Source organism: Hypomesus nipponensis, chromosome 14, assembly GCF_054491055.1.
Source record: "Hypomesus nipponensis isolate SF chromosome 14, ASM5449105v1, whole genome shotgun sequence".
In the NCBI taxonomy this organism is placed as follows: domain Eukaryota; kingdom Metazoa; phylum Chordata; class Actinopteri; order Osmeriformes; family Osmeridae; genus Hypomesus; species Hypomesus nipponensis.
Genome location: NC_140374.1, coordinates 11,332,014 through 11,404,102, shown reverse-complemented (window position 1 = coordinate 11,404,102; position 72,089 = coordinate 11,332,014). Strand labels below are relative to the sequence as shown.

Below are 72,089 nucleotides of genomic sequence, written 5' to 3'. Positions count from 1 at the left end.
TCTCTCTCTCTCTCTTTTTTTCACTCTCTGTAGTCACTCTCTCATGCTCTCTCTCATGCTTTTACTCTCATGCCCTCTCTATCAATTGAGTAAAGTGTATTGTATTTGCATGAAAAAGACTATTGCAAAAGACTATTATTATGTATTACAGACAAACATTAATGATCTATATGTCTGTCTGTCTATCCATCTGTCTGTTTACGCCTTTAGGCAATGGCACAGTGTACTTTGCAAATGTATACATTAATTGGCACTCCTTTCCATTTATATTCTTATTCTACTTACCTGTTGATTACTTATTCATTTGATGAAAAAAAGATCTGTTAAGAAATGCATGCTCATTTTCCAGATGACCCAGTCAAATGATAAATGTCAATTAAGTAGCTTGCTTATTTTGCTTCAGTTCTTACAAGCTGGCCATACAGTAACCTCATATCACTGATCTACTCACATTATTGATTAACTCACTTCCTTAGCTGGTGAAAGGGATCAAACATGGCATGTGTGAAAGGCAATTATCAGTAGCCACTTCAGATAACCTGCCACAACCCGATACAGCCTTTTTCAAAGGTTGTCACCTCCATACCCTATCTGGTCGTCATTATTTTACTCTTTCTGTCCCGCCCCTTCCCCCCAAGCCCCGCCCGGTCTGTCTTTATTTATCTTTCTTTTACCTCTCTCTCTCGCTCTTCCTCCCTTTCAATCTGTCTCACTGTCCTCTCTCACTTTCCCTTGTTGTCTTTATTAAACCTGCTTGTGTGTCAGGTAATTCAATGTAAATAACACATATCAAGAAGTAACTGGTAGGGTTGTATCTTCATGAACAAGATCTTCATGAACTTCCCGCTCACCCTGGCACCTACAGCTCTTGGGTCTTCTCTTGGGTGCTATCTTCAATGGACAGATAGGTGTGTGAAGAGGCTCTTGCCGTTGTCTTGATGGAGTGTTGTTGGGCCTTTGGTTACCGGTAACCCCTCAACCTCAGCTGCTGGGAGGCACGTCCTCTGAACTGATGTAACAATGCCCTAGAGGAGACCAGAGACTGACCTGAAGGCTTACATGCCTGCATAGTGGGTCATTATCAGATTCTCTGTGACTTCATATCGGACTTTATGAGTATTCATAAGCTTCCTATTTCCCAGTTTCAAAGGCTAGTTTGTGCATGGCAAAAGAAGAAAAAATGTATAAATGTTGTGCTAATCTAGTTAAAACCATAGTAAACTGGTTGTAGAATTATCATGACTGTGATGTTGGGCCACCATAGTACAACATTCAATTTAAGAGATTTTTACACATCTTTTCAATATTTGTTCTATTGAAATGTGAAAAAAAGTGACAAGACAATGTTGCATCCTCTTAGAGAATATTACTGTCAAGGGAATGTCATAATAATTTGACCAGTTTACTGCAGTTTAATCATGCTCAATCTGTCTAACTAGTTGAATAAATTCCTTAGAAGTATATTTTGTGATAGTGAGCTCAATTATAACCATCATGTTTCCAGATGTCCTATGTTTAAAAACAGATGTAATGTTCATTTGTGTATACTAAGATTTACACTAAGACTTCTATATTTGCACTGTCCAATTCTGTCTATGTTATTATGTTTGGAATATTTCATTTAATCTGTATTTTTTTATTGTAAGGAAAAGCCTCATCATTGGAGTTTTTGGACGGAATTGGTGACTGGTCTTTTCTATTTCCCCACAAACAATTCTATGGAATGTTATTTGCATAATATGTAATGTCAAAGCCAAGCTCCTGATGGAACTTGTGCAGCATCCTTGTCTCTTAGCAACACTCTTGCTCTCTTGGTCTCTGTGTTAAATTGACTGCTCCTTAGAGTTCATCCTTTACCCATGAAACTTACAATAAAACCATCCCTCAAACCTGTGTCTTATCAGACATAGAAAGCCAAACCTCTCTTTTCTACATGCAAATATGTTTGTCTCATAATCCAATTATTGAATCTCTACACCCTTTAGGTCACGGTGAAGAAGTGTTCACCTCTAAAAAGTTCATTATTTAGTATTTTTTTGCCAATATGTCATTAAGTAATAGGCCTACAATTAAGAACATGCATTTTTTTATAAATCCTTGAATGATTGAATGCAAAAAAAAGTACCACTGGAGGCCTGTGGAAAAAAATAAAGAATTAGAAGGAGGTTCTGGCTTTGTGCCTCTGTCCATTTAGGTGATGATGGGGATGTTGTTTTCTTCAAGGGAGATTTGGTGTGTTCTGAAAATGACATGCGCTGTCTCCCTCCGTGTTGGGATCTGGAGACAGGATACAGATGCTGGAAAGCCGTGTTAATAGAGGGTCAAATTTTAGACAGTTGTATCACCCCGGCTTTCAGAACTCCTTCTGTCGTCCAAGCCATCTCTGACGATTCTCTCATAAGCAAAACAGGACATTTGGTTCAATTGCCATCTTTCTAAGACAGCCAAACCCTACAACCAAACCCTCTGCATGCTAGTGATGGGGACATTTTTATCACCTTGACCACCTTTGGTCTCAGATCAGATATCTAGCGTAGAAGAAATTGGCATTTAATATATATATATATATATATATATATATATATATATATATATATATATATATATATATATATACTAATATATATTACACCGAGATTAATTACAATTAGTAGGCCTAGCACTGTCTTAACGATCTAGTATATTGCCTACTTTACCGACAATTAAAATGTTGCCTAGACGTTGTAGTATTATTGACATCGTCAATGTTATTTCTAGCTCAGTAGTAAATCATTATTTTGCGCTAGGTGGTAATAATGTTGGATTATTACATTTGAGATCAATTATCTGATGCAATCATACATTTAAATCATGTTAAATAGCCTACATTCTAGCAGGCAATACTTGCCGTGAAAATTCAAAATAGCCTGGCACAAAAAAATAAAATAATAATAATTTCGAGGGGTTCTTACGGTTGTCGAAAACATTTTTTTAAATTATGTAACACAACAACTAGCTATCTATGTAGCCTGCCGTTTAAATAAATCCGTGTTGGTTTATAGTAAAAATGGTCTCAGAATTATCTGCATTTTTCTTTTTAAAAAAGCTTAAATTGAACATGAATGAACAATTATTCTAAAAGAAATAAGGAAGAATGTTTTTTTACTATTTGAATATATCAAGTTTGTACTCTGATTAAATTTGTCTGCAACGACTTTAAATCAACGTAGAAAAACATGATATTCATAAATAATATCCTAATTTGTATGTAGCCTAAGTTTGTTTACACATATGACTAATTTGAAATACATTATTGTACATTATGTGTTTGCTAGTGTTGTAAATATGGGGCATAAATGTCTGTGGGATGTTTGCAAGTGGGACAAGACTGAAGCTTTCTATGTCTTGTGCAAAACAAAAGTGCAAGAGGTTTCATGCCTTCACAAGAATCTGTTCACAGCAAGGATAATCGAATCAAATCGAAACAAATACCAAAATGATTAAAGTTGTCAATATGCATGTTACAGAGACACAGAGTAGGAAATCGCTTGTTCTTGGTGAACAAAAAACAAATGCTGTTCAACTGTTAAAGTGTCCCCGAACAGCTGCTGTAGACATCGTATTACACCTGTGAAGTTCGCCGGCGAGGAGGCTGCGGAAGAAAACGCACTCCTCATTCGCCTGCAAGCAGCCTGAGTCAGAACAGTGACCCTTCAAATTTTAATTAACTGCGAGCAGATGCAGTGGAGACAAAGGTTCAGTAAAGGACAAATTGGGAATCATGGAGTAAAAGGGAGAGGGAGGTAAAGAGGTGGGATAACATCGATGCTGTGATCAGTTTGCCCTTTAAACAACTAATGTCTTTGCATGGTGATGAACAGAACCAGACCTTCAGGATTTTTGTGTACTTTTTATTTGTGTTAGAAATATATAAATTGCAGGCTAATTGTGGCCTACATCGAAATTGCTAAAATATTTCTAATAACAGCGGACTGCATGTCTCAGCCTAGATCTAAACCAAAGCTACCACTGAAAGACAAATCAAATGCATTTCACAAAGATGGATTTATTCAGACTGCTGACAGTTTTTGACATGCTCCCCACGGACTCATCCTTTGTATGAATCGGCATGCCGCCCCATTTCGAAGGGGTTGTCAGGTGATATTCACCTGTCTAACGAGAAAGGCAGCAGATGACCTATCCTACTAATTGGCTGTTACATCGAAACAGACATGGTAACTGTACCAGGAGCTACTGGCTGGTCCCTGCGTAATGATTTCCCACATTTTCATAGACTCTCTGGCCCAGTAGTAGCCTATGGCTAACATTTACACTATGGTATCAATTCTGTAAATTATGGAGAGGAAAGTATCCTATTTTACTTGTCAAAATATTGAGGATGTAAAAGGTGCAGCAAGGCTACGTTCGTTTTCCCCCAGTGGATAAATTGTATTGTCTGCTGCTTGGTGCCACTTGAAACTAACACAATTCTAATAGGCCATAGATTAAATACCTTTTGTGTCCGGTCCTATCGATTTATAATCAGCTGTCGTGTGTGTACGTAGGCTATTTACTTGCGCCACAACGTGTAGCCTTGCCTATATAGGCCTACCTGCCTGAACTGTCATTCAAATAGCCTACACTCAAGAAGTAAGTATTCATTCTAACATTCAGGCGGGATATCTGGAATCGATATCTGGAGTTTAGATAGGGTGTTGGTAGGGACTGAGTTGCTCGCGGCAATTTTGTGGACTTTTATCCCAATCTACTACAGATTGTAATGGTATAAAGCCCTCTGTCCACGAGCGCTGATTACATCAGAGATTCTCCGCCTCTACCTATCATCTCAGGTAATCTCCACTCCTCGTGGCATGCTCCCTAAATATCTAGAGCATTTATATTCCACTTGTCATTTCCCATATATCCCATGTCTTCTCTCGTCAGCGTGTCATAACCTGTGATGAAATCGTAAAATTGCCTATTTTTTGGGGTGGGGAGAGAGTCCAAAGGGCATCCGATCCATGTCAAACTGACAGAGGAGGAGAACGCGGGACCACAGGGGTTTGGTACTCCTCCCCTTTAACACTTTCAGCTCCAGGCATCATATTCCCAAAATGTAAACTATTGCATCTTTTTTTGTTTCGTTTTTAAGGTTGATTACTTGAATTATTTAAACTATAGGAATAAAATAAGTTTAGCTTGGTTGCAAGCATCTTGTCTGTGTTCTGGTTATAGTGACTATCCTACTCTTGACACGATATGGCCTTGTCCCGCAGAGAGTTGGAGAGCAGGAGACACCCCCTGCAAATCCACGAATCCGGCATATTCAAACGGTCTTATGTTTTGATTCCTGATAATAATATTTTGTATTTTTATAGGAAGCTTCACAGTCCTCAAATGCCCTCTCTGTGGTTGGATTTTATAATGAAGTTCCCATGTAATTATCCGTGAATCCCAATCAATTAGGCTAAGACTATTCCACTTGATGTTTCCAACTATATTTTTACAGTTTCTATAAAAAAGCTCTATGTGATTTTTGAATTTATCTTTAATTTAGTCTGAGAATGTTTAAATATAAATGTGTCCTTAAACATTATACCCAACCCTACCCACCTTCCACTTAATGCCCTGTGTGTGTAACTGTGTATGTTTTCTCCCCAGCTAGCTGAGCCTACTGATGATTACATGATGTAGCACTCCCCTGATGTACTTGTTTCTCAAACCAGTCTATCCCCCTCAAAATTATGCTGTGATCATGCAATAGTAGGTTTACAAACAAGCTGTGTGTCTTCTGCTGGTTAAATTGGGGCATCATGTATTGTGTGTAGCAGCCTCCCACTGCCACACCTAACCGATCAAATGAAAATCATCATCACAGTGCTTGTGTTGACATGAATCCCAAATTGACTTTGACAAATGTTTACAGTATGGCCTTTCATCTGAACCTATTGCAATGTTAAACCTAAATATTGTCCATTGTTGGTAAAGGAGGTCAAGAAACTCATGAGACAAATAGTTAAGGTTATATTCCATAATGAAGTATTCATGAAGCGTCAGTAGGAGCAAGGTATCAGTTTGCATAACACTAGTATCTGCCTGCTTCAGCTCCTCTTGTGTGGTGCTCTCTTCCCCACAGGCAGACAGCCCATCATTCCTCGTGTGTACGTCCAGCAATGATATCAAACAAAACAAAAAAATTGGTCAAGCCAAAGAAAGGTCACTCTAATAATACGCAAGGTCAGTGGTGGGAGCCATAGAGTCTCCCAGTCATTTTTCATTTGTTCACAGAGTTAATGACAGTTGCAGGGAGACGAGATCTTGGAGCCAGCCGCCATGTGATGTCACTAACACATGCCAGGGGATTAGGAGGGCAGGCAGGGGACAAGGACTGTGGATTATGAAGAGAAAAAAATCTTTACCCCCTCGGACAAGTTTATTCTATTTGGTCCCATGCTGATTTTTAGTTGGCTCTAAATTGCTGAACATTGTATTGCTGAACATCATGTGATATACTGATATGAATTGTGAAGACATCAAAAGTAAGACTTTTAGCATAGGTAGTCTGAGTTGTATTATATGTACATAAACAAGTACTGCTGGTTGGCCGAAAGAACGTTCATCCAAACCCAAGGTACAAACCAGACGTCTTTCCACATCCAGTGATTGCAGCTTACTGAGTTTGGCTCGCCAAATTTGTTCTTGTCTATTCTGATGGTGCTGCATGTGTTGGTTAACATAACACTAGGTTAGATTGAATACTTGCCAAAAAGTGGAACATGTAACTAAAACGTCATTAGAATGTTGTCATTTAGAGTTGACCAGTGCCCCCCACCCTCCCATTTTTGCATGAATCTGTTGAACATACTGATGCATGAGTTGCCTCTGTCAAATTCCTTCAGATAAAGTATCATCTTGTCCAACATCTGCATTGGTAGCCTGAATGTGGATACAGTAGATCCACTGTTTGAGCACAAGGTCACAGGGTAAAAATATGAATTGCATCTGGCATTACTTCCAAATGAGTGAAGCTGTCAGAGCAATAATGCAAGCTTTCAGTCCTACATTATGCCACTTCTCCCCCATTTTTTGGCTACGGGTCATGTGCAAATCAAAAGTGACAGTCCAGCCAGCATGTCCAGCAGACTAAATTGTTAGTAGATATGGGGTGGCCTGTCATGGCACAGATCAGAGCTCTTTAACACCATGCATCTTCATGAGGTTCCAAAAGACTCTACCAGTAGGAAGAATAAACTACTAGGACCCAATGAGAATGTGACAAAAGAAACAAAAGTCAAAAAAAAAATCTATTTGTTGTCTTGCTTCACAAGCAGGTAGAGTGTCTTCTGAGTTCTTTTCATGAAAACTTTTTCTGTTGGAATGCCGTACACAGACTTAGCTTGGATTTTTTTACAAAGGTATCAGAAACTATTGGCAGGAACTTGCAAGATAACTACAGAATTGGATGATCCATACTCTTAAAACCTTTCCAACGTATTCTGCATTATGTCAACATCAAGGACTAGACAATTTAAAGTATTTTTTTCGTTGAAGGTCAATGAAACCAGTGTCACATTGTTAATTGGATTCATAAACTAGAATCTGATTATCTCCTCAAAGGTAATATGCGTCCAGTTTTAGACTAATGAAATCTCATGGTATAGCATGTGGTTATTGTTTTTATTTTATTTTTTTAAATCACCTAACACCTAATGTCCAAATTAATGAGTGCATGATGCTGTCACATCAAAGAACACATAAATATCATCCCTTGTGTTTTTTAATTCTATTTTTTGCTTCATAACAAACTGTCAAAATCATGCAGTCCTCCGTCATCCATTTGAATCATAATGAGTAATGCCATTACAACTACTTCGTCCAATCTTTAAAACAGAGGAAAAATAAAGTGTTTTTGTTAGGTTAAAAAATGAAAAAACGTATTATCCCCTGCTACCTTCCTGCTGAGAACCCTTGAAAATAATAATACACCCCAGAAACACATGAACATTGAAAGGTGGTTATAAATCTGATGGGATTTGCATTTTTTTTTACCTCCCCCACAAGGAAGCAAGGGAAAACACACTACAAAATGAAAAAATGATGCCAGACATTGATGTAATTGGAGATTTTATATTGAACAGATTTGTGCAAGGGGGATGGTAAATGAAACAAATAAATATTCTTGCAATTTATGTACAGTACAGTACATATTTTTGTTAAATGCCTTGCTCAAGGGCACAACTGCAGCAATTGAGCTATTCCATTTTGCTGCTCTCAATGTCAGATTTTACCTGTTTACTTGAACCAGCAACCTTCAGGTTTCTGCAAATGTTCTCTAACATTGAGAAACACAGGGTCATGGGTCAAGGTCTACATATGTAGATTTTCACATCAGTAGGAATTTTGGGATGAATGGGCCTCCAAGAAAGAAGTAATTCACTAATAGACCTGCTTTTAAGAAGATGAGGATGTTGATGACCGTAGAATGCCTATAATTGTTTTAAAATTGTTTTTGCATTGATACCAACAGTATATCCATACCAAGCACCTTAGATTTATTTAGTACAGAGTACTATAGTGTGGATTTCTCTCGTTATCAGGTACAACTAATTATGTAAGTATTGTGAGCATTTCTGCAATTTCACACATTCTAAACCTCTCAAACACCCACATGTACATAAAGAGAAATCTTTAGAGACATTGTTTCTTTAATCGTACGATACATGTTTAAAGAGCCACAGTTGTATTGTCTGTTTCACATCTTATGAAGGCTGAGGTAAAGGCTTGTATCGTGCCTTCCAAAATCACCCGTCCCATGGCCATCCAAACATCAGAATTCTCCAACCCCTGTTCCCTTTTTGTGATTCCACTGATCTGAGCTTGAAATGCGAAGACAGCAAAGCACTAAGCCTTCAAACGTGTGATTTTTTCAAAAGATCTCTGGAAGCAATCTCAGCCTGGATGACCCCTGACAGCTGCACATCTCTTTATTTCTCTCTCTGCCGGCACTTCATTTGGTAGAAAAGCTCTCAGATTCACACCTCTGTCAGACAGCACAAGTGTTTATTATGTGCATACACACAGAAAACCCATAGTGCACACACCCCAAAAACATGCAATCTTTGCTTTTCATGCTGCAAACACTGTGATACTGTACTCCCATAGTTTCTTTAGTGGCTCTGTGTTCTTTTTTTATTCTCCATTAACAATTAGTTTGCTATAAAGTATTTTCCTAATGAGTAAACAAAAATGTACAGGAAATATAGCCTCTTTTATTATGGTGAACAATGAATAAGATGGTTTCCTTTCAAATAGATGTGTTCTAGTTGGTTCATTCAGTGTCAAAGAAAAATGAATGTTAAAGGAAATAAATTGCAATCTGAGGGTCCAAATCACTCTTTTCCGGTAGAAAACATGTCTGATGGAAGTTTGGTGTCAACAACACACACTCCAATAATTTGAAATTAATTAGATCCACAACAGTTCAGACTTAAGAAATTGTAATTGGGGCATCATAAATTTACCACAAGAGACAAATATCCACACCAACACAAACTCCAGAACAATAAGATGCATGTTTATTTGGTGTTTGCCTTGGTTCATTTGAATGCCTCTTTCTCCTCCCTCTAGGAGTGTATGTACTATTGGTTCCCTCCCTCTCTTGAAATGAGACTGCAGGCTCTATCATTAGATCGGATGGCAAGTCTTTATACAAAGTGTTTTGCATAATTACATACCAAAGCCAGAATAGCCACCCTCAAATTTTATGGGTCACAAAGCATCAACAATTGCCGCATTATTGTCCACCAAAGTCCAGCCTCACCAATGACAAGGAATGAAAAAAAATGTCCTCTCCCTAATCTAAGCTTGGGAGATTGAATTTTCATTCTTATAAAAAGCAAAGAAGATTATTTCCAAACTGACAACTTGTTTACATATATTTGTTAAGTTCAGAGAACTGGCCAGGACTTCGGGATACGCGATTAAGACTGCACACTCAGTCCAGCACAATATGAAAGGACCATATAAAAAGAGTAGATTTAAGTCCTCTTTTTCAGACCATAGTACCCTCTCTACCTTTGTGTTGAGGTAATTAAGATATTCTAGGATAGACAGACAGCTTGTCTGGTAACTGAATCATAATATGTCACGGCTTGCTGTAACAATTCATTTTAGCAATCAGTTTGTGGAGAATGAAATAGGCTACTGTTAGTTTGTAACACACTGTAACACATTGTTTCATTATTATTAATAGTATTGCTATTATTAGTTATCATTACATTTAGCAATATACTGATATAGTTGTTTTAGAAGTTGTTTGTCTGTTTGTTTTGCTAATCATGTCTTACATTATTAATAATAATAATAACAATAGTCTAATAATAACAATCTTATCATCATCATTCATATTATCAATGTTGTTTCTTGTTGTTATTATTAGTTGTTATCATTGTCATTATTATAGATAACATACTTCAAATTATTCTTATTTGATAGGTTGATCCACCAAAATTATAAATATGGTAAGACATTTGAATGTACAGAGCAAAATATGTGTGTGTGCGTGTGTGTGCATATGAATATGTAGGCACCTATGCATGGGTAGGTCTTGTGTGGTGTGTGTTTGCTTGTGTGTTAGCTGAGTGTGTATTTGACCAATGTTATATATGGGTTGTAATTTCATCTGACATTTCATGCATCATATATGGACTCTTTAATTTGTGAATCATTAATAATGATAATAATAATAATTAATTCATTAAACAATAATATATTTTTGGATTTCCAGCATTGACTCAAATTGATTACAATATGTTGAGTCAAAAATACAACGGTGTTTAGTAAAATTAGAAGAACGGTTCGGTAGAATTTGGATTACAATCCATCCTTTCAAGCACTAAAATAATTGTAGGCCTACTAGTTTGTAGAGAATGAGAGGATTAATGTGGAAGTTCTAGTGTTTGACGTAGGTGTAGTAGGCTATTTATTCAACTGTAAAGAAAGCTTGAAAAATGTTCTCCTTCAGTTCGTAGAAACAAAATAGCCCTACAAACGAATGCGTGTAAGTAGATGGACAATATAGTAAAGCGTGGCTCTCGGGGCTATAAGAGATGTCCCCTATCCGTAGAATTATGTGTAATATATTCACCTGGTTGATTTATAACAGAAGATAGTACTTTTTATCGTTAGATTGGGCTGCTCATGATGCTGCATGTTATCATTTAATATGCAAGGCCGGATTGTTTTAAATAATAATAAATACTGGTAAAAGGGCTCTGGCTTTGGTTGTATGTTCGTAGCCTATTGTTGAGCCTCTCGCAGCAAAGAGTATTTGTCTAAACGTGTACATATTGTGAAATATATATGGAACAGATCGAATGGTTGTATAAAAACACAATATTTAATTGCTTTAATGTTTTAGCTGCCAATATTGTAAGTAAAGCTGAGCAGCTTTTTAGTTGTAAAGGCTAGTCAAAGCGAGTTTACTTGCAACTGCTGAAATTTAGAACATGATGAATTATGAACAGGAGTATAAATTAATTAAATATGAAACATAATTACAGTGGGCAGGCTATGGTGTCCCAATTTTATTTTCATGCAGTAAATTGTGATTCACAGACTTTCAAAATTGCACATTATTCTCATATGGCAAAACAGGCTTCTATAGACAACAACACTGAATGCACGTATTACGTTCATAATATTGTTTTGTGGATGCGCATTTTCACATCGTTTAGGAAGACTTCGAACACATCCTGAACACAAAAGAAATTGAACGAATGTAAAGTCCAAGCGCATGTTCATTTTAGTGGTTGGCATGCAAAATAGCGCCATCTCGCTTATAAAATTGGAAAATCCGGTTTGTCATGTTTCTGCCTTGTCTTTGTATTGGCTAACTCTTTTGGTGTGTTCGTCTGTCATGGAAAATCTATAATAAAATCTAAGTTTAAGAAAATCACTCGGGAGTGAGCAGTTCCTCAAATCGAAACACTGTTCCAAGATTTAGCCTATATCCCAGAGAAATAGCCTAATTTACAATAAGTAAGCCTATGATTGTGAAGCAAGGTTACCAAATGTTCTTTTTAACGTGTAGCATATAATCTGCATTGGATGAACCAAGGCTTACTTTGTTTTGAATGATTTATAGCTAGGTAATTATCTTTTTTTCTCTGTAATGATATCACATATATAGCCCATATCTTCGTCATACCCCATGTAATAATTTAGGAGAGTTGGAATAGTTTGTATGCCTACAGATTTAATATAATTAGCCTATATCTCATCCTAATAAGCACTCAGCAATTGGTTGACAAAATACGGTAAACAATTAATCTAACACATTGGTAAAGTGTTTTATTCTCTTTTCAAATTGTTTGTATGCATAAACATTTTGTTCGTGTGGCATTTCATGACTGATGGGACCCTACTGCCTGTCATTCTTATCATTAAAGTTAATTCATGGTTGCTTCAGTTTCTCAAATAAGGAATGAAGCTCAGATGTTCAGGTACGCTGAATATCAAGCATCGGTGCCGACAACGGACAGCCCCTTACAAAAAATAAATCACCAAAGTGGACAACCTCCTTAATAAATCTAAGGGTTAACGATATTTTGTCCATTGGGCAAGAATAATAATAAACATTCTACTTAACTACCAAATAACGTCTAGACCTACAACAAAGGCGATTATGACTTGGCAAAACTACTTCTATTAAGAAAGTTCTTAGAATTTAGAAGCTTATCTTGAAGTTCAACATACTTTTCCAAAAGCATTCCGTGCCAATCTCAGCAAATCCAAGCAAGCCACCTATCATGTGTATGGAAAATATATTTGCTCGTCATCAAAGAGTCATAAAGTAAGTGGATTTGTATAGTAAATTTCATCTGAAATAACAATAAACCTACCTATTCATTTTTGCGCTGTTGCAGTACACCTTAGACATGTAGCAGTTAGGCCTATGCCAAGCTAACTTAACCAATTTAAAGACCACGTTTGAAGTCTCATATCCGCGCAATGTGTTGCATGCCCTCCCCGGTTGTCTTAAGGAGGGGCCTAAAGCGGCTTTGAGAGAGAGAAGAAAAACAACAGCTCCATCACTTTAGGATAAAGCTGCCAGTAGGTTGATGACGCCTGAAAGAAATATTTTTTTGCCGTGGGCTATTTGAAATTGGGCATTGAATAGGACGGCTAACATTTTCCTTCATGTTTAGCCTACACTAAAACGTTCTCTTCGGCTCCCCTATGTGTAGGCCTTGAGTCTTCTGATAAATACAAGAAGACTGAGGCTTCAGTTCTCATGTCATCAGCATCAGCATTATCCAAAAAGGTGATCCGTCCGAGTTCATGTTTTTATTTTGTAACCTTCTGACTTGTTGCTGTTGGTGAGCAAATAGCTACGTCCCGTCCAACAACAATTCTGCAGCTCAAGGTCATTAGGAATTTCACACATCAACCATCTGAAAGCTTGCATAAGCCTTTTTTTTTTTTTTTTTACAGCCACAAAGCAAACCACCCTGTTAAGATTAGCTCAAAACTCCAGCTTGGTAATCATTGTGATGGTTAATAGGTAGGCTGTTATTATTTTATGATTAACTTGACACAATAAGTTTGCTTGAGGATGTCAACGTGAACGCAGACAAGGATAGGCCTATTCAATAGAATATTTTGAAACAAAAATTAGTAATTGGCTATGGTAATTACATTTGTCACATGACCTTTTCCATTGGCAACTGATACTTTTGCACTGACGATAGATTTACAAAAAGAAACATAACAAAATTGTTTGCAAGTAAAGCATTATGGCTAGCCTATTAACAGTAATTTGTATCACGCGCTGATGAACCGTTCATGTAATTAGTCAATCATGGTATAACCCATACAGGCCTTTATAGGCCGATACAGCATGTCACAGCTTCTTAGGGTCTATGGACTCAGTATAAATGAAAAGATTGTCCAAAACGTTATATTAAACAAAGTTGAATAAATGACAAGGGACAGTCTGCCGTGGGTGTATCCTTAATCAGAGTATTAAAGTCTCCTTCAAATGTTTACAAGATTCTCATCGCTGATCCATCCAGTTACTCCTCTTTGTAATAAGGCTTCACGGTCTTCTCATTCCTCATTGGATCATCTGTGATGTCACCTAATTCATGTGAAGTATAATAAAGTGTTGTTGTAATTACATTGTAAAGAAAAAATAATGTATAAAGACCTTACTTGTCCAGTCGAGTTGTTCCCGCGTCTTTGTCTCAGTCTGATCAGCCTCCAACTTCGGTGGGACCTGTCCTGCAGGCCAATTTGTGGAACTGCAAATGAGGTGGCCAACTTCTTCAGCTCCCACGACCATCCCGGAGCGCGCATTACTAGATCCGCGCAGCCAGGGGTGCCAATGTATTGAATTTAAAATAAATTATTATTTATACTAGAATCGCAAAGATGTCATGTTATTCCCTCCCATATGATACTTTCTTTCCATACTGCCATACTGGTGTCAACTGGCCCCTCTGCTTAGCATCCCTGAGGATTCTCATTTGGACCAGGGGGAAACTATTAATTGCAGAGGTGCTGATTTAAAACTCTGGGATCACGCAATTTTGTTGGACGTCATGATGACATACCGCTTCAACAGTGGTTCTATAACCTAATAATAATAACATACTATATTAGCGGATGGATAGATAGATACACACACACACACACACACACACACATACACACATACACACATACACACATACACACATACATACATACATACATACATACATACATACATACATACATACATACATACATACATACATACATACATACATACATACATAAATACATACATACATACATACATACATACATGCATAGACTACATAGATACAGAAGATGAAAGAACAAGTGCACAAGTTACTGAGCAGCAAGCGGATCGTCACATTTTCCGAGGACTCCGCAGGTCTTGGAAGTGACAGTTCTTTACATAGCGGGTAGATGGCACAATTTTCTAACATTTAGAGAGAACACATGACGCCGGGCACAGAGATCCGTCTAAAACACTGTAGCCTATTAAAACATGACAAAGTAGAATACTTACTGAAGTTGACAAGACTGGGACTGTCGACGTGTTCTTAAGGCCGACACACCTAAACAGGTATTGTTATAGAAGGCCAACAATTAAGGGTAGACCAAATGTCTTCAACACTAAATCGAACAAGATTGATTAACAATGTCTATACCGTCTTTCTGCAAAACATGACGTCCCTTTTTCTTTTACTGGGTATTGACAGGCAGTGTAGGGTTTTCTGGCGTCGGACCACATTGACCTGCCTCTCAAATTAGGATGTATTATTTGAGTAGGCCTATTCGAATTGAAAAGAAGTTCACTTTAAGAGTTTTTGGAGGGAAGATTATCAGTCAAAAGCGTGAAAAAATGTCATGACTTATAATTAGTTTTCTTGTCTATCTAGGACACGCGAACTGGAGCTCCCTCAAGACAGAGGATTGAGAGAGCTCCCAAGAGGTTTGTGTGTGTACGGTGGTGTTGCATGATCATTTATCCGTTATCAGAAAACTAATGCAAAAAATCAATTGATATGTTGAATGAACGTTGTAACATACAGTAGGCTATAGCATGTGGACACCCGGACATGGCTTTAGGGACCTAGTTTAGCAACAAAAATGCATGTCATAATTTATCGCGATAATTAATGGGTCCATATATTTTGAAAGATAAGATAGGCTACTAGTGCAACATACATAAGCAACAGTTCTGACAGTGTGTGTGTGTGTGTGTGTGTGTGTGTGTGTGTGTGTGTGTGTGTGTGTGTGTGTGTGTGTGTGTGTGTGTGTGTGTGTGTGTGTGTGAGAGAGAGAGAGACAGACCGACAGAGAAAGAGAAAAGGAGAAAGAGAGAACGAGAGAGAGAGAGAGAGAGAGAGAGAGAGAGAGAGAGAGAGAGAGAGAGAGAGAGAGAGAGAGAGAGAGAGAGAGAGAGAGAGGGGGAAATATTGGCGGGACTGCAGCATTCAAAAGCATAACCAGCATAACGCACAAGCATAACGCAAAAACCCAGATTTTGCTAAATCAGTTTAGTTAGGGCCCTACGATCTATGCAAAGTTAAATTGCAAATTGAAGTAGTACATTTTTCTCAATGATCTAATAATATGACATTGGATTGAGTGGTGACTGATTAGTTTGTTAATAAAGGAGAATACGTGCAAATTATAGAGTTCAGCTTCAACACGCTGTTAACTAAAATCCACACCAGTAAAGCAGTGTTGCAAAAGACTCCAAACTTATGGGCAATGGCATGAACCATTAAAGACGAGGGAAAGGGCATTCAATGTAGCGTTCTCCTTGACAATTGTAAGATATAGGCTACCTAAGCCGTCTAAAATAAACGTTTATCTAAAGTTATGTTAGCAGTATGCCTACGAAAACTGTATTCAGTGTTAGCCCTAGGCTATATTAATGGATTTTGCGTGGTAAGATAAAGCAGTTAAGCAGATGGGTTTGAGGTAGCTAACATTAGTGTTTTTGGAATCTAAGAAAAGTTCATAGCCTATTCCTTTTCACCCTTGCACCGGGAAGCCTAGATTCGTTTTGACAAGAACAACAAGGATAACAACAATCACTCTATAGGTTATGAAAATATTGGGGCGTTTCGACAGATATCGGCTTACAGCCTAACAGCTATTATCAATGACTCGGTCTTCTTTTGCAGTAGGCCCTATGGTTTCTCTTATGCATGAACCGTGGCCATATCATTCGTTGCAGTATTGACTACGGGGACACAGATTAAAGGATGGTTTTGAAGCCGGGACGCCACGCTTGATCTCCATTTATAGACATCGTCAAATTTCAAATAAAAGACTGCTAAAGTTGGGGTGGAGTCCGTCGTGTTAAATGGTTTGTCTTATGGATTGATGGTCTATCTTTTCAACTTTAAAGAAAGCAAACCATAGGCTATAACCTCTAAATACATTTTCCATAAACTGCAAGTGGCCTACATTTTATAGTCAACCAACAAGGCATTGCCTGGACAGTAAACGTTTGAATTTGAAATAAATGAGGCCTATGTAACATCACAATATCAGGTTAACCCACAATCTATCTCCGTTTTTGTAACAAATAACTTGTTGACTGAACTAACTAGCACACGCCATGTTAACAAGGCCAGCATATTTGAGACAACAGAAAATCGTCAACCAAAAGATGCCAGTCTCTCTCTCTCTCTCTCTCTCTCTCTCTCTCTCTCTCTCTCTCTCTCTCTCTCTCTCTCTCTCTACACACACACACACACACACACACACACCTACTTTGACCCAGACAGGACTATGTGCACGCGCACACATACAATAGTGTCAATGGTAATAAGCAAACATAGTAAACTTTTGTTTTCAAATTCATAAATTATAATTTAATACCAAGAACAAATTTACAGCAGAATGCTCGTTTACAATAAGCTAACACAAACAAACAAGAATTGTGTTTAACTATAAACTTTCACACACACTCACATGTATCACTTGCAATTAATAATCATAATAATAATAATAATCGTCATAAAAAAAGTATCTATACGTTATCAATACCCTGCAGTCATATATTTTTATATATTTATATAAAAACGTGGGTCAGTTTAAACTGTTCATAATTACAATCATGTATCATTCTCTGGTCCATATGTGGCATGGGAACAGCCAAAGATCAGTATTCAATCAACTACACAATATGATCCCTTTTTATCCGACCACAACATGGTGTCTTGTGTGTTGAAGAAAAGCCTCAAAACAAGGACAAAATTGCTAGCTTTCACACACATGTACGCACGCATGTGCACATGCATGCACAAACACACGCGCACTCACGCTCACACGCACACAGACACACACACACACACACACACAAGGCATCTGTCGTAGACCAAAGGAGCAGAACACTAAGTCAAAATAGTACTCCTTTCCAAACCAGCTCACCCTGTTTAGTCTAATTCTAATATTGAACGTTTTGTTTCTTTTTTAAATACAAGGGCTAGTGTACTGAATGCACAGATTATATCTATACAGTCAAAAAACATTTACATTTATATATATCAAAGGTAAAATAGGTTAGCGACCTGTGGCCATGCATTCACAGTCTAAATACATGAAAAGAAAACATTTGTCGTAATATGTATATACATTACAAACATAACTTTCAGTGCTACTAGCTAAGTCTGCCACTTAATTTGAAGACGTTGTATTACCGAAAAAATGGCAACCACAGATTTCTTAATCACATATACTTTGTATAAAGGAAAACTCGTTGAAATGAATTGACCTATATTTACAACAATACTGCTTCTAATAAATGTTTTCAAGTGAAATGCTCAAGCATAAGACTGAAGTTTCAAATCTAATTGTGTTCTATAGGCCTACTTAATCAACATTTTGATAAGAAATTACATCGCGCTTGTCAGGCACTTAATGCTTGAAGTGAAGGGTGACATTTCAGGGAGGTCATAATAATACTGCTATTAAACCCTTTTCCAGCAATGTAAAAACATATATGACCCATGACCATTTGAAAATAGGTATGGATAGTTGTTTTACTTTAGCCAAAGTTCAGGCTATAGGCTATGAATCATCGTTGATCAGAGATACTTAAAGGCTACATGTAAGTATGAGGGTTTCATTTGCATTAATACCATTTAAAGGTAGAATTAGGGTGGCTTGTACCGTCGCATAGGCAGTTGTCCCTTGTAAAATCCCAGTTTGAGCGGATGTTCCACTGACTAGCCTAACTGGAAACAGTTACAAAAGTAACTGGACCCTGACAGTCCATCTATCAACCTTTAAAACTAGCAAATTATTTAGCTGGGTCAAAAAGATACACTAAAAACTGGAAAACACCCTTTCCCAGTTAATTGGGCCATCTTGAGTAAGTGCGCTTGCAGCATTAAGCATGTATTTTCATAAGCCTTTTCCTATTGCTGTGGATTAAATTTTAATTCTTGAAGAACATTTGTACATTACTTTACTGTTTCAAAATAATTCATGGTTTTAGAAAAGAACACCACCTGTACTACATAATCACATATGCCGGTTTGGAACCAGAAAGAAGGAACAAAATAAAAATACAAAACACAGCTATAGATACATGGACACAGGACAAGTAGGTTGGAAAAAGAAAACTTACTTTTTCTTTTCCCTTAAGTTTTTTTTCCAATTTTTCATTTTAAATGCACTTTATAGATTTGTTTTCCTTTTAAGGATTACCAAAATCCTTTTCATATTTTTTTGTTTCATTTTCTTCTTTCTTAAAAAATGGATAAGAAGCCGGTTGTTCCGAATGACACTGGGAGCTTTTATCTGCATTTTGAAAGTTCACTGGATGTCTCAATTTTGAAATTCACAGTCATTTCACAATGTCTTTCTTCATGAAAGCGAGCTCGTGTAACAGCCGTTTTCCTTCTACAAAAGAGGCTCTAACCATTGTAGTCTTAGCCCCTTTGTTCATTCCTTCTGCTTACTGAATTGACATGTAAGGCCAGTTAAAACTGCTCCCCGAAAGCAACATATCCCTGATGAGGGTTTCAATTGGGGTTTTACCTACCAATCGGACGAAAAATAATTGCTCTATGACTGAAGATGAGACTGTGCGGAGCGAAGGCAAGCGAAGTAACAACTTCCCAAAACGAGTTGGCTGATTGGGATACTGGCTCCGAACATATTCCTCCAGGGCACATTGAGACTTCTCTTGCAAACTTTCCACATGGGCCACATCTGAGAGGCCACAAGCATCTAGAGGAAGACAAAAAAACATTAATCATGTTTGTTTCATAAATATACACTTTTAATACATAGAAAAGCTGGTAAAATATGACCACAATGCTCATAAATAACTAACATATCCAATAAGCATATGTGTATACTATATATTCATATAACATACAACAATAGTCTAACAGACTGAAATCCTCATGATATCACATGTACAGTATTTCTGACAGCAATGGAGGCCTACCACCTACATCAATGTTCATACTGAGTCCATTGTTCATTCAAGACAGCACTTGTCATGTATCATATTTTGTTTAATTTACCTTATCATTAAAGAAGAATTGTCCTAAAAGACTCAGTTTTCATCATTGAATACGTCCATTTCATGAAGAAGAAAAAACTACTATCTGTGGTGCTAATAAATGTGTAAATGTACACTTGAACCTGACAAGAGTTTTCCTAAATAGAACCAGTTAGGATTGCTCTCACCCCCCCCCCCTCTCTCTCTCTCTCTCTCTCTCTCTCTCTCGCCGACAAACACATGCACGATCGCACGCACGGAAGAGGGAAAAGGGTTAGGAGTTGTGACCTCTGCACTGGGTTGACATTTCGCTTCAGGAGTAGGACTACAACCCGACAGGCAACCTCGTTTAAATGAGTTGGGGGATACGGAATTTTAAAATATAATGAATACACATTTATGGAGTAGGCTATACAACGTGACTAGTTACACTGCCAATAACATATTCGGTAGGAAATGTAAATAAATAAATATTAAGTGTTATAATTAAAAGTCGACTAATAAACGAAGGATGTTAAAAAAAAAAAAAAACATTCATGCATTTAGGCTATATAGTAATTGTGAATAATAAATACTGTCTAGCGTTATAACATATGAAGCAAATTATTTCCGCATGTCCATTCCCTTTTTTAAATGTTAAATGTAATTATGTAGAGGACTGTAAGAATATAGCCAGCACGTTTGGATTATGACCCAGTTATAGAGTGTGTCCAGAAGATCTGAATCTATAGACTATCAGTTAGAACAAGTTTAATGATTGAGCATATCAATCTAAAAGTGCCTTCATAAGGCAAAAAATCGTATGCTTCTATGCATTTTGTAATTCCTGTATTTTTGGTGGCTTGACAAAACCTATACGTTGTGGGACGGGCTGTGTAATGTGTGTGAATGGAGCATTAAGATAGTATTTCCTTTTCTACCTCCCCCCTCCCCCAAGGGGTGACATCATTTATATCTGTCATTTTGTGCAAATATAAACCAGAGATTGGACATAGGCCTACATATAAGCTTACTAATGAAAAGTAAAGTACTACTAAAGAGACAACTCATTGTCAGTCCTGTGATATTTCACACTAGCAATAGCAAGTAGCCTGTGTCATAGCTTAATGCTATTTCGCAGAGTTTGAAGGAACACTTGCACAGGGACATATGTTATGTTTACGTACTTTCTTTATTAAACTACAACTTTGTATGCTATCCTAAAAATCGTATGTGTGATTGTAAACTATTAATGGGTAAAGTAGTACATGGGGATTGATTCCCAACAAATTGAACGAAAATTATTATATTATTGCTAAATCATTTAATGCAAATGGACGCCCTGTATTATGCTCTCGCTGCAATCGGCTACCCAAGGTTTACTACAGGCCGTAGGCTAACTTGACATTTCAATTACCTTATTGTCTTCAATTGATAATCTAGACCCTTTTTTGAACACTGGTTTAAAATGTTTGACACATGCATAAGCCTACTACACGCACACCCAACGGATTCATTGAAAACGTCTTGATCTTGGCGCTTACCTGAAGTGAAAAGTACAATTGCCTTCAAGCAGCTGTATTCAGCAGAGTCAACGTGCAATGCTTTAAGCTTCTCCACTTGTTCTTGGAAGATCCTAATGTGGTCCATAAAGGCGACCACTCTGTCCGCAGACATGGGGGAGGCGTGAAGGCCAGCCGCCGCAAGAAGTGGAGCCACATGGAGAGGCATGGAGCACTGCGCGGCGTTGAGCACAAACAACTCACTCCAGGTCAACCTCAGAAGAGCCACCTGGTCAGTAATCTGAAGGTCTGGAAAGAATGGGATATTCCTGGCCCACTCCACGGCACTGAAGAGCATCCTGGCTGCAAGTTCACAAATGTTCTCGATACCCATGATGTTGTTGGGTTGCATGCATTGACTGCCATACCGGGACGTAGGGTACGGCTCCGCTCTTAGCAGAAGAGATATATATCCGGATAAGTAAGAATGGCAGTGCAGTGGGTCCCCATTTGTCAAGGCGAACTGGCCGTGGTGTGGCTGTGTGGGTGGCATCCGTCCCCTTTGCACCGCTGCAGTAAAAAGAGAAACTGCAGATATTGATACCTGAATTCTATACATCATGAGACCATGTATTCTGACCTTGCACGCAGTAATACTACATGATAACAGTCAAATTTAGATGAATGGAAGCATAAGCAATCGCCATTGTTCTGATTGTCAAAGATGCCTACATGTTCAAGTGTAGGCTTATGGCTTATCCTGTGTTTTTATTTAAGACAGAACACTTTTTAAGCAATGACTGAGATGCATATTCCTACATGTTGCTAGCATACTTATCGACACAACATGAGCTTTCCAATCAACTAAACATTGTAGAGAATGCCTTTGCATAAATCTGTAAATTTGGCTGTTTTGTTGGGCCTCAGCAACATGAGTAGCCTGCAAATAGGGAAAGGCGGACCTTGCATGCTTTAGCCTACCTTTAACCTACTTAATGAACAATTTAGCTATAGTTATACTACAAACTCTTTTAGACCAAACACGAAACAAAATTAACATATAGGCTATGTATGCCCTATGCTCATTAAAGCCCGGCTTTCGGATCGAGATAAACAGTAATGGGGGATAAGGGCTAGCCTACACACACGTTGTCCTCTTTCGACACTCGCCATAATAGCGCGTTTCTATTCAAATCCAGATTAATATCTATTGACTGACCATCCATATCAAGAATAATGTTACATTCTAAAGTGTTGAATCGCAGTCACGTGACTGAAATAGAAAATAATGCGTTAGGCTGGAACTATTCTTTCGAACGCTAAAATGTAGGTTTGATGAGCTCCGTATCGAGCACAAGAGCAAAGCGGCTCCATTGCGTGTCTCGGCCGTACAGCCCGAGAGAGGAAGACCCAGGAGAGGATATGGGGGACCGAAACATACAATTACACAATTCATTCACCGCACGAGGATTCACATGATAGATACATTAATAAGAAAACAAAAATCCCAATACCTTCCCGTCTCATGCCAACTTTTAGGCATTTTTTAAGGCGACAGTACTGACACTGATTGCGATGGTGCTGGTCAATTGGACAATTCCTGTTGGCACGGCATGTGTAACTGAGGTTCCTTCGTACGCTCCGTTTGAAGAAGCTTTTACACCCTTCGCAAGTAAACTGGCCATAATGTTTACCGCTAGATTTATCACCACAAACCACACATTCTATGTGTTGCGGTTGCTGCTTTTCCGATTGACTCTGCGTCGTCTGGTTTGTCGGCGTAGATTGCGTGTTGTTTGGGGGTCCTTGGACGGGTGTCTGAGGGGTCGGAGGGGCGACCTGAGAGGCTGTCAGATTCAACTGGCCTGGTTGAGGGGTTGGAAGGGATAGTCCTCCTTGGGCTTGCGAAGAAAGAGTACCTTGAGTGTCAGCCACATCGTCCTGGGAGCCTCTCCACACTACCATTGCCATATCTATCAGTCAACGAAAAGAAACTTTTTGTCTGCCGTTTTTGGTGTAGCGATGAACGTTTAGCCTACGGAATGCAAAACGTTATACTCAATATAGGCGAGTCAAGTAATTGTCAATACCGTACTGTTTTCAAATGTCCGTGGAATCTTCCGAAAAATGTCGAGATATCTAAGGGCTATCGCTGTTGCAGCCGCTGCGAAGCTCACGTTTCAAAACTGATGTGATGGCGAGCTGAGTCGCTGCCTTTCGCGTAAAGGCCAAGTCCAGGGGCGCTTACAGTCAGCCATCCAGGAGACCCATCAAGGGAAAAATGTTGACTAACCGATTGTAATAATGAGACGAGGTATGGCTATTCAAGAAACCGAACAGCAAATTGCACACGACGTGACAGCGGCATAAAACGCAATTGATGTACACACTGGCAGCGAGTGCTATCAAGTTCCAGCACGAGTCTTGAGGAAAATCATCAACTGGTAAAAAAATATTGCTGCTTCTCCTTTTTCTTCTTGTGAGGTAAAGCGCGAGCAGCGGCGCGCAACTGAAGCCAATGCTTGGGATCTTAGAATGAAGTCAACTCTCCGACGAGCAAATGATTGCCTTCTAAAACAAAAAGATCACAACCTAGAACCTCCTTCATGCGCAGAAAAATAATAAGAAAAAGAATAGAGAATCAAAGTGATCAAATATGTTAAAAAGGGGGAGGTTAGGAAATGATTGCGATTTGTAGGAGTTGGGCAGGCAGAATGCTTTCTCTCTGATCAGCTCACTGAGCTCTCTATATAGTGAACTTTGACACGACTGCTGCAACTTAGCACACGTTACCATGGAGATGAGCTGCCATATAAGGAAAGTGACTGTGTTTGACTGGTCAGAGCTCACGGACCTCCCCCTGAACCCCATTGGCTAGTCGGCATTTGTGCTACTTGGTGGCTTGCCAAAGCACGGATAAGGGTCGGGAGTGCTGCGTGGTCCTAAAAGGAGAAGGATTAGAATGGGGTACCGTGTTTGTAGAATAGGCTAACAAAAAAATCGCCAATATGGTCTGCTAAATAAAATAATCTTTCCGGATTCATTTATCTATATGGTATAATGCAACCAAATGTCCACGATGATTAGCTCAAATTAGTGATTAGTTGCCCACTCTAAGTAGGATGATGATTAAAAGTCTAAAATTATCAATATTTTTCCTATTGTTGGCTACCCGGAGAGATTGTTAGGCTGTTAGCCTACACACACAAGATGACAGTCGCATTTCATTAATATTTAAGAATCCAAATGAAATATAGCTAGGCCTACAAAGCTATGATAATAGTCCTTTTTAACTAATGTAGCCTAGCCCGATTGAAATATTAATTCCTAAATAGTCTATGTTTATAAAAAAATATTTTAATTAGTTTAAACGTTTTTCAGACAAGTTTAAGACCGTTTTTGTAAATGTGAGGTTTGATTATGTTCATTGAGGCATAAACGCATCTGGGACAGTCCATACTGGATGAATGTGTTTCTTCTTTCAGAACATCCCAACACCAAGCATGATAAAGGATAGCCTATATGAACATCATTATTTTAAAATTGGTTATGCAGACTAGGCCTGCACAATAAGCAGCCGACTACTGATTACATTTACAGATGATTTGCGAGGACAATATGCCTACATATTTCTTACAATAACAGTGTTGAAGCGGAACAGGTCGAATTTAGAAGTTAGGCTACAGACAGTTAAAAGAATTAAGGCAGAAATGGGCAACCTACTGCGATCCCGATAAAGGTGCCACTATGATTTTCCTGCTTATTTTCAATGCAGGGAGTGTTATGAAATGTTCAGCTCGACCTTAGGCCCTAGGTCTGTTGGATTAACCTACTGACCATCTATCAGAATCAGTTAACAGCTCCTCGTTTATTATAAGGAGTCTGTCCTAGGAAGAAAAACACTCACACCTACATCATCAAACATGTTCATTAACTTTTCAGCCTATATAGTACACGCAGAATAGGATAGGCCTATTATCTCACGTAAAGACACTGATTCATAAAGTTTGAGAAGTAGGCTAATAGGCAAGTGGCTCTATGTGATCTGCAAGTAGCCTATAAATGTTAGTTTATTGTCATTTTTCAACAGCTTTACTTGTGGTAGCTATACTTTCAAAATCACTAGGTGCTGTCAATGTTGGGTCCAGTGAAAAATGTACAGAGTTAAATCATAGCTTAGGTTGTCAGTGAAAGAAACTGCTGCAACACGCAGGATCTTAGGCTCAAATACAGTATATGGGTGCCCCCTAGCGTACAGATTAGTTCGGTCTCGAAAACAGACACATTTAGAGAAGCGCCATCCACCAAGGAAACTTCAGTCCCCCGTCTTTCACACTGACTAAAGCGCAATAACGTTGGCTCATTTCAGACTGATTAGGCTACTGTTTCTTGAAATATTCATCTTAATGGCTCAGACAACGTCGTAATTGTGTGTGAGTAACTACCGCAAGGTACTCTGATGAGCGCGGAATAGGGTAAACAGCGTAGTTTTATGTTTTTAAATGTAGAGAAACCTATAGACCAACTGTGTGCGCCTGTAGATGACAAGTCTTTAGTTCTAAAGTTTAATTATGGATTCTACATGTCACACTGCATTGGTGAGTATCACATCTATAGTTGTTTATTTAACGTAGGCTATGACTAAAATAATTGTTTGCATGTCTCATAGGGATTTGAAGGTGAAATAACATTAAAGCTACAACTAGATCCACTCAATATAATGTTTAATAATCGAATACGGTTTGCACAACTTACAATATTCAACCATTTTCACAATATATCCTATAGTGGAAGGACGATGATTCATGACAAGCTAATCATTGATTATGATTATGATCGGTTTATTTTTATGGTAGGCTATATAGGCGAGTCTTATTGGTTGGTGAATGACATTGATTGTGAGGCAGACATATACTGTACGTATAGGCTACATATTCTCACAAACGTACCAAATGCATATGTTGTCGAATCGTCCGTAGTGTGTTGCATCTTCTCTCTATCCAGAATAACTTAATCTTCTCTTTCTCTCTCTCTCTCTTTCTCTTTCTTTTCGAGATATTGTTCAGATTCAACGGAAAAAAGGTGTCCTTTTCCACTGGAATGAAAGAAAAATTATTTAGGCTCTTAGAAAAGTCACTTAGCGTATAAAAGATTAAGAGAGCGAAAAATGATTATTAAACAATCAATTAGGCTAATGTGCTGAACCGTGTTTGTATGTTGACTTCTTTTTTCGGACAGAAAATTGACAAACCTATGCCTCTAGAAATGAAAAAAAGTATAAGCTAATAATGCAGCAAGAAGATAGCCTACTCCGGTGCGCCTTTTCTGTTCCAGCCTATGGTCAAATCGCACCTCTACGCTGCCGCTTTGTGTGGGTTGGTTGAGAATGAAAGGGGAGGGGGTGCAGTCAGAACAGACACCTGTCTTTTAGCGGGCAATAACTGGTATGATGCTCTAATGCTAGTGATGTTGAAGCCTAATTGCACGCATTTAAAACGTTACTATATTAAAAAGATACATCCCTATTTATTTATAAGAAAACAATAGAATGTACACATTCTAACAAAATTATTGAATATAAACGTGTTTTCGTATTATTATTTGTGTTTAACATATATATATATATATAATAATGATTGTTATTATCAGTATGCGTGTTGTTATTATAAGTTATAGCCTCTCATTAAGTGTTAAAATTATTTTAGTGAGAACAATAGTTTGTGTGTGTGTGTCACTTCAAATTTTACTAGTTCAATGTGTGATTTTCAAGATTTGTTGGCTTTAGTGTTAGTTTTTTTAATGGTAGAATGCATAAATACTGCACACTAAAACACAGACCTGAGTCAAAGTAATAGCATGCCAGAGCAGCTATTTTGTCTGGATATTAGGCTAATAAAATGCACATTATGAACATAAGAGCTAATTAAAGGTATAAGCTAAAGCTTTCCCTGATAAGCCGCTCCTTAGTCTATAAGGTTGTCCTTACGACAGAATCTTGAAGCACAGGCTCAGCAAGCCTCCAAACACAATAGCGCACCCCATCGGGACTCACATCGATTAGGACTAGACTCGAGGATGTTACCGTGCTAAATATTTACTGATCACACACAAATAGCAAGATCTTTAACGATTTTATACTCAGGGCGCCGTGAAAAGGGTAAATCGCTTTATTATTGTTTATAAAGAAAAGCACGCGGGAACACAGGGCTGTAAGATGTGCCCCAATCTGGAGAACCACAGTTAGGTGAATCGATAAATAGTGCTTGGCCAAGTTAGTGGTTGAAATTCACGCTCGTGCTTTGAAAAGCCTTTCACTCATGTAACAGGTTAAGCAAACACTCGAGCTTGTAGCCTATCTGTTGAAGTCATACAAACATTCGACAGATTTGGCCTACGCATGCACTAATAATCAACATGAAAGCAGTTAGGCTAATAAGCATATATTGGAGATTACTTTTTGGTACATACATCTTGATTGGTGTCTTGATTTTCTTGTCAATTGTGGTCAAATTTGGAATGAAGGCCCAAATCCTTATCATATAACTCGGATTTGTTTTACTTTGCGTCGTGTGGGTCAAGCGGCAGATGATACCCCGTGCCTTGGATAGAAGAAAAGACGAGGATGAAAGTTCACTTTAATCTTATCTTTCCCTTCACCAAGTTCGTAGAGTGGGAGATAGAGAGATACTGACTGAAGGTCTCCTGATTAACCCTTCCAGGCCCAACTGGGAGCAAAGGTTAACCAGGCTAATCAACTTGAAGAGTCTGATTGAATTAGATGACAAGGAGTCAAGGAAGAAACATCATTCTTCCCAGACTTCTGAAATCTCCCTGTGACCAGAAAGTCACATTTTAAATTATAAAAGTATTTGTCTTCCTTAAAATGTTACCCATTATCTTGAAAATATGAAACAGATAAGGCGTTCATGCAAACTGTAACAAATGCAAACTGTCAATTAATAGAGCAGAATGCCCCAAAAATACATCTTCTCAACCTGCTTCCTCAAAACCATTTGGCATTGGTTTTGGGAGTCTTCTTAGTCTTGAACGTACAAGTGTGATTAGCAGAACGCAACAGAAGCAAATGAGCAGCTGCTGATCGCAGAGTGACTATAGTGTACAGTCTGCCACCAAACCAATAGGGCCTCGTGGTCCAAGGATGACAATAGAAGAGGAGCTATAAGTTTAAACCCATTACACAATACATTTTCCTCCCTTAAGTTATACTTACTGCTGCATCAAGCTGCACAGACTTAAGAAAGAGTCACCATGTATTTCAGATAAACCTGTTGACAATTATCATAAAGAATTGATCACATGTTATATATTTTTATATCTCTAACCCTCACCCCAACCCTAACCCTAACTGTTGGAAACATTACTAACTGTCGTAAAGTTTTGACTGGAGAACTAAAGAGTTATTTATGTACTGTATGATGAGTAAGTTTTGAGAAGTCACAGCATATTTGAACATTGAGAAACAAATATATTTTGTGAATGTGCCAAAAACCGAACTTACTTTTAACTTCAATAGGCACAATTTTTTTTTTTGCTGGGCTTTAGGATTGGAAGTTGCCAAACATTGTGATCCATAAATCTTCAGATCAACTACTCAAAATGGTCATACCTCTAATTTAAAGCAATACCTCTGAAGTGTGATAGTTTTGTGCATTTTATCCGTGTGTTCATGAGTGTGTGCATGTTTGGTTGTGAAGTCCATTTAGCAGTGTGTATCACTCTACTCGTTGTGTCTTTGCCCTAAGGGCCTATGTAAAAAGCAATAGATTCAAGACAGCTCACAAAGTTCAATTAGCCAATGACAGATTAAAATGTCAATTTAAACAGTAAAGGATTCATCTGTCTCCATGATCTCTACTTAGGCTAACTCCCAGTGCGCTTCAGTTACTGTCTCCTTAAAGTGTTTGAATCATAAACATTATGATGGTCAATAAGAACAACAAAGACACAACATAAATCTTTCCTTGAGTTGTTTGATGTAATTAAGAGATGGAGTTTTAGATAGGTTAGTATACAGGTAGGTGATGTAGGCTACTGTAGCATGCTGAGGGAAGACAGGATATCATTTTTTAACAGCCAATCTTTTAGCAAGACACAGGGTGTCACATGGTGTAGATGTGTTCACCTGTTGTGATTAAGTGAGATTGATAGCAGAACCTGCCTGGTGGTGTACCTCCCCTTTTGACAAACAGAGGATGGATGTGTGAAAATGTGTAGTTATTAGTTTGTAACAATTACTGATGTGCTTTCAATCCTTCTAGAAATCAAACACATTTATGATATGATACTTAATCTTAAGCCTTAAATTGCGTAGGTGTTACCATAATAAATAACCATACCCATGCTGGGCTGTAACACACTTTTGCATCACATGTCATGAATTTGCTGAACAGCAATGTTTTGTGCTATAAAATATATGTTGTTTTTATAAACCTTGTAAAGGTAATTGTTGTCTTATAATTGTACAATCAACAACGGAAATAAACTGTATAATAGCTTACTTAGTTGTGTCTAATTGCCTCCCGTTCATGTTGCAGCAAATAAGTTAATGTTTCAAAATGATTCCTGATTCATATCCACAAATCCAATTCAATGTAATTGAAGAAAAGCACAATTATATTTCTGTTACAATAGAGCTTACTCAGTTGCAAAAGCCTTACATTTTAATTAATTAGAGGCTTGAACCTGACATTTTTATGATGTAGCATGAAAATAAAAGGTTCACATTGGTAGGGGAGGATGTGGAAACATTAGAAAAAAAAGGTTTTCAACATACATCCTGTTACTCTCACTGACTCAGCCTGAACCTGATCATAAACCACTGGCTCTCAAGTTTTCAAGAAATATAAATATTTTCAGAAGTAATCAAAAAGGAAGGGCAAGAGAAAGACTGATTTGGCTTGTGCATTGTACGTAATTGGAAGCAGCTTGTTTCCTAATGAGGGCCGCTGGGAGACATGGACTGAGGTTTGAGTTGTCCTGGCATGGGCTGGTCCTTGTTTTCAAATAGTCTATTGCATATCTGTCTTAGTATCTGAAAAAAGTTTAACAAAACAAAGAGAAATTCAGTGTTGGCAGTATTGAACTTTGCCGTCATCATATATCAATATTTTCACTGGGGGTTTTCTGTTTCTTGCTCATAACACAGTATTGTTTAAAGTAATTTGAAAAAAAAAAAAAAAAAACTATGGATTTAAATGCACTGTTGTCACCTTGAAATATGTTTCTACGTTTATGCACTTTGCAGTACACATGTGAATAGAACTGTGCCAAGATATGAAATTATGTCTAATTCGAGTATTGTGATTCTGAGCCCTGATCTCACCACTTGTGAGACAAACTTCTCAAACGTATCTCTCTTTGCTTATTTCATACAAATGTATGTCATATAAATACAATTTGCTATGTCATCAGATTCAAATGTTTTCCATTATGTTGCACACTGTGAAATGTATCTGTTGGATTTCAACAAATAGGGTGGCCTCAAGTGGCAGCGAGAGGAAGAACACCAGAATGAAAAAATATACAACTTTGTATAAACAACAGAAATATCCAAGTAAGTAATGGCACTCTTTGCTTGTTGCTATTTTATCAACACTTATCACACCGTTGTCAGAAGAGCAGCAAATATGCCTGTCACTCTGTCAGTGTTGAAAAGTGAACAAAGAAACGTGTTATTTCTCTGTACTTTGTTTTTTTAACAAAATACATTAGCCTGAGAGTATCAGACATGGCTATTGATCAACACTGGTCTTCATACCAGTCTTCATACCTGTCTTCATAAACTCAACACAAGATTTACTGAGCGCTGGTATTTCCCCAAAACCTAAGCAATTCTTATCAGACAAGTGATATGTCTGCTATGAAAACATATTGTCAAACAAGATTTGAGATCAATTACACAGAAGAGTTGGGCGATGTTTACATTATCACAACATAACCAACCAGCTGCAAGAACCATACTACTTTCAGTCCCATGTGACTCCTTTTGTCCAATGGAGGTCTACAGGGAAATTCTCACCCAAGGATTTCAGTGGTACTCACACTGCACTGTAAAGTGCATGCCTGTCCCATCTTCCTATCCTTGAGAGTACACATTGTTGTCCCTGACAAATATTCAATAATATCTACCTATTATCTATCTCATGAATTCTGTTCAGACCCACTAGTTTTGTGGAATATTGAACAACGGCAAAGATGATGGGTTTTTGGATCATGTATTGTAGCACATATTGAAAAGGTACCCTATTCTTCCTGAAAGAAGACAAGTATGAAATGGCATCTTTCACAAGCTTTTTATTTGTGGCTCAGTTTTCAAGAGAATAGAGTTTGACCATGAACCCATATTATTGTCTATTCATCGTATGAGGTCATGAACGACTAATCCTTTACCCTGTATGATATTCCTGTTTGAATATTTGTTAATACAAACAAGTAAGTTGGAAGACTTTTGTCTAGGCCATTTCTGCATTGTTAGAGATACAATCCCATATGCAATTTATGTCTAAAGAGGCGTTTTATCATTTCACAGGATCAGCAGACTGTTCAAAAGTGTTAACTAATACCACCACTTGGCCCTCCACGGTCTAGACTATCCTTTATGAATGAAACATTAGCACTGTTGAAAAGGGTGTGGCTGGACAGGTTGGGCTACATCTCAGGAAGTAGAAGGGCACAGCTCCAGACAGTGAGGGGCTTTTGATAGTGCCAAAATGCCAAGATCTCAACACCACAAGGCCATGGCCTTTCAGCTCCTTATTTATCCTTGAGTCAATTTGAAGACGATGCAAAGTCAAGTGTAGCCTGCTGAGGAAAGCAGCTCAACAGCCAACACCTTGTTTAATCACTGACTCAAATTACAAGTCAGGTTGGTTTCTCTAATGAAATCTCACTCTACATAATGAACAGTGTGGAAGTCAGCATTCTCATCATATGTAAACAGCCTGATGACCCTATTAGTGCAGTGTTTGCATATATCTTTAGTAATCACCCCATTTTACTCGGTCAGCTTCCTTCTTAAATGAACCTTCATGCAATAAGTGATTTACACCAATACAATTATTGTGAAGCTGGACAAGATTATGCTTAAAAGAGTTTGGATCATAATATTTTTTTACTTGAGCCCTATGACATGTTTGGCTCAAAAGTTTGTCATGTTGAAAAGTGACAGCCATAGAACATGTTGACGTGTCAAAAACCATATGTAAAAATAATTTTCATAGAGTCCGAGATATAGGGCAACTTCAGGGATGGACAAGTAAATGAACAAAAATTAGGACAACTTTGTACTTAATTCCAATGCAGAGTCACCATTCTCAGTTAACTGCCTCCACATTATCCCCCTCTTACCCTTTCTGGCAGGCAGATCCCCTCCAACATCCCCAAAACACCTCATTGCCTTATCAAGGATTTTGTGTATTCACTGTGCCACTGCTTACAAGTTCACTATTCTCAGCACAAACCTAAAATTCCCTTCATTGCCTGATGCTCTATCCTGCAATTAGCATGCAGTGCAATTTTATATTAGATTATTCCAGGGCATTTTGTTTGGGGTTATCTCTGCCTATGGTATCTGTCGATCTCATTGACTCATTGCAAGTCCCCAACCAATATAACTGTCTTGTGAGACCACACATGTCTCAGACCATCTAAGCAGGTGCCCTAAAAAGTTATTTGGAAGAAAATAAAAAAAGGAAGAGGTGGTGATCCATTTACAAAGAATGAAGAAAGAAAGAAAACAGTCCGTTTTTGATGTAACTTCAAGAACTGCAAGGCGACCGTTACTTCATTAGCGCTTCATGAGGTGATTCAAAGTTTTGAAACTAGCCCTCTTACTGGCATAATGTACAGAACGCTTGGCATTTGCCAGTAGCGTCTTTGTTATTTAATAGCCTGGTCTGCTTTGTACTTTTTCTGTTGTTCATTTTGCATTGTGTGTTCCTGTGCTGGGGAAGTGCTAATTCTATAATACAGGACAAAGCCCTAATATACTACCACACCACTTCCTCTGCAGCTCAAGGTGAAATTAATATCATAAACTATCAGACACTTCATTATAATACCGGTTCACATATCCAGGACGCTTAAAAAGTAGGAGCCATTTCATCAAGCTAATTGCCTGTTTGTTAGAGGGGGCAAACTTTTACACCATCAGTCTATTATGGAGCCTCTTTCTTAATCACAAATAGAGCCCTTGTATCCCAGGGGGACTTGCATTCTAATTTACAATTGAACCACAGACCAAAGCTATCAATCTTTCACAGGCATTTTTCCCCCTTTTTCCCTTGGTGTAATTGTGGTGACATAACAACTAGCAGCACAGAGAAAAGGCAGCAGTGACAGATCTGTTTTAAACACAGTTTTACACCCCGTCCCCGCCCCCTACCCCAAACACACATACTCTCACTTACTCTTATACACACACACACACACACACACACACACGTGTAAACACACACAAACACATACTAGCACCATTTGAACTATCAAGCCTTTCGCATGATATGGTGTGTGTTTAAAACTAAATCAGTATCCACCATATGACTTATTTGAAGATGATTCAATTTCTGTCTAATGTGTAAGAACACCCCCAGCACATACACAATGCTATATTTAAGTGATTGTTAGGGGTGTACAAGGCACATACTGCATTCATGATAATGTCTTAGAGCATCCTGAAACCAGAAAGTGACATAAACCTACATTTTTTCCTCCGTGTTGGAGGAACAATCTTGAGTATGATGACATGAAAATGGCTGACTTGACAACTACAGATCAACAAGCCCTGCAACTGCCCCTAAGGATTATTAAGGTCTCCATTAGGCTGCTTGAGGGCTTTGGTCACATTCCTCCGGGCACTGTGTCACTGCCACTGCACCACGCCTTAGTCTCCTTGATGCCTTTAATGATGAGTTTTGTCGTTAATGAGTTAATGCGAAAACTCTCAATGTCATCGGTAAAGATAAGAGGGAAGAAAGCAGTGCATTGTACACATAATGACAGGCTCCCCGACGGCCTCTGAGATGTCACGGGTCAGCCATGTTAAGAATGTGTGTGCCCAATCATCTACTGATCTTTATCTGGCAGGCCTGCAGCTAACCAAGACATGGGCCCAATCAGGGGTGCTGATGAATGAACAATGGGGCCCTTGGATTGTTCTGGCTGCCACATGACTGACTCTATACTAACACATGATGACATTTGCAATCAATATACCGATTACTGAACAAGTTATTGAACTTTGAGTCAAAACACAGTTATGGACAAATTGTCAGTAATCTGCTTTGTGAATTCTGACCACTTGTACATTATGAAGACACTGGCAGGTGTGACTTCTGAAATGCACTATGCGACCTTTACATAAGTTAAAGACTCACACTTCCCTTCACACTTCCCTTGTCATTCCACTATCATGACATTCTATTAGATGGACAGGTAAATTGTTTAAAACTGCTTGCCAAAGTCCTCGTTCTATAATCCAGTGCATTGTTGTGGTAATAACTCTACAGATTGTATATTTAAGGAGAACTTTGCCCAGTAAAGTATCTACACGGTGACAAATTAGGATCTTAGGTTGCTTTGCATGGCATAATGAGGTGGAATATAAAAGGTGAAGGAGATAAATTCCAGTTGTCACAGATATGATAAGACCTGACAAATTGTATTATAACAGTCAGTGAAATCCATACTGTACACTGGCATTCTCATCTCTTCAAGCACTCGCTGACATAGACTGTCTCATATTCTAGTCTCCAGCTACAGCCAGGCTTAGACAAAAGGCTCCTGCCAGTCCAGTGGCATTTGTCTCGTTCTACATTATCTGAAATCAAATGCTCTATTCTACTCCCACGATTCCACATGGAACAATCAGCCCAGCCCCGATGTGGGATTTTTTGTAATCCTCACAAAGGATGCTGACATTTATACCCACCAGAAATAAATTATAAAAAACAGGGCCTGGATTCCTTCAGTGGCTTTGTGCACTGTACACAAGATGGTGGGCGGGTACATAATGACACTTTATTACAGGGTCATTACGACAGGTAGCGCTCCATGATGGAAAGGCAGATCCAGACGTTGTAGATAGCTGTGAGACAGGTGACCCAGCATGTTAAAAAACATTGCAAATGGGTGTTGTGGGACTAATAAATTCAATGCAACTCTGGGGACATGTCCACTCTAAAGCTAACGCAATCAAAACATTGTCAAAACCATAAATGTCCTCATCCTGGCTGGAGCAGGAACATATTTTCAAAAATACATTTGTCAGTACTTCCCCAGTGAGATAGGAAGAAAAAACATAAATATTAACATATTCCAAAGAAGTGGTTTCTCTCTCATTCTGGTCCATCAGGCACATCCATTAAGTGGACTGTTGAGTGCAAGTGATCTGAAGATAAATCCCTCTCATGTGACATGCCTCTTGGTCTCTCCCTAACTAGAGAAAGGTCAGAGTTAGTGTACTGATACCACCCAATAGTTGGTTCATATAAAGCCTCTTGTCTAAGACCTTGTCACCATGCCAGCAGGTAGCAATGAGATCAGTATAGGCTTGTGTTAATCCTATAACTTATCTAAGGCTGTTGACCTCACAGATGAGGTAATGACATCAGCTGATGCATGTTTACAGGTAACTCTTCAATCAGGTGAACTGAGGGTACCTTAGCAAAAACCTAACAGTCATCATTGAGACAAACATCCAAAACCCAATGCAAGCCATTAATGACATTATTAATAACATGGTTTAATGGCTGAAGCATTAGTATTGTAAGTTACATTAACTGGCTATGATGCTCTTTAAGGGTAGTTGCGAGCAGGTAAATTAGGCTTGTTTTCATACTGGGAGACGTACTTGGCTGCCAAGGTTGTTGCAAACCTGTCACGAACATGCCCCACTGCAAGATGTTACCCCCTTGAAATAGTTGGGACAACTTGGCACAGTAACCCAATACAAACAATGACAGACCAATCTCAAACTGTTACTGACTGTTAAAGAATACCTTTTGTGAATCGTTGGATCTAAAGAAGTAAACATTAAAGTATAAACTACTGTGCAGGCGGATCAAATCGTCTGATCAATAAACATCAACAGATATTTGAAGTGTTCACACCATCAAAGCCCTGTAAACAGCAGTGGTGTATCTTCTTTACAGTGCTGTTGATAGCAGCCAATAAAATTGGCAATTTTAGCTTAATATGGAATCAAGCCTGTTGCTTATCTCCCCAGGAACCCCTGTAGACCATACCTTTGTAGGCATGCACACACAATCCATCTATTGGAGAGTTAAACGCAAATTATCCAAATCTACACTTCACAGTCATAAAGTTCAAACTGAAATGAAGAAGGAAATATCCTTAATCGCTGATCTTAGTGGCCTGAAGGATTTGCAACTGACCCCTCCGATGAGAAATGCCTTTGGTCATTTGAGTCAAGTGGTGGTGTGTCACTTTCAAACACAGTGCTCTGAATGGCACAGCCGGAACGATCCTCTACCTCCCTGGCCAGATGTGTGGGGCTTTTCCCCATCGCATCTAAGGAGGAACCTGATAGTTGCAGGTGCCAGACTGACATGGGGGCCGACTGCATGGGCCTTCACAGAGGGGATATCCATTGGCTGCGTTTAATCAGCGCCAGTGGGATGGGATGGGATTCATTGCTCTTTGATGGAGAGCACTGTTATGAAGATGGACAGTCACTTTGCTCTCTAAGTGAAACCATCGTTTAGCCTCAATTCCTAGAGAAAAGGCCCATTTGTTATCCACAGGGGAGTGCAGCAGGGGTGGTTATGCTGGGTGGGGGCTGCATGCATTTTCCACACAATTACATTGTTCAGGCATACATTTTCAGCAAAGGAAAGCAGACTCCGCTCGAGCCATGCATTGCCCATACAGAGCAGCGTCCGAGCATGCAGAAGTATTAGAACTTGAGAACTAAAAAGTCAACTGTGGCTCCACCAATGAGGCGCTTCAGGTTTGGTTTCAAGGCTGGGTGTGCTTAGTATTATTGTGAAAGTTGGTTTAAATGCTGTGATACCTGTCTGGTTTGATTTGGTTTTGTTTGGTTAGTGTGCATGTGTGTGAGAGTGTGTGTGTGTGTGTGTGTGTGTGTGTGTGTATGTGTGTGTGTGTGTATGTGAGAGAGAGAGTGAGCGATTGCTGAGTCAACACCACTTTTAATTCATCCACCTATTAACTCACTGTACAAACAAAGCTCCTGTCTATTATGGGCAAGTCTGGTAGACTGACACGGCAGAGATGAATATTGTTTGCTGTCACTTGTACATTCATCAACAGGTTGTTGACTAACATGTGCCCTACCAAAGTGAATTACATGGAAGTGAATTTGGCAGTAAAGATTATGTGTGGTCCTACTTCCTCAGTCAATCAGTTTAGTCGAAGGGAATTACACAATAACTCAAAGTGACAAGACAGCCTTTTCTAACCTTGTCTACAAATTTGAACATGGCTTCCAAACACGTCAGAAGGGTTTGTAAGTCAGTCAGTCTTATTTGTCGTGCAAAGAGTTCTTTAGATTCTAACATCATGACAGTAATTTCACATACAAAGAAAATAAGTTTGTGTGACGCATAAGATTAACAATCTAGTATTATCACACACACAAGTAAATACACACACAAACAGCTCAAAAACAACAACATGGTTGTTAGCAGAAAATACTGTCAGTGAACTGCAAGTACTGAAATATGTTGCTTTGTCAGCCATATGTGGTACCTCACACTTTTTCTGCCTTACCTTAGCGATCACTCCTTTGTTGTTGTAATGCTGTGTGCAGCTTTAGACGACTGATACCAGCCGCATGGTCATGTGTTCGCACTCCCCCAATATCTATTACAATTAGTTTTTGATTAAGGGATCCTGTGCGGCTGTTGGAAACCTTTAGTATTGTATCATCTGGATGATGATGGAGAGAGCACCAAGGACGCCTCCCAGAAACAGAGATGCTGGTAAAAGGCTCCAAGTTAACCATTTTATCTTCTTAATGGACACCAGATGACCCTCTCAGTTTTTTTCTGCTATCTAATGTTGAAGTTTTTGTGTAGGACACTGACTTATATAACTCTAGAGAGAGTCAGATGGCTAAGCGGTGAGGGTGTCGGGCTAGTAATCAGAAGGTTGCCGGATCGATTCCCCGCCGTGCCAACTGATGTTGTGTCCTTGGGCAAAGCACTTCACCCTGCTTGCCTCGGGGGGAATATCCCTGTACTTACTGTAAGTTGCTCTGGATAAGAGCGTCTACTAAATGAAAGTGTAATTCCCTTACTCATATAAATTATGCCAGGTTTTTGAGTTGGCTTTATATTCTCATTCTGGTTAAACAACAATGTCACTTGCTTTTTACCATCGTTTGTGCTGCTAATCTACATGCAGTAAAATACTACGTAATTCTTTTTAACAAATCCTGAGAGGCCACACAAACTTAGCTTTCGGCTTGACCCGAGTTTTTGACTTGGCACAAGTAAACAGCTAAAGTGTAATGTGAATTAAGAGACTTGTCTCATAGCAGCAAGATTGAAATGGGTTTGTCAACCCTGTGTTACTTCGGTGTTTTAGGACTGCAGCATTCACCACCTTAGAAACGTAAGACTTTGTGTGATGAATAACCCATTTCTGTCATAATGTAATTTGAAGCCATGTTACAGACGCAGTACACTGAACAGGAACAGTCAGACACCAGAGCTGAATGCCAGTTGTCGTCAAGGGCTTAAATGACTCACAAGCTGGCCAGCGCCACGAAAACAGCATAGCTGGGGCTATGACTGACTTACTTTCTTCAAGAAAATTATTCAAGTCATGACATTTAAGACAATGACATTGCAGAATCATATCATACTAACATGGTTTAATTAGCGAGGAATCTCAGATCAATATTCTAGCAGCAGAGTTCTTTGTCAAGCAATCCATTGAGCGATACTGAAGCTGGTGAACATGTTATGTACCGTGTATAGTGTGAAGCACTCTAATGCTTTCACACTTCACATTCTTACTACTACGTATTTGAAATGCTGCTAAAACCTTGCTTTCATGGGATGAGCGCTTAAGTGGTTCTAGATGACCAGGCGCTCATATGTGTTTGTATGTGTGTGTCACATACACCCACACACACACACACACACATACAAATAATGTGTGTTAATGTGAGCTTTTTATACAATCACACCACTTTCTATACTTGATAAAAGGAGACAGAGGTGAACTTGTTACTCGCCAAGGGTCTAACTGACATTTGGTGCTGAGCTCAGCCCACTTTGTTTTCAAAACACAAAAATGATAAAGGGAGAAATTGCGATGGAAAGAAAGAAAAAAAGTCCTGGCATGCAAGAAGACTGATAAGTTGCAGCTTGCACAGTTTTGCTCAGTTTACTTTATCCCTGGGCTGGAAGTGACCTTGTGAACTTGAGAGTGCTTTCTTCTCTCCTCGTTGTAGTCGGAACAGCCAACCACCAACAGCCAACCACCCACCCACAATACCTGCATAACTATAGTGATGGCTTCCAACAGGCATATTTTACTGAGTTCTCCACAAATCGAGTGTGTGTGTGACATTACTGTATCATTATACTACTATAAATTATTGAGTTGTTCTCTCTAGAACTACTGTACTACAGTCACACATCATAGGTCAAAGAACGCTGTCCTAAAACAATTACACTCGCTCCTTAGCACCGGCATGAACCTGCTTTCACCCACATGTCTTTATGCACACATGGCCTATAACCTGACCAACACTGGCTTAATCATTACCTCGACCTGTTTATCTGGTTGTCATGAGGTAACCATTAATAGGTGTTTACTTTCCGTTGACCTCTGAAAATGTACATAGAGCTTTTGCCTCAAAAATGTCAACACTATCAAAGGGTTTGGCCAGTTTTTTCTCTCTTTGTAACACTGTTTAGCACTTGATGAATGCTTTAGTTTCAGCTGAAAGTAACTTGCATTTGAACATCTCCCTCGACCATAAAGACTAATTACAAGAAAGACACCTAGTACTCAGTGGTATCCTAAATTATTTCAGCCAGTGGCTGAATTGATCCTGTATGTGACATACAATACACTGGTGCTTGTGGTCCCATTTTGTAGGCAAACTATCCAGGCTCCAGAAACAGATCGGCGACAGATCAGACAACTTCAACTGTGAAGTCAAAGAACACAAAAGTAAGAAAATGCATTGGCCGAAGAATTGAGTGCTTTCCTACCATGTTGCAGTCTTTGTACAGCCAGATGTATCCCCCCTCATCTGTTCCGTTGATACAAACTGATAACTCACCAGTTGTCTGCCTCTGTGATGCTGGCAATATATAGCTGTGAGGTGTCCTGACATAGTTATATTTGTTGGTGTCCTCGAAAAGACAAGGAGACTCAATTACAATGGAAGTGCAGAATGCCTCTACGAATGTCAACTCCTGGCCTTGACAGCTGTGATAAATAACACCTGACCTCACACCAGGCACAAGTTCCTCGGCTGGGCACACACACACACCTAGCCAAGGAAATGTAAAATCAAGACAGTGGTGCTTCAGTAGGCGGTGTACATGTAGGGCACAGTACAATAAGAAAAGGGGACATCTGAAAACTACAAGGCTACACACACGACTTTTGTGCCATTGAACAAAATTGTGTGAGCCGCACTGCTGTGGAGATTATGTGGAACTTTTACATGGGGGCTGTTGTGGCTGGCCCTGCTGCTGTTCATACCCTTTTCTGACAAGACAAACAAACCTGCATGCTGTCGGCACATGCTCTGTTTATCCACTGAGAGCAGAGAGCAGCAGGTTGGCTTGCCATGAGGTCCTGCCACAATCCTCAGACTGTAATCTCTGTTGACAGAAAGGAAGTATGGGTATCAGGTCACTTTGCATGGTATACAACAAAGCTTCTCTGCAGTGCCCAAGTCCAGCAAAGTTCAAGCCCTGGATGTTGATACTGTAAGTGTTAAACGGATATAGCAATCTTCTGCTCGCTGGCGAGGAGAGAGACGGATCAAGCCAGGAGTGTCTGTGTGCAAATGTAGGATAAGCGTGTGTAAACGTTTGCATGGGTGGATGGATGTGTGGGTGTGGAGAGGTGTGTGTTGGGCTTGTGTGCCTTTGTATGTGTGTATGAGTGTGCAGGGGCAGAGTGGGGCAAGTGGGGTAGTCCCAGGTCTCATGGGAGACATGCTGGCTGAAGGAAGGAAGGAATGAGCAACAGGAATGACACAAGGGCACAGGCAGATGTGTGCAAGGATAGATGAGGAGATAAATCACTGCCTGTCTGGGCCAAAGGCATTTACATTCCTGAAATGAAGCTCCAAAGAGTAACATTGGTGCATACTGAGCCCCACTGACACATCAGAAGGAGGAATTTAAGCAGAATGTAAACTTGCTCTCTCTGTTTCTCTCTCTCTCTCTGTTTCTCTCTCTCTTTCTCTCAGGCAACAAACTGGATAGGACTAACAGCTTTTGTCAAGCAAATAAAAATAGGCAACAAATAATTGTATTAGTTAAATGCACTTAGAGGAAACTCCAAGACATCTTTGAAATAAGAGCCAACGTTTAATGTTGGATAGTTCTGCAAGTTGACGTGGCACCGCCTGGCTAATTTGCATGCATATCAATGAGGATTGACAGATTTGTGAAATAGATTTGGACCCCATTTTGATGCTCATCCTTACTGAAAACTGAAATTAATGATGTCCATTTGAAAAGGAGAAATGCTCCTGTTCCTATCCCTTTACTTTACCAATGTTGGATGGATTCTCCCCTGAGTAGTCAAGGGGGAGAGTTGCAGACTTCGTGGTGGGCGGTTCTGAGAGTCTGGGAGAAAACTGGGAGGGGAAACTGTCACCAGGAACTCCTTAGCCCCAGATGTGTTGAGTAACTAATGAGAATGTTTTACAAGTGATGTCTACTATGTTTGAGGACAAGCAGCTGGATATGCGTACCGCGTAGTGAGTGATTCAGCTAAAACATTTCATTGTCTTAAAATCTCCTCCTCTCAGCTCTGAACGAATGATTGGTTGTTCCCACAGCTCATGCGGACGAGTTTTGGAAATACTTCATGAAGTGAAGGAGTTAGAGAAACAAAAGGGAAACAGCTGGATTTACAAAGCAGCATGGGTGGTGGTTAGCTTGGTGAGAGCTCTTTGAAGCTGTGTTGTTGGATAGGAAGACCCATCCCAGAGGGAAAACAGTGGCTGCCTTACAAGCCAAAAGAGACAAAAAAATTTAGGGTTCGTCGAGAAGGTGGACATTGTGGTACCATGAATGCAATGTACAGTAACATAACATCTCAAAAGATAATGTGCAGTCAGTCTGTAGATAATACCACTAACAAATAAATACATTTCGCAAATGTCTACATTATGTGGGTTTTGAAAGCAGTTAAGAATGATTTATTAAATTGGAATGTGCCTTTGATGGGAGTGAAGGATTATTATTAAAATGCACACAAAAGTTTTACAAATGAAATCCCTCAAACTTGCATTCATACACAGTAGCCAAGTCTCATGCACTTAAAATCCTTTCTATAATAACCAAAGCTCTTAAAAAATACAAAACAAAAACTTGCAGGGATTATGAAATCATGTTCAGAACTTGACAGATTATTATTTTACTTTCTTTACTGTGGCTCACAATTAAAGGGCCGTTTGGCAACAAACAATACCATGTGTTAAGTTGTGTGTGTTAAGCAGTGCAGTAGTTGCCAAGTGAATGTTTTATATTATGACTGCAGCACTCCTGGCCAGGCCAGGGCCCATGCTGTCTTGCATTCCTCTCCAGAGTATATTAATAAGTCATTATACATGCCAAGTTTCTGTTTGCCGATAATGAGATAGAAAAAAATTATGCTATCAAACAAAAGTGCTTTACTTTAATATTTCAGTGTTCATCTAGTGGCTTTCAGATATGTTTTATAATGAGCATTTATTTTTGATCTGCTATTCCTGGCAAGGGCCATACATTTTTCATGATTGTTGTCTTGTTAGACATGTCATCAAAACATAATAAAAGCATGAACCAGCCTTTACATTTCTTTCTTCCAGTGTAGATAGTTGTCAGACGTTAGGTTAAGTACATGTGTATACTACAGTAAGTGATGACACAAAACAATGATGGTTCGTGTTTAAAGACATAATTAAAGGTCATAGAATAATTAAAGGTCAGATAAAGTTTCCAACAGCAGTCACATATTTGAAATTGAACATCCAAGCTGTCTTAAGCCACTTAAATCGGTGTTATTTGATCCAGTGTTTGCAAACCGTTTACTTTTGACCTGTGCTCTCGCATTCCTTAAGCCATCCACACAGCCAGGGGAAGTGAAGGGCCATTTAAGGCCCTAAGTATTGCCAAAGTTGTCCTTATATTACAGATGATATCTTTGCTGAAGAGTTTGCTGACAAGAGCCCGGGGATCAGAAATGGCCATAAAGCAGATGGGAAATTACATATCATCCAACATACACTGAAATGGCCTGTCGGTTGATGGAACAGGCTCATGGCGTCTTTAAACAGGGACTTAGCCTCTGACCCATCTTTCCTAACCCCAGCGACCATGGTTCTTCCTGTAGATGCCATTACATCGTAAGTCAGTTGCTGCAGTTAACTACTTTACACCACCAAACTGGACTGTTGAAATACTGCTTGGACTGTGTGTCAAACTAGGAGTCTGGAAAATATATGGTGTAAAGCTCATCACAGCAGAACACAACACACAGGAATGAAGCACAGAACTGGTGAGTGAACAGATTGGAAGATGAAACATACAGATTGACATGAGTTTTCCAATGTAATTTGATTGAATATTAGAGAGTGAGGCAGAGACAAAGAGAGAGAGAGGGAGGTAGAGAGAGAAATGAGAACAAGTGAGAACAAGCGAGTGAGCAAGAGAGAGTGTGAGATAGAGACAGAGCGAGAGAGAGACAGAGAGAGAGAGAGAGAGAGAGAGAGAGAGAGAGAGAGAGAGAGAGAGAAAGAGAGAGAGTCAGGACAATAATCCCTTAAGCCTTGCAATGATGGCCTATGACCAGGCCATATGAGATCCACTACCCTCCACTAATCTGCTCCAAACAGTGATGAACCCAGAAAGTGGCTCTTGCATTTAACAAACTGTCTACAGCAGGATTATCTAGTTTGTCCTAATGCAAAGTTCAAAAATCACATAATAATCTCTGTCTCACTTGAGCTTAAAACTTGCACTTGGAACACAATCCATGCACAAGAATAGTCTCCATTATCTCATCATAGCAAAGTTCTTACCTTCCTTGGTCATTTATTAGCTGTACATTTGAGAATTTAGGCCTACACCTTCAGATCCACACAGGGAGGAATGCAAGTTACAAAATGTTTTGCTATGCTGTACTTTAAATTGTCAACACATTGATCTGCTCACACATCATGCTTGACTGACTGTCAAGCTGGACCTCAGTCCTACTAGGAAAAAACTATACTGACTGATTAGCTCTACTGTAGCTAGCTAGCTAAATGTGTTAACATCACACAACACAACGTTTGATGTCTATTTGTCAGCACAATCTGCTACTACAGTAATATAATCAACTTTCATAATGCAGCTAAAAGCTGATGAATAAATATGCACTTTTTCATATCTCAGTAAGGATTTTGTTTTTGTATTACACAAGTTATACAATTCTTACTTCCATGTTTCATTAATCTTTTATCATTTTAAAATCATGATTGAGCTGAAAAGACTGAGACCATTTGTCTGTTCACAATGTATATTTTCTAACGCATCGATTTAAAGATGTCCTATGTAGAATGGATAAATAAAAGAAAACATACCCTTTTTACAATTCGTACATAGTTCACCCTTTAGAAACTGAAGGAAATACAGCAATTTTCAGATTCTTTATAACAAAAACCACAAGATGTTTCATTTTTTTGTCTGGGAATTACAAGGGTCTGCTCTTAGCTACATCCAGACTAAATCTTACACCATACATCCTTTCTGCTCTAACCTCTTATGATAACCTTTGTTAACTTTCTTCAATAACATAAACTTGGTTTGTTCTATTTGTCTGACAATCTTATTGTGAGATGCATATATGATATATCAATTACATTTTAATTATTGTAACACTGAGGCAACAAATGTGTGTGCAGAGTTACCCCCCATTCAGAAAAGCCAGCTGAAAATATCATATTGTTTTGATCCTTTCTTTGGCCAGCATTTGACTGGGGAAAATGTTTACCATAGACATGTCAGCAGATTTGTCTGGGTACATCTCATTGTGTCACAATTGCTTTCAGCTGTTTAATTTCCTTATAGAAGGCTAAGTGAGTGTGAGGGAAGGTCAGGGTACACTGATGCATCCTGCCAGGTGTCAAAGACCTGCCTGTGCTGTTTATATTGAGAGAAAGGAAATTATCTCTGTGTGTGTTATTCTATGTGATGTGACTAAAATGAAAATCTCAAACATTAACATCTGATTCCAACATCTCATGACATCCATAGTCATTCACATATTATCCTTAAGGGTACTTACATATTTCTGTCTTGTGACAACAATTAAAATGATACATTTTCACTACTTTGTGACATCATATTGTATGACTGTTTCATTTTTACGTATATAAACATTACCAAACCAATTCATCTTAGAGAATCACATAAAACACATTTTCAGAAAGATAGTATGACTTACATTTTACCCAACTTGAGGTTTTGCCAACAAGTCTCAATGACACTAATATCACTCCTTACTATATAGTTTGGGAATTGTATGTCAAGTTATTTTCAAAATACCTCATGTTTTATGTCAAGTTATTTTCAAAGCCACCAACCCCTCCACACACACACACACACACACACACACACACACACGCACACACGCAAACACACACACACACACACACACACACACACAGACAAACAAGCCTCAGTTTACTCTGGTTGGCAAGGAACCAGACTCTGCTGAAAGAAAAATCTCCCTGCTTTCCATTCTGATAGAGACCATTGAGCTGCAGACCCCACACCAAGACTAATAGGAATGGGAATCAGCTGAAAATATGTGACATAATCACATTAGTGTCTTAAAGGACACAAAGCGCTTAGTCAACTTCCCTTGATCAAGACACATCTGGAGGAGCAGGGGACTTGAAACGTAGTCCTTCCTATCCCCGTCTGAAATGAAAACAAGCTGTTTTGGTATGTTTCCCGGCCAAAGCAGAACAAGAACTTTGACACAATAATGGATTGCTCCTGCAGCAGTGTGTTTGAATGTGTGTTGTGGAAGGAAAAAAAGACAAAGATCTTGAAAGATTTGGGAAAAACGCCCACAGCCTTCCCAGGGATTGTGAACTCTGACGACCAAATGTCCAAAGTTGACATTTTTGTCCAAGTTCCTGATACAAATCCAGATACCGTAGCTACCTGTTCAAAAACTGCAGTTTACATGTTACTGTAATATTAAATATAGCTGTAAAACATAGTTATCTTAGACAAAATATCACAAATACAAGACACTTCATTACTGTAACATTACACTTCTCAGCCATGATCAATTCCCTAACACATAACTCACACCTTGTAGTCATGAAACCCCAAATAACAGTTATGTTTTATTTTATATAGTTTCACAACAAAGAAGTTTGTAAAATTTCCCAATTGTTTGGACCAAACTGGTTTCCAACACTTTCTTAAGAGTTGACCGTCATTATATTTGCCTTCTGTTTCATTCCATTTGAGATTTCTTTTTAAGCTGTGAATGCCTGTTAATATTTTCCAGAGGTCCTTCTACACACTTTATGCCCGTTTTTGTCTTCTCCTAGCCCAGGGAACAAAGCCCGGTTTCTGTTTCTGCTCTCAGCCTGCTGTGAGAAAGAGGGCCTGGTCGTCCCATTAACACCCACCTCAACATGTTCCATTCCAACATTGGGAGCTAATTACAAACACTGGCTGGGTTTAAAAACCCTCTTATACACAGCAAACAAAGGGGTAGAGAAAGAGTAGGAAAGTGTGTGTGAGAGAGAGAAAGAGAGATGGAAAGAAGGAAAAAGAAAGAGACAGAAGTACAGAGAGACGGACAGAGAGAGAGAAAGAGAGAGAGAGAGAGAGAGAAAGAGAGAAAGAAAGAAAGAAAGAAAGAAAGAAAGAAAAAAAAAGAAAAAAGAAAAAGAAAGGGACCTGACAGAGGCCCAAAGTAAAAAGGCCCAGGGGAGTGAAGAGGCCCATGAATCGATAGAAAACTCCACTCCTCCAACATGACATACACGCTCCCATTCGGGGCAGAACAGGGTTTTGAAATGTTCTGCTTTTGTCTCTTGCCTAGTTCCTCAAGAGGACATGTAATGTGAAAGATGGGGTATTTTCTTTCCTTAAATGCAGGTAGTGCTTGGGGTAAGTGAGCTATATATATATATATATATATATATATATGCATATGTATCTATTATTCTATGTCTGTCTGTCTGTCCTTCCGTCCAACCACCTATTTATCAATTCATCCATCCATTCATCCTACCATTCAGTAGAAAATAAAGGAGTAAACAAGTCAAATTTGTGTTTGTATGTGTGTGCACAGACTGTAGGTTTATGAGAGAACGTGTGTGTCTGTTTCACAGTTACATAAACCGTTATATTGAGGAAAACTAATGATGACGTGTCCCATGTTTTTGGATGCCAGTAGCTTTTTCCTCCTGCTCTTCTACGTCTTGAAAAGATCTTCCGTCTTATCCCTGTAGCTGACCAGGCACTTGTAGATAATATGTTGAGCAATAGTGGATTCATGATTCAAAACAGTTGTTAATAACTGTAAAGATCCATGTGGGTGTGTTGTGGCAGACCACAATCAGGTGATGTGGAGAGCACTTTGCTGAACAATTATTTTCTCTCAGATTTTTGACAGATTTTATGAATTGTTTGTGTAGAATCAAACCACAGTCAGTAATTTGCTGACTTTATGCGTCAGTTACTCCCTGTGTATACTGTGATCCTCCTACCCAAAGACACACATAAATGCAAACGACTGACTTTCACCCCAAGCTGTGGTTAATGCTGTAGCTCCCACATGTAATTTGCTCTAATCAAGTCTTGTGTGCAGACGCCTCAGGCACTGAGATCAGAAAGATTTTAGAGTGTGCCTTCAACCACAAATTACAGGCCTTGATTTTAGGTTAACTGCATGCCACTCCCCTGGGAACAAAAGTGACAGTTGCAATACCTACGTGCAGGCCAAGACCTTAAATAGAACTTAAGCAAACATACAACAGAAAATAAGGGGAAAAATACATGGATAGATGGATTGATATAGTTAGTTATAGTTACTATTAAGTAATGAACAACCACTAGTATGAATAGTATGAATCAATTAATAAATGCTCACACATTTGTAATGAATGATTACTAGTTAAACATGAACTAATGAGTGCCTAATTAATGAGTTAATAGTAAAACAGAAATATACATGTGGTACTTATATTAGATAACAAATGTAATCTAATGGTCAAGACAAAAAATCATGGTCTCTACAAATTATTCAAGTACCAGTTATTGTAAGAAAAATTTGCCACAATCTCCACTTTGTCTTTATTACAAACACAATCCACATTAAACATATTTTGGCAGTTTAAATATTGGTACAAGTTGCTAATCTGTGCCAGATATACACTATTTTGTTCCACAAATAAATATGGGTTTTAAATGTAAAGTTTTGTCTTGTTTCTTGGCAGGTATGTCAAACCCTGAACTGGGGGACAGAGAGTTGTGGCACGTTCATCATCAAAGCTCCAAAACAACTTTATTGGTGTCGTTTTTCTCTCTCTTGATTTAAATGTGCGTGTGAACTGGGTTAGTGTTCTCGCTGACCACATCATGAAGCTGTGCAAACAGTTTCCGCAGTGGTTGACACCTCCTACTAAATATATTTCAAAATAATGTTTACACTGATTTCTAAGAACTTAGGGCACAGCACAAACTTGTGTTCATTACTTGGCTGTGGCGATCTGGAGCATGCTCCATATGTGGCTCTTGAGTTGGCTTAAAGGGTTGTGTTTGGCAGCCCAGTTCAAATGGCTTATGGGCAGTCTGCCAGAAGCAAGCGGCCTCCTACTGTTTAATGACAATACATTTACTGCCCTACTCCATATTGCTGTTGTATTGTGTAAACAAGGTTAATGCCCCTTTTAATTGAGCACCTGGTTACAGATAGTGACCTTGTTAGGGGTGGTTGTTACCTGAACTGCTGCCTCCATACTTTGATCTGAATTGATTTCTCTTAGATATCAGTACACATCCTTGTGGAGTTTAACTCTGAGCCATGGTAGTAGTTGCATAGCAATTTGCAGTTTGAAGTGTGATTAATGCAATACTTAATGGCTTATAGTACTTTCAATCTACTTCATAGTCTTGAAGGTAACTTGTAAATTGAATATTTTGCCAGGTTAGGCACATTTAATCTTTCTATGGGTATCTTTAAAAGTTATATGGAAACCATGTTTAAGGCATATTTAATCTTTCTATCGGTGTCTCTTTTTCATCTTAAGGTCTTAAAAATCTAAAGCCCTTGTATTGTCACCTCAAAAGAGGGATTGCCACTAATTGAGCATTGTAGCCAGATAATTGCGCCAGAGGACCTATCCACATGGAGAAAGTGACCCTTCTAACCTGGCCCTGAAAAAGAGACAAAGCAAGGGGGAGGAGTAATGTGAGTCAAGGGATTCTCACCAACTCTTATAAGAGCTTGTTTCACATACACAACCCAAAGTGGGGCTAATAACTTAACACGCTAGTGTTCACTCTTGAGTTCATTTCCCTAGAAACTAGAACGTTTTCCCAGATCCCTTGGTAAGGACTCTTGAGAGACTTTCCTTCTGCTTGCCAAACTCACACAAAGACACATACACAACACTTGATCATACACAACAAATGATCTGCTGGTCAATGGGTTCTGGAACTTGTAAATTCTGGTAACCTCTCTGTTGCAGTGAGCACCCCAAGTGATGTCTTTAACATCACCCCGCTTGTGGATTGACAATTTACTAAAGGTACTTATTAAAGGTACTAGAGTATTTATTCTGTGAAGGGTATTAGTTTTTCCTCAATAAATCACAATTTTGTTGGCAAGCATACTATATATTGTAAAACTAATGCAAAGAACTTGTGTGTAAACTTTGTAACTGACAAATTGACTTTGCAAAGCTTTGTCTTTAAGTTTAGACTTCATACACCTTACATTTACATTTAGTCATTTAGCAGACGCTCTTATCTAGAGCGACTTACAGAAAGTACAGGGACATTGAAGTGAAGTGCCTTGCCCAGGGACACAACGTCCTTTGGCACAGCTGGGAATCGACCCGGCAACCTTCTGATTGGTAGCCCGATTCCCTAGCCGCTCAGCCATCTGACCCCCCACCTTACATGTTGTATACACCAAACTAACACTGGATACCTTGGAGAGGAACAAAGTACCTACAACTACTGCACACAGAGACACAAACAGAAAAACAGCCACCCATACATAATTCTATGTGCTTTTAGAAAGCCTCCTGTTGCAGACAGAGTCTGTGTTCAGCCAGAAGTTAGCTTCTAGAGAGTAAATGCATCAGTCCCAATGAAGCCCATATCCCACTCACTCACACCCCATCCCTTCACACACTCCAAACACACACACACAATCAAGGGAACACTCCATCTTTCTTTATTCTTATCTTTATTCCCTTGACTCCTCCCCCTCCTACAGTAACTGATTGATTGTCCCTGCTCTTCCCCAGTGTGACCCCCATAATGACAGTTTTGAACCGGCTGATTTCTCATTCTAATATGGAATGCTTTTTACCATTTCACCACTGATAACATACTATTTGTGTTTACAAGCAACAGGCCTTCTGTGCAGTGTGCCACAACTACTTCCCGGCCAAGTGTACGGCTATTCACTTCACCACCGAGATTACCCCATGACCCAGGTCAGATGACTTGTGTGTCTTGAGGACAAGACTTTGTGTGACTTTGAAGACAGGAGTGGGAGCAATGGGTCTCTGAGGATTCAAGAAATGAGTGGGCAGATCATAATTATTGATAAAATTGAGCGCATGATTTGTTATCCATCTATTTATGTTAATAAATGTGATAAAAACGTGTGGGATTTCTTTTATTTTTCAAATGTAAAATGGTCCAATAACTTCCTCCGAAGAAACTTCACACATGCTATCATTTCTGTGGGTGGGTCTCTACTGCAAGGCCTCTGTAGAATACCACAGGGCTACATATGACAAACAATAGGTAAAGGTAGATATTAGAGAGCATTTGGTTCAACAAGTCTTTGTCCATGTTGTATCTGTTCTCTAAATATCAGATGGCATTCTATTGATGATGAACTGTGTGTCAACTCTGGGATGGGGGCCAAAATATTTTCGAAAGGTCAAAGATTTGCTCTGTCTAAATTCCCCTTGCATTTGGCCCATATACAAATAGTTTACAATTACTCTTCCACAGAAATGAATCCTGGTTCAGTGACTCTGGGGATTGACCCTTAGGAATTGATTTAATGCAGAAAAACAAACATGACACAGTGTACTCTAAATCTTAGCGATGGTAAGTAATGCTCCTTTAATCTCCATGTACTGCAGGACACCAAAATGATACCTGCATTGACCATTCAATCATTACTGTAATGATTCGGGCTCTGAACACTTATTATGATACGTTGAAATATGGGTCCAATCCTGATGCATGAAAGGGGTCAAACTGTCTCCAATACTGTAGCTGTGACTTGCGGTTAGTAGCCTCCGATTGAACGAAGAAACCAATAGCAGTGGGCAGTGGTTAAACCACAGTAGCAGAAAGGTTAATATTCTCAGCACATGTTGCCTCTTACAACAGGTGGTGGAGAGCAATCGGCGGCTCCCAGCATTCCAGCTTTTCCATACCGGTGGCCCTTGGCATTCTGGGATTTACACAGCCTCCCCTCCTTCCAACCACAGAGCCCTGACTGACAAGCTAATCGTTGGGCTGGGATCCCCTGAGCTATTGATTCCACTGCAACACAACACCTCCTAGTCAATGAAACTGCAATATAATGCTTGAGCTGCGAAGAAAAGGGGAGGATTAGCGTGTTGAGCAACTGGAAGAAATTTGCTGCTGCCGCCTCCGCTGTTCACTCCTCCTTGCAGCTGCTGGTAGGTAGAAACAGAGCGGCACAAATAAAGTGGGGAAAAATGTGTCTCAGGGGGTAGGAGCTTGAAGGGGCAGGTTATTAAAAGCCACAAAGTGGAGCCCATGCTGGGCATAGAGAAATAGCCACAGCGCGGGGGAAAACTCAATAGAAAAGAAGGGGGTCTGCTTTCTAAATTGTTCTAATCCTTTGAGTTTTATTTTCTTCAGTTTTGTGGTTTAGCAGCGTTGCCCTGGGCTGAGCATATGCTTTGCCTCACCCTGGACACATACAAACAGACAATGTTTGTAGGTCAACTTGTTAAAACATTATAATACAATATAATACAAAGTCTGGTAACTTAAAATATATATTATCATCACTATGTTGAAAAGGCAGTCCAAAAATTCAATTTATCACTGTATATATAATTACTTTTGACAATCAATTAAACCCTTTTTTTACTTTTTTTTTGTTACTCTACTCCATTGTATCCTAATTATTTATCCCACAGTGACTGCCACAATGCAATTTGTATTATCATTATTGGCACCATCCATTTAGTCGGGTATCAAGTTTCCATACTGTGTGTGCACACTTAATTTGAACAAATGTGGTATATATATATATATATATATATATGATCAACAGACTTCAAAAGTCTCTTGTGGTATGGTGAGTCAATGCAACAAGGATGACAACAAATCAATGTTTCTGGTCATTGGAGATTTAATCAAACAAATGTTGTGGACAACTATCTTGGCACCTTGTAAAACTGTCAGAATGAATGGATAAATTATCACATTTGAATAGTCACACTTCAACAAAATATATATTTTTTTTTAATGCAGTCTGATATGAACAAAAGTTATTTTACAGAGACCCTTAAGATGTAGGAAGCATTCAAAGCCAGTAGACACAGCTCTTGTTCTCTGTAAATTTATTTTCTTAAGATGAGCTAAAAATTCCCAAATTTTAATGATCTGTTTGTACCTCAGTGTAATGATCTGATTTTACACAGACATAAAAGATCTAAGCTATTACATAAACTATATTCGGACTGGTAATAATAGAATTAGTGTAGTACCAGTGTAGTACCGTGTGATCACTGTTTATATTGGTCTTAATCATGTCAGGATAGTTGACTGAACAACATTTGGATGCACTGAGACCTTGGTTATTTGTTTTATAGCATCCCACACAGATGGTGTATTGGTAATGTTGAGAAATACTGTTGCTGTACTGTACTAGATCAGCAAAAGGGGAAAAAGGGGAGGGGCTCCGCCAAACACACCCCCTTGAAAACATACACTAACAAAAGTATGCAGACAAGTTCACAGACAGAAAGACATACAGTACTTAAAATAATCAAGTATTCTGTCAGTGAGATTAAAATAGTGACATTTGCAACTTGATGCTCCATGCATTTGCAGTATTGGAAGTTGAGTCTCAGTGTATAAATAGGGGTCCTGTGTCAAAGCAAATGTCAAAGGTTTGACTCTCAACATAGGTGTCAAAGCCTGAGGATTGACCATCCATGAAGATATTTCAGTACATTAGCTGTGTGTACACAGATTTACACATTGATTTCAATGTAATGCAATTTAACTTTGTCAAGTATCATAAGCAAAAAAAGCTAGTATTTTTAATAAACATGTAAATTATATCATACACTAAAAATCAAAATTAAGAAACAAATCAACTAAGCTGCTTGGATCAAAGAATTAGTTCAACTCCAGGACAGAATTAATCATATTCCCAAAAATACAGCTGGAATTCAGAACAATCCGAATCGTAATTTTGACTGAATTATTTGTCTCAGTGTTTGCAAAAACCATGCGATAAGGAGCAATCCAGAAGAGATCTGAGGAATTGTGTAACTCCTCTAGGACCTCCTCTATTTTCTAGGGTTTTCTCCACTAGGACCCTCAAAGAGTATCACTCTCAGAGTGTCTGAGTCAGTCAATATAGGTGAATAAAGCCTAAGTGCTTGCACAAAAAGGCCCTCCTTACTAAAAAAGCAGTTGGTGATAAAGCCAAAGGTTATTGTTACATGGTGACTTTTAATGCAGAAGCGATTTGTGGTCGCTATGCTAAGGCCCAAGCCTGCCACAGGCAAGCTTCACATGGCTATGTTCTAATGGGACCAGTTTGTTTACTGTCAAGATAATGGAGAAATCAGTAGCAGACGGGCAGAGCACCATAAATAGCAAAGGTAATTAGAGAGCCTGTCAAACGTTGTGTGGTCAGATGTTGCCGGTAACACAAATGTAGCAGGTACAAGAACTGATGATACCAATTCAAGGTTAAGAACCTGATACTGTACCTGTGAGTTCATGGCGTGTTGGTGGGTAGGTACTAGCATATAGGTTAAAACTATGTCCTGGGTAGGGTTTGTCAGTTGGGTGTTACGGTATGTTAAGAGACAGTTGAGAGCTGTAGTTACAACCATCAATGAGAAGCAGTATTGTATTTTGTTTAAATCTTTCAGGTACTTTGTTTAAGGACTCCAAATTGGTCTGAGTGAAACGAAATGAACAAATATTGTTTTAAGTAGTTCTGAGCTTTGGGTAATGGATGAAAATTAGGGGAACAATGCATCAAAGCAAAGTTAACATAATTTGCTTTTGTACATTCATTTGGCATTTACCCAGTGGGTAAAGAAACAAAAGTGGTTCCACCCGCTAATGACTGGTTACCCTCCAAATGACATAAAGAATAATCAGTATAAGGAAAAAACAATAGCATTGGTTTAAACTGCAATGTTACATTGTAAAAGTCAAGCCTGTTTTGTTTACACGTGTGGCGTGCAGTATGCATGTTACTGTTCTTCATGAAATCACACATGGCAATATTGCTTTTAAACCTTCCTTGATCTATATTCCACGTGACAATACAACGTACAGTACAGTACAACCTAATAACCACCTAAAAAAAAATTTTTGTTAGTTTTTTACTATCTATTGATAGAAACAACTATTTATCTTTCTTGAACCAATTTCTTTATTTCACATATATGGGAACCCTCCAATCGAGAACATTGGAATCTATGTTTTACAAGCAAACATATCTTAAACCACAAAGACATCAAGTGTAGTGAAATGTGCTATATATTTCTTGTTTCCTAACACTGAACCTGAGGTCTGCATGAACAGTTGTTTTCTAACAATATTTTTCAGCCCTCAGCCTTTTCTAGGGCAAGCTTAGTCCCCTGGGAGTTTACAGAAATATCCCAAATATCAGAACGTCTGACTGTTAGCAAGCCTTACCTTTGTTGTTTCCAAGGGCCACAAAAGTCAACTGAAATGGTTTGACAACTGACAGCAAAGGGCTATTAAATTCAGCTTACTTGCACTTTTGGAATTGGCTTCACTTTATACCCATTATAGTTTTATTTGAAATGAAAACAATGTTTCACATACGATTCATGGACACACCATGCAATGTTTGTTTTTTTTACTGTACTGTTAAGTTAAACAAGGAACTGCTGAGTTTAAGCACTGAGACCCTTTAGAAATAATAAGGCATTGTTGTACGATGTGAAATAAAAAATAAAATCCAAATTCTTGAAGAGGAAAGTGGAATTATGTAATTTTGTCAGTGGTTCTTCTGACAAGAGTAATAATACCTTAAATTTGAGACTGCTACAGGACAATAAAGTCTGACGGTCATTGCATTCACTGAGTAAATTATAATTCTTTCCTCTTTTCTCAGTTTCCTCTGGTGAAAACATGTAATACTGCAACCCCATGACATATCAAATCTGTTATTTTTGACAGCGTTTTTTCTTGAATCATTTGGGATTACCATGTCAGTAATTATTTAAACTAATACTGCATCATAACAAATAATGTAAAACATGAATCTATCTTCCTGGGATTTCTAGATAACTGCAGAGTTGAACGTTCACCCCTGTTACTGTACTTCTTTCCTGTCTGTGTGTTCGGGAGCAGGAAGTTGAGACACATCCTCATCTTTGCACTGTGGGAAGATATTAGGGTGAGTAAAGGGGAGATGCTCAATGCCCTCTTTTCAAAGAGAGCAGTGACCTGACCTTGCAGCCTAATTAACAAGGCAGTGTAGAGGGCCTCTGCATCTTAGATTTGAACCTGAATGTAAAAGCAGGCAATCTTGCATGTTACTGTAAGATTTAGTGTACTGTCAATAATTCCAATTTAAATATGAGATGAAGGGACATTTTGACTCATTAAAACAGATTATTAGTCAAGAAGGAGATTTAGGAGACTTGAGTTTCCAAAGTGTACAACAAATTTAGTCCTGAAAATGCTCATTGTTACATTTGAGAAACTGAGCAGTGAGATTAGGGAAATGTTTATGACTAAACCTTATATGATTTATTTTCCTTTACAAGGGCAAACATTACAGGACAAAGCAGCTGAAACTTTGAAGGCAGATGTTGAAGAACTATTATGCAAAAGTTTTTTTTCTACATGACAACAGTATGTCAGTGTACTTCTATTTTTGCAAACATGAACTCATTGAAACAAGTTGAACGTTGTAGTTGTCTATTTATTTCAATACACCCAAAATGTTTTTTGTAGATAGTTTTGTTAAAATAAAGTAATCTCTAAAGTTGTCTCTCCCATGTTACAATTAATTATGTGAGTACCAATACAAAACCAATTAGTTGTTTGTCTCCAAACTATCCCTACAGCTGAAAACCACTACCTCTGTATTTTTGTAGACATGAGACCTGCTGATGTTTGATTAGATCTCTCATTGAGGGGTCATCTTGTTAGCCACATGTAACCTTTTTTTTGTATACACATGCATGCATTCTTGATCCATGCATTGGATCAAGGTAAGCAGTGACTTCCTGGATTTACGAGGCCAGAACATAGGATGAAACCATTTGGATTTTATTATTCCATTTACTCTTGCCTGGACCACAAAGTGGTTCTGAGAGCCTGTTTTATATATTCAGCTGCCTTACCCTCAACAAGCATGTGGAGCCGCTTAAATAAACCATCAACCAGAGCACAGCTGCAACAACAACCGATCGATTGGAGGCAGGTTACCGTCTGAACACTACGCCGCCAGCACGCTGGCTTCAGCAGGTGGGGTGGGAGTTGTAATTTGCGGCTGAAGGGCTTTTGTGCCTGTCTGACTTCAGAAAAACTGTAACTTCTGCCTCCCTTGATAGATAGCCATGTGGGCTGATAGAATGTGTGTGTTTGGAAAAGATTCACTGCTGTATAAACAATTGACTCCCTACCTTCCACAACATCTGCGAACTCTCAAGTATCGAGGCAGAAACAAATAACCAGGGACTTGTTAGTTTTTGATTAGATTTTAAACAACTCATCATGGCCCATGGAACAACCCTCATCACTGAACACTGTCTGTCATACAGGGATACAAGAGGAAATGGGAATTAAAAAAACAACAACTATCAAAACCTCTCTAACGAGAAACGGTAAACCAGCATGGAAGTTCTGTCATAAATAACACCTGACTTAAAGTTGCCAAACATGTATTTTTATTTTGAATTTTGGCGCAAACCATCAAGATGTATGACAGTCACAGCTAAAACTGAAGAAATTCATGGTTACAATAAAACTTCCAATACCAAAGCTCCTGGAGCTCTTAACTGTTGGTAATTATTCCTTCACAAAAAGACCAATCCCCTTTACTGTTTACCTTCCTGAATTCTGCGTCCTCTTTCTAATCTGCCATTTCAAACAAACAAGCAGCCGCATCAGATTCCTCTACCCATCACTCAGCACCCAGTCATGTTTGCCAGTTCGTCTTGGGTAAAGGGTACCCACATTATCACTAATCCTCTTGTCTTCTTTAGTCTAAAGCTCACATGAGTTGGGATGCTGAGATCTAAACCTTCCCTTGGCTTAAGAGAAGTAAAGATGGGAAATCAAACACATTCCTCTTTACATCTGGGAATTTCCATCCTTAGAGTATCTGACACCTTTGTAATTTCCCCCTCTGCCACTATTTCTCTGCTAACAATGTGTGACTTGTGTGATGGCGGAAGGTACTTGTGTGAATATGTGTGTGGCCTGATATAAACTGTGAAGTGCATTTACATTTCAGTTAATTCACGTTTAAGTCATTAGATTAGTACTGTTGTAATGAAACATCAAATCTACACACTTGCTCTCTACTTACTCCTTATGTTGCAATCTGGCTTTCTCTCACTCTCCCTCTTATTCTCTCTCTCTCTCTGTTTCTCTCTCTCTATCTCTCCATCCCTCCCTCCCTGTTTCTTTCTCTCTCTAACCCTCACACACACTCCGTGTCAGGCACAGCTGAACTTTTGCACTGAAGCACAGTGCAGGTTCTCCCCCTGCAAATCCAGTCGCTAGACAATCTAAGCCAATTACAGTGTGAGGGCAAATGGTTAACCTCCATAATATACATTTCCCAGCCCCTTTTCTCTGAGCTTGCCTGTCATCCCCAGGGCAGAGTTATGCACCAGGACGCAGTGTCCCAGGCGACCCAGTTTGAGTTGGCTCAATTCATTAAGCCAGGGCCCGTGCACAGGCCCGAGTTCACACAACGAAGACACTTGCAGCAAACAGCTGCTGCACATTCCTGATGGGAGGGCCAGGCAGATGTCCAAGGACAATCAAAGGGAACGGCAGGGGAAAGTTTATGGGATGGCGTTTGCCAGCCTCAATGAGCAGCACTCCATTCCCTCCTCAAAGACAGGGTGCAGCTGGCAGGACTCAAGGCCCCGTCCTGGCCCTGCTCCCTCTATTCTGCCTCTCTGGCCCGAAAACAGCAGCATGCACTGCATCTCAACTCTAACACCCTGACACTGGGAGTGGAGTGTTCAGTGCTGTCTATTCTATGGTCTCTTTGGCACCAGGAAAAGAGAGGATGTCCAAGAAAGAGGGGTTTCAGGATGTTAGATCAAAGCGTGAAACATGATTCTGTTTACCTTGTTATGGAAAATAAAAGATGTCGGAGAGGTTTCTGTTTTGTTCTTGTTTTAGCTTATTGTGTCGTAAAGTTACTACTCCAGTCTAAAGAGGTTATCCCATGTTTGCCTTAAGGTGCCACAACACAACAGAAGTGCACAACATACCATCTCAATTAGTTTTCAATTAGAACAACGACAACCTGTGCACACACACACAACTGCTACATATTGTTCCCCCATTCATCATAACACTCAGAGCCAAAAGAGGAGCTCCACAACCATCTCCCTCTCTCACTCTATTTTTCTTTCTTTCACATCTCTCTCTTCCTCAGCGAACCCCCCCCCCCCCCCCCCCCCCCCCCGCCACTCCATTGTGCTCAAGCACAGCATGCCACAAGTTGTAATCATTGTTCAAGACAATTTCAGGCAGACAATTTAAAGACTATTTATGATCCGCAGTCAATACAAACAGAAGGTTTAGACTTTCTAGATGTTCATTTCAGACATAATGAACAGGTTTTGTGCTGAGTTTCAACTAAATCAGGATGACAAGATGCAAGTTTCAATATCTTTCAAGACAGTAATATATCACGTATAAAACATTTGTAGGAAACAATAAGAAGTAGCAGGTAAGTAATGCATGTAATTATTGTATTGCAAATAGAGAGAGACAGAGAAAGATAGAAATTGAAATAATCGAAAAATAAAATTACTGATATTGCCAACTTAATAATACGTTGCACAAAAATGAGTGTTCAGAATATGTGGACTGGACAAAAACTCAGAGAAAAGGTTTCTCAGCAGGGCTCCAGGTAATGTAAACCTCTTAATAACCCATGACCTGGCAGCTAAGAGAGAGAGTTAGGCAACACCATGGGGCCTCCCTCAATGTTTCCATCTCCCCCGCCCCATCATTAGCACAAGCACATGGCTGCCTTGCATCCACCCCTCTGTTTACAAACACATTTCTAAGTACATGATTAGTGGTCTGCAGTAGCGGTAACTTTTGGTTCCATTTAGGTTTCTGTTAGACTGTAATGGCCAACAAGCAATAGCAATGTTATTTAAATTATGTTACAAACATTTGTTTTTCTATTTTTCTATTTTAAAGGCTGCTGCCTGATTACATTTATATACAAACATACTGTACCATTGTAACTGTACTACTTCTCAGGTTTAATTTATGTTGGAATGACAGCATATAAAACAAAACCAGTTGATGTGTATCCACAAGGAGATGGATCTGATGGATCATTTCGACAACAAGCTGAATGCAACAAATTTGGGTCAGGTTTAACGTTATAATTAAGGTTAGAGCTTGAGTGTAAGGTGAAAAGGCCAACTGCAGCATTTATGTGTAATTAGGTTAAGGGATAGTGAATGACATCCTTGGGTGGTGTTAACTTTGGAAAGTGTTTGTCTTGAACCCAACTTGACGTCCTGCCAGTGCCTACAACTACACTGCCATATTGTTAAACATTCCTCCTGGTACAAAATTTTATTTTATTCCACAATTTACTCATTCATTTGTATCTGCAGTTTTAATCAAAGTGTCCATAGGATGACAAGAAGCTCTCTGAGACCACCCTGGAAAAGCTCCCAGTTACTGTGTCAACTCTACAGAACTGTTAAATGATGAATGAAATTCCATCAAATCTACATTTTCAGACATCAGAGGCCAACTTTGACATCAGACAGCCCTATAATTCTTCCATGGGGGAACACAGTGTTTACATAGCTGCCCACTTTTTACAGCTCATGCTGGGAGATTTAACCTTTTTTTAAAGACCAAAGGTCATTCCCAAGATAATAGAAGCAAAAATTTGATTTATAGAGCTGGAAAATTAATAGGGGGATTTAACCAGACTTTAAGACTATCACTAAGCAGGCTGTCTTGTTTTGACTGCTGGTTGCAATTTTACCCGTCTTTACACTGAACGAGAAGAGCAAAAGAAACCTTAATTAATCTCACAATTGTGGACTACACACAAGTCCAAGGAGTGGCGGAGCACATACACGCATGTCAGGGCATCAACCAAAACTCTCACTAGAAATGTTCTCTGCGTTTCCTCCATCCTGGTATCCTTACTTCCAGGTCAGCCAGGTGCCGCCACATCGCAGCGTCCGGGAGCCAAGTCCAAGTACTCACATGAACGCGGTATGTTCTGCATGGGTTTATATATTAGTGTTTGTTTTGTGGAGGAAATCCATGTGAGCATGGTGAGAACATGTAAGCTCCACACACAATGGCCAGGGAGATAACAAAGGCCCACCAGAGCACCAATCAGTGCTCCATTCTGAAATAGAAACTAGGACCTTCTTGCTGTGAGGTGGAACTGCACCACCTTGCCACTGCGAAAGGCCATGAAGAACGTGTGAAATGTACAGGTGTTAGATATACTAACTTGATACACTAGAACCAGACAATCCGCCAATTAAAAAAGGGTGAATCATTTCTCAGAGCATTTTTCTTTAACATGCTTAGAAAAACACATCAATCTCCAAGGAGAAATTACCAAAGGCAATCCAGGACGCATCAGTGAATCTGAGAATCAGTGAAAAGTGGTGGACATTTAACTAGCAAAACATAGGTCAAAACTCAAGACACGTTTAAGGTCCCAGCCAATTAGATAGGGACTTTCTCAAAAAAGTTAGTTTTACTACGTACTCAAAATATATATTTTTATAGATGTGTTAGCAAATGCCCTCTGCATATTCTTCTAGTGTCAATGCCCAGGCATTTTCTTTGACACCAAGACCTGGGGGAGTTTGTCCAACTCCTGGAATGCAGAGGGAGACTCGTAAATTACAGCCCCTAATGAAAACTCACTGGTGCTCAACTGGAGCAATCATCTGGTTAAAATAAAATAGTAATTCCACTAATTTTCCTGCCCCAGCGCTCAACGCTTAAACTAGAATTATAAGCACATGTTCCACTTTATACACCAATGTACACAATGATCTGACCCCCCCCCCCCCTAAGCAATAACATTTGTACTTTTAATATCGGAAAGTATCCAATCAAAAGTTAGCAATATCTTTGTAAATCATAGTAGATAAACTGTAACTGTAACTGTAAACAAATGACAAATTACATGAACACACATTTCTTTGAAAGTAAGTTAAAAAACTAAAATGAACTGCTTTCAAGGTAAATGATTAGGGATTTCCTTATATGTCTTTAATTGACAGTTTAAACTTCTTATTGTTGTTCTATAGAGTTGGATAGTGATGAAGCTTACGACTACGCCACCTTTGTTTAGCCTATGAGCCAAAATGTGTAAACTTAATACTACAAAACAGATAAAGTACAGTAACCAGGCTGTATTACTAACTAGCTAAACTAAAATGAAGAGAGCAAGAGTCTTCCTCTATTAAACATCTCCCATCTGAAATGGTCACTACTTTCCTTTGAGTTATTCAACCTTTCACCCACTGGGCCCCCTGACTCTGACCTTTAACCAGATGCCATTTGCTTAAAATCTCCCTGCCCATTTCAACCTCTGGAATCTGCAACACATTACAAGAGGAGAGAGGAACAGAGGCAACAGATTAGAGGCCAGCTTGGTTATTAGTTTGCTGATACTGTTTTACAAGGGTCAAATGCAATGGCATGGAAAACAAGTTGAGGAAGAAAACGTTTTTTTTTCTTCTTCTTCTTTGTCTTCAAAGCCGAGTACATTGATTGAGCTGCAGATAACCTTTTGAGCACTTTCTTCGTGGGTTGAAATGGTGTATGTTGATTTGAAAGGAATGGTTTTCTCTTCTTCTTTATTAAAAGGGACTCCCCTGATGGTCTATAGATGCTTAACAACTATAGACTATTAAAACAGATTTGCCATACACTTCATGGAACAACATTTTAAAGTTGAATACCATTCATTTTCTAAGTTGAAGGAAGTTAATGCAACAAAGTGCAATATTTGAATATTGACAATGTGTACTATATGCACTGAATCCTTCAAAGTAACCGGCTGCCCGTCACTACTGGTTTACATGGGGACAGCAAGTCTATCAGTACCGTAACATGGACAAGATAAATATAACTGTCAGTTGTGGAGGTCTTTGTTCCCTGCGTATCATTTTTCCCAGTGATGAGTGATGAGTTTAGGTTGCCTATCAAGATCTAGTTTCACCATGCTCTATATTCTTTACCTTACTTTAGGTGCATCTTTGCAGATTGTTTCTTCTCAATTAGAAAGTGAGTTTTCAGCATGCCGGGTTGCAGTGGGTGGAGGCGGTGATGTATAAAGCACAGTTGCTTGTCTTCGCTGAAAGCTTTTGTTTCCTGGGGCTTCCTATTCATCACAAAGCCTTTGGTGAGAAGAGACATAAAGACAGGCCCTGACCCTGGTGTGAGCCCTTTGACCTTTTTGAACCTAAGGCGACATATTTTCAGCAACTGTGCCATCAGTATTCGTTGACCGCAGGGCCCTCACTTGAGAATAGTGGAAGCTGGACAAAATGAATAGAGGGGTGCGGTGGGAAAAGTCGGTAATTTTTTAAAGACGGGAGTCTATTTCAAAAGGGGTGATGCTGAATCAGCTGACAGGCGAGGTCAAAGGTGATGTTTGGACCTGATTTCCTGGCTATGTTACTGTAACATCTGCGTGTTAAGAGACTTCTGGGACCAAACATTTTGACCCCTAGGGGCAGTTAGCTAGCTAGAGTTTGACTTGATGGAAGGCAAATTTAGATTTAAAGTCTCTTTACTTGATGACTGTTCGCCGAGTACTTAAGATTCACAATTCTGTTAAACCAAAAATGTGTGTGCAGCTCGTATACAATACTGTGTGCATAACGGATTACTACAACTCACATCATTGCACTTGACAAGTACTGTATTCATGATTCCAGTGAAAATACTCCCAGCTTTTCCTTTTCCCCCAAACCTCCTCCGACTTAGTGAGATATTTTTGACTGTCACACTGCCCAAGTGAAGAGATACCAGGAGTCTACAGCCCCTGGGCTAGCCATTAAGTAAATTGGTCTCTAAAGACCTATAGTTGTGTCACTGTCCGTGACGAGCTGCCACACATTTGACCCAGGGACAGGAGTCCAGTGCTGACCAACAGCTGTTCTGTGGGCTCCTCTCAGACCCTGGGAAGAGTCTCCTAATTAGCCTCCCACACCCATAAACATGTCCAGTAGGTCACTGTCTCTAGGCTTATTGATTGGACTGATGTGTTCCATAGTGAGGTTTGTCTCGGCTCTCCCATCAAGAACAATGACAGCTACCAGGTGACAGAAGCAGTTTGCATATGTCAATGAAACCCCGACACTCAAACAGGGGAATACTATTATTAGAGGAGAAACAAGGGAGAGTGGAGTCTGTTTTCATAGTACTGCCAACAATGTGTTGCTGATAAATGTAACATGAGATGTAAGGCTTGATTGTAGGGGTGAAACAGGATGAAAATACCATATTTCATCCGACTCTTCAACCTTCACTGGTGTTCTCGAGATTTATCTCTAATGTCCTTTTACAGACATCATGACCGGGTCAATACTTCAACAGTAACAACTGCTGGTTATGACTGTAATGATAAATGGATAGAACTCTACTCTGCCTGAGTACAATATCATCTCTGGTGTGTCAGAGAAGGGGTTCTCTTTTATCGAGGTCACAGGAAACAAGACTTGAGGGCCTGCCCTCCCCAATCACTCCTCCAGATATTTTTCTCGTCCTTTTCTACCCTCCCAGAGTTGTTTTTCTTTCATTTAGTAGGCCTCCTCCAATAAAAATGCAAGCCAATTTTCCAGCACATTAACCCAAGAGATCTTTAATACACAAGAGTTTTGGTGCAAAGTGGACGGCAAGGCCTCATGGAAAGATGGATGGGCCTGCCGACTAAGAGTGGGCAGTTTTCCCACTGCCCTGGTCTCGGCCTGGGACAAAGGCCTCATTGAGTGGGATGCTTGACATCAGCATCATAAACTAGTCATGGCGACAAAGACCCTGACACTTTAAAGTACCAGCTACTGCCGCCTTCCTTTCTTTCCCTGTACAGCGTTGCTAAGGCTGGTCAGGGCACCAACAGTTTTGTCTTTTTTTGCAGCCGACATCTAAACAAAGAGTTAAATGTAAAATAGTGTCAACAGGAATTCCTTCTTTGGGTACCCTTTTTTTACTGAAAACATTTCCTCTTGGGGTTTTTCCAATGGAAAGACAAGTTTGAGATAACAGTTTTCATCGTCCTCCTCCTCCTCCCTCTCCTGTTTCAGCCTGTCTGCAGAAGCTCTCAAAGAGTATTGTAGGTCACGAAAGGCTGATTCATTTGTGTGTCTTACGTTGTTACTGTTGCTCTTTAAAAGACACACTGTGACCTCACTGAACTCTCTCTGGAACAGCAAGCTGCACAGAGTGCAGAGTACTATTTGCTTATTTTAGTGAAAGCAGTTCAACTCTGGATGCATCTTCAAGGCTAAAAAACATCTATAACTGCTGTCAGTGTGGGGTACACTTGTTTATATAGATGTGATGCCTCACTCAACAGGTGAAACCATTCTCTAGATTTTCAGCAAGATAGGTGAGGAAGAAACGTCATGGTTCAATAACCTAAGAGTCAAGGCATTATTGAGACACAGAGAGATGAGTATGGAGGGCTGAATGAAAGTCTGATTCCCTCAAGAGATGTCAGCACAATGTCAGGTTCAAACCCTCAATGTCAAGAAAAGAAGGTGCACTTTAATGGATTAAACAGAGAACCAGAGCCAGAGTTCTGTACCGGCAGAGGGTGATGATGGATAGTCACGTGATATGTATTCACACAGAAGATATTTGAGGTCAAAATGGGCAAGCATTAGCAAAATTCTATTCAAATACAAAAGCCGCAGGTGAAATAGTTTTCGTAAATTTTCATCTAAGTCAAGAAACGCTAAAAGCTTTGCAAAGAAAAAAGTGCAATTTATACAAAGAAATACTGTACTTCCTTTTTTAGGATACACAAAGTCAAGTGAGACAAGAATGTTCTAAGATTGAATGTACATGTACGGAAACAGCTGCTTCACATTGCTATCCTCCTGAACAATGTGAAGATAGTATGTTTGGACAGGTTCTGGCAAGCATGGAGGTCATGATGCTTTCAGCAGAGATGTCAGTCATAGCTGTCAGCCACTGTTGAAACATAATAAGACAACATCAGTCTTCACTGGTATAATGCACTTTCCTTACTTGTATGCTTCAGACTCACTAGAAGGGAATTTAATATGTGAGTTTTGTATTGTGTATCCGGACATGTATGCATTTTAAAGCATGTGTTTAAATGATCCCTGTTCTGTTCCACCCTACTTCATATTACATGTGCAATGACTTCCAATTGCAGAAGATTTGAGTGGACACCTTTTGAGTTAGTCAGATCACAGCCTCAAAGAACAGTGCCAGAATTCACCCCTGTGACCTACAACCCTGCAGCTGCCCTGTCGATCTATAGGTGAAGTACTCTACTGTGTTTTTGCCACCCATTCACTCACACACAAAAAAATAAACACTTCAAGGTCCAGAGATTATCACCCTGGTCAGCTGGTTTACTTGTGCCCTCTAGTCTATATTTAAATACAGTAAAAGCACAAGAGGACTGGGACCAAAAAGAAACCATCACAACTGGTGGGTCAGGGTCAGCGGAAACTTACAAAGAATACATCTGTTTCAGGGGTGGAGGATTAGACCCGCCATGTCTCAGGTTGGCATTACCCAAAATGAAGCCTTGCCCTTTGAGGTAAAACATTTGTGTCCATGCACTATGGTTAAGTTTAATTAAAAACTTTAAAACAGGCTTGATGAAAAGTTTAAACAAACCATTATTTAATTTTATTTGAGCATTTTAGGGACAATAAAATCATCCATATTATCACTTGCATTACTAAATGCTAGTACTATGGATTTATTAATAGTTAAAGTATGAGCTATCCAGATTAAGGCAATCATGTAAAAGGCACTCTACAACACAGGACATCATGTGTGGGTTCAAACAAAACCAACAACCATTCCTTCTCCTGTTGTGAATAGCCCTGGCCAGATTATTCTGTTAATAGTTATCTGTCCTCAAGTCCTTGACCTCCTAGAATTGTAAACACGTTTTTTACACCACTCTCAGCACTCTGTGACCGAGGGAGTTTTGTCGACACTGGGGCCCAGAGATAAGCAAGCAAGGGCTGAACCTGTTCCGGCCTGCAGTGCCCTCTGCAGCACCTCTGCTCCATGCTCAGTCAAATCTCTCCCAGCACAGCCAGATCACATGGGTTAATCTCTTCTGACCCTGACTCCTCAAGAGCACAAGCCCGGCTCTTTTGGACTCTCTCCCAGTGCACTCTATGCAAGTGCCTTCAGTGCCATGGAAGTAGACCCCACACACATCCCTGCTCACTGGCACCAGTTTGCAGACGACAGAATGCGAACGATAAGCTACAAGAATGTCAGGAAGTCCGACACCAGCGAGCGATGTGGTAAACAAACATTTGCAAACGTCTGCCTGCATCCTCTGCTTTTTAATGATCTTCAGTTTTACGGTTAAAATGTACACAGTTTCTATAGGGGATATTTTGTCAGTTTTTAAAGGGTAATTGATAAGAAATACAGAAAAACATATTTATTATCTAATTGCTTACATGATTGAACCCCCCAAAAATATATGTAAATTTGTATATTCTAGAAGTGTTCATACATTTATAATTTGATAAGTATACTTACACTATTGGGCAACACTTTGCATTCAGGTTACCTTAACTAGCAACACCTATAACAACATTGTAGGTACCTAGGAACTGTGTTGTTACATTACAATTGAGCAGTATAAGGTATTACACAAGTGAAACTTGGTATGGGGGTGATTGCATTTTCAAAGGGTAAATAGATGTTAACACTGAGCTTGGTTTCATAACACAACCTTCAATTGCACATTGACAACATCTACTTACCCCTTACACCACTCCCCTATTCTGTGCCTTCTTACAATGTCATAAATCATAACACTTAATACCACACAATTCCATAGCAATTCCACCGTCCTAAACTGTAGCTATAGCCATGTAGTTACATGATAGGTAATACAACCTTAAAGTATAGTGTTACCTAATATTATACATTTGATAGTGTAACATGTATTTTGTATGCTTTATTTTCCTTGTTCTGTCTAGATACTTGAACTAAAATGTATGTAATAGATACACTAAGGATGTATATAGGTGAGGTGAAGAACAGTGACAGTTACATATGCACTGAAGTTAAGAGAAAAACAACGTCCGTCTCTATTGGAAGACGAGGCAGGTACATTGATCTCTCCTGTGTACTGAAGCAAAAACCCAATCATTCTTAGCCACATCAAATTTTATAGAGCGTGGCCTGGTATTTAGCTTTATGTTTATGTCTGTTATTAATGCGAGTGATGAGAGCATGCCTTGTCACTGTGGGTCAGATTGGCAGGTGTTGCACTGTTTCAAAGCAGCGGTTTCATAGCCCTTTCAGCTCATTTCCAGAGCAATGATCAGCCCTCTGCTCAGGTGAAATGCTACCCACTACATTAGAGGATGGACCTCATCATCTCCTGAGGAAACATAAGCCTAAGCAGGCTGGATGTCATTGTCGTTCTGAAAGCCAAGCGCCCTGCCTAAACTGTTAGGTCCTGTCCTCTTCTTCAAATATGAATTTGAAGGGCTCAAATTGCCTAACATTGAACCATAATCAGCATGTTGCTTCAGAAGATAAACAGGCAGTACACTCCTGCCGATAGCATCTCAAAGACCCAAGTAAGACGAGGAGAAGAAGAGGGAGATAAAGTGCTGTGAGCACCCTCCCTCTCCACACATTTTCAGGGATAACAGGAGAACCCGATGAAGATGATAGAGGGACTCTGATTAACCAGCCGGTAAACGGGGCTGCATGTCCCTGCCAGGGCATACAAATAAAACTATTGTAATGGTCTGACAGACTTTGATCACATCTGTGTTTAGAAAGACATTTGAGCCTGAAGTGCTCGTCGTTGAAACTGTCACTAGCTGCCATCTGAAGAAGGTCAGTATACTGCGTGAAATTTCATGTGGCATGCATGAGCCATAATAGCATTGCAGTATCATGCTTCTACCTCTTCATTGCATTGCTAAACAATATATCTAACCACATGAAAATACTGTGTTTGGACATTATTGTTGTATAGAAATGCAGACCTATGGCATTCAAAGGAAGGGTTGGCACAATGTACATGCATATACAATGCAAACAATATATCTGTTTTCAAATTAATGTAAATAATCATGCTCTATGCAAACTCTACATTTAAATCATAAAATGGTCCTGATTCTCTACGAGAAGGTGATAGAATGGTGAGCTGTAAACCAACCAAGAGAAGCCAGCAGAAACTCCTCACAGCCAGGAGTCCCATCTGCACAACTACACAATGAATATGCATGGAGCCAAATATGTTACAGCCAGGCCCATTAATAATCTTGTCATCCGATTTGAGACCTAAATTATTCGCTAACTCCTCGACACCCAACACTTGATTTTCCCCACCCCCCATCCCCCCCATCAGATACCAGAAGCTGGGTCTCTCTCTACAACTAGTGGAGAGTTGGTCAAAAATAAGACAAAACGACAAGGGAAAACAGGGCCTTGCTCCCTTTATTCTTCCCCCCCTTTTAGTGGGATTAAACGGTTTGAGACCTGGCAGGGGACTTCACTGATCCATGCAAATAAAGACTAGTAAGTGTCAGGAGGGTTGGAGAATGATGCCAGTCTGTAGAGATGCCGAGGTGCAGGAGCTGACCTTGAATAGTGAGGGAACTATCACGGGGGAGAAAGTGGGGGGTAAGACGACCAACGCAAGGTAGCATTTTGCAATTGGGGGTTTTGGTTTCAGGCTCTCCAGTCATCAATCATCCAGGCCCTATTCTGTTCTTTGACAGCTCACTACAAGGCTTGACATTTAACACTCACGACCCTGGACCAGGCTGTGCTCAAGCCCAGGGACTTCAGAAACACAAAAATTGAAAAGAATGACACTTTCTCCCATCGGTGAGTGGTACAGATGAAGCAAAGCAGATACAAATTAATAATTCCCATCTGCAATGGACTTCAGTGTGGTTAGATTACTGCAAAATGCCCTCTACTCTCTCCTTTAGTAACCCCCTACTACATGCACAAAGAATGGAACAAGTCAAGAGATCTCAAGGACTATTAGAATAAATACTAACGCTTTATATGTGGTAGATGAGGTTATGGTGGATAAACAGATTATTTGCACTCTGTAAACTTTGAAGGTTGGTTAGCATGGTTTTCCTAATGGTATTATGGCAGGAACATTAAAATTATTATTTAAACAGAATGAAAGTCAAATTACTGACACGTTGTCTTTGCAACCATGCTGTTCAACAACCTAGGCTAGTGAACTAGTTAACGTAAACTGACAGGTTTAGCTCGGTAAAACACAAACACAATGACAAGCTAAAAGAACTTTTGAATAGGTACACTTTAAACAAGCATGTGCAGGGTGTTGTAGTGCAAGCACAAAGCCGATATGGTAATAACAATCACTGCTTGTTATAACAATCTATTCTACTCAGTGGGAGACTGTTTACAAGAACCGTTCAGAGTTAAATGTTTGTACCTGAGTGATCAATGGTATGCATGAATATCCTGTGTTTCATTTGAAATAAAGAATTGCACTTCTTAAAATTTCCTGTGGGACATGAGCTTTTGTTTTTGCAATCACAGATGTTTTATCTGGGTTATGGGTTAGTAGGTCACTACAAATGGAGCATTATTATCTAGGAAAAAGACAACTCGAACAACTTGAATTTCTGAGAAATACCCACTGTGACATCCAACCTAGCCAGTCCTTGGCTGAACATGTTTCAAAAACTGCTTTTCTCTTTTAACCCTTATATAGAGTTTGGGTCTGTGGTGTGGAACACATTTTTTCTGTTTACAAAATGTTTAATTGTGACAATGAAATATTTTTTTCAACCTGAGACTCATTGACCTTGACTTACTTTCTGTGAAATAAACATAAAATAAGAATATGTGTATACATTCAGTTACATTATTCTCCATTGTGTTAAACTATAACATTTTATAAAAAATATTTTAATGTAATACTGATAAATTGTATTCTTTTTCCACATATATTGATATTGTTGCATCAAACCTGTAAACAATGGGTGAGTGACACAAATATGACCACCACAGAAGGATTAAAGATGGTGTAGGCAATGTTGTTGAGAAGCACTTTTTGTCATATTTGTCGAAATAAACTTCACATCTTGATAGCAACCAATACATCTAAAGGTTTGATGGTAATATGAAATCAATCCTACATCTGTGGGCGTTGTAGGGCACAACAAATAATGATTAGATGGGCTACCTGTCTGTCTGTCTACCTACCTGCGCGCACTCTGCACCTGCACTTGACTTATAACTTAGGCTCCTAGCTAACGTTACCGCAGCCAGTTGTTGATAGCTCACCAGCAATAGGTTAAAACTCAATATACTTCATAGAATTTCCCAAATAGTAACATGCTTGATTGAAAGAAGTGAATACTAATGTTAGTCATGTTTATG

General features: G+C 39.2%; 1 protein-coding gene and 1 long non-coding RNA gene across 9 annotated transcripts; one reads left to right on the top strand and one right to left on the bottom strand.

Moving 5' to 3' along the window:
- Window positions 1-17,359: 17,359 nt before the first annotated feature.
- Window positions 17,360-27,048, bottom strand: nr2f2 (nuclear receptor subfamily 2, group F, member 2). Of its 8 annotated transcripts, none has more exons than XM_084671911.1 (4): window positions 26,765-27,048; window positions 26,463-26,608; window positions 21,556-22,083; window positions 17,360-19,752 (listed from the first exon to the last, which is right to left on the bottom strand). In XM_084671911.1, the coding sequence occupies exons 2-4, from the start codon at window positions 26,500-26,502 to the stop codon at window positions 19,478-19,480; spliced, it is 843 nt and encodes a 280-aa protein (XP_084528037.1). In that variant the 5' UTR covers window positions 26,503-26,608; window positions 26,765-27,048; the 3' UTR covers window positions 17,360-19,477. The 8 variants fall into 8 exon arrangements, with proteins under 8 accessions (XP_084528037.1, XP_084528036.1, XP_084528038.1 ...); XM_084671910.1 differs by having other exon boundaries at window positions 26,824-27,048; XM_084671912.1 differs by having other exon boundaries at window positions 26,866-27,048.
- Window positions 25,851-57,575, top strand: LOC146258591 (uncharacterized). Its single transcript, XR_014729714.1, has 3 exons — window positions 25,851-26,111; window positions 56,522-56,634; window positions 57,008-57,575. It is a non-coding gene; the product is annotated as an uncharacterized LOC146258591 (long non-coding RNA).
- Window positions 57,576-72,089: the final 14,514 nt, after the last annotated feature.

Excerpts from the sequence above, each read along its gene's own strand:
- nr2f2 (XM_084671905.1), bottom strand. The coding sequence starts at position 23,484 with ATGGCAATGGTAGTGTGGAGAGGCTCCCAGGACGATGTGGCTGACACT. Across the intron at positions 22,102-23,027 it reads AGTTGGCATGAGACGGGAAG|TTTCTCTTTTTACTGCAGCG; the intron begins GTATTGGGATTT and ends CAATATCTGCAG. Across the intron at positions 19,753-21,555 it reads AATTGTACTTTTCACTTCAG|ATGCTTGTGGCCTCTCAGAT; the intron begins GTAAGCGCCAAG and ends GTCTTCCTCTAG.